Source organism: Hippichthys cyanospilos, chromosome 13 (assembly GCF_059441005.1).
Source record: "Hippichthys cyanospilos isolate Australia breed blue-spotted pipefish chromosome 13, RoL_Hcya_1.0, whole genome shotgun sequence".
In the NCBI taxonomy this organism is placed as follows: domain Eukaryota; kingdom Metazoa; phylum Chordata; class Actinopteri; order Syngnathiformes; family Syngnathidae; genus Hippichthys; species Hippichthys cyanospilos.
The window spans coordinates 10,702,354-10,774,442 of record NC_142381.1 but is presented as its reverse complement, the minus strand read 5'-3'; the positions used below and the strand labels follow the sequence as shown (position 1 = coordinate 10,774,442).

Sequence of the window (72,089 nt, the reverse complement as noted above, 5' to 3'; positions counted from 1 at the left end):
CCTTATAATCTGGTGCGCCTTATATATGGAAAAAGATTTAAAATATATCATTAATTGAGTGTGCGCCTTATAATCCAGTGTGCCTTATATTGCGGAAAATACGGTAGTTTAAGTGCTAATAGAATTTAAATCCCAGCATATTAAAACTGTATAGATGAATACTATCAGTTGTGACAATTACTCACTAAAGGATTTGTTTGTGCCAGCCCCGTATTCCATGTTTCCCGGCAGGTCTGGCTGTGATTTTTTTTTTTTTTTTTAAGAGTCACACGTAACAACTGTTCACTCACACTAGGCATGTTAAATTGGTCGCAACTGAAAAAAAAGGCTACTGTATTATACGTCATGAATATGATGCGACGGTGTTAGGAAGACTTTATATTTTTCACGTTTTGGTACTTGTTTATATGTACATTTTGAATGGCTCATGATTGGCATCTCTATTGAAGCATAAGCTGTACCAAAAATGAATGAATGAAAACATTTTGCTTGAACAGCAATGTGCTCATCTCCCGGCCCCTATTGATCCATTTATGAAGTCGTGACAGCAGAATAGACGAGCGGTTATCAACCGGTCTAAAATGGTGAAGGCATTTCATTGGGTACGAAAGATTTTGATAGGGTTTTGGTAACTTTAATTGAATGCTTTTTATGCCTTGACAGTAGCTATTTTCAAATTAAGCGCAATGTATTAAAACAATGTACTGATAAAATGTTTTATAATCTGAGGTGCACATAAGTGGAATGCAGGTACGCATGCGAGACAAAAAATCACAAATGCGTAACGAGAGTGCTCTTACTGCGCACATTTGCGAACCTATTTTTACCCATGACAAACTGCTAACAAACAAGCCGCTCATAAACGATGTGAGTCATTTGTGGTCATGCGTCACCACCGTTACCTTACAAGCAGACTTTCAAAAAAAGAGTTCAGATATATACTTTAATCATTTAAAATGAATAAAAAGGTACCGCATACATACTTCAAAAAGTGTTTCCACTTGTACGAATTACGCTGAATGCATACAACTTGACAGGTACGCAGGCTAGTCGAGAAGCAATGCCTAATTGCCCTCTTGCTGGGTGACAAAACAAGTTACAGGCCTTGGACTTACTGAGAAAAACTTTGCGAAAGACCATTTTTAATCAAACAAAGGGTGCGTACCAAGTATTATGTCCTAGCACTTATGCGAGTAACCCACTGAAAAATCATTTGCACCCGTACTTATAATGACTCCTTCGCGAAATGATGTGAGCCTTTATTTTGTTAAAATCCAAAAATGCTTCACTCCAGTTTGAGTGTACTTTATTAAAAAATATTTCACATCATTGAAAAAGGTTGAGAACCACTGGAATACACAATGCGAGCTAAAATCGCACGAGGTATAAATGACACCGGTGCACAATATCTTTCTATAGTTTAAGTACCTCATCGAGGTATACGAGAGTTTGAAGTAAAAGAAATAGCTCTCAGTGACACTGTAGACCACTTGAAACTGAAACAAATATATATCTTTCTGACAGTACCATTGAAAGCTGAGTCATACTGTCTTTGTGAAAATGGAGGGAAGAAAATTTCTCTGAAAAGCAGCATTTCATGGAATTCCCCTAAAATTAATTTGCGCGATACAAGTGATACGAAAAGGATTTTTGCACGCTCGGGTGGTTGAGCCAAGGCTGGTGCATCTGTGCGACACTTTTTTTCTTTCACCCCCAATGCTGAGGCCCTGGGGCAACAGTGTTAGTGCTAAATTGACAAAGCAACTCGATGTGACAGGAGGGGTCATAAAATTGCATTTTGTCGGATCCGTGTTTTCCCGTCCTCACTTGTCTCTCAGCCCTTCAAATATTAGATCATTGCTCTGTTCCAGCCAATATAATTTATTGGGGGCTGCATCCGCGTTATCCACTCATACAGACAAGATGGAAGATGAACCAAAGGCAGCACCTTGACTGTTGCTGTGCTCACATTGCGGAACTTATTTTGAGTCTCCTTTGGTGACAACATCATCATTGACTGGAGTTATATTACATGGTTCAAGTGACAAAATCCTTATTATTTGACTGCAAGTTGCACAATGTGGGCATGGCTTGCGACTGCACGGCAAGAAAACCGTCCAAAAATGGGTCATTTGGCACCAGTCCTCTTTTGAAATCAGATATCTGCAAATTTGATTGCAGGATAAATGGATAGATTAGCCATAACTGAGCAATGCAAACCTCAATAAAATATGTCAACCGATGCTTAACTATGGTTTAAATGTTAGGAAACACTAATAGTATGAAAATTGGGACCAAAGGATTACAAATATCTGTTATCATTGGGATGTTTCACTCTAAAAACAGTTTGATTGAAAATAACCTGATTGTAGGTTGAAAAGTTACTGACCCAATATTTGGATCATTTTGACTTCATCTTCTTCTTAAAAATCACCCATTTTATTTCTCTTAAAAAAATGACAAATTTTTAAGGATGGATGGATTCATATCCATAACTGTCAAGCTTTAGCCAAAAAACTCTCCAACAGCAAAGTGAGGATGTCTTTTTTGCCAAGTACTGGCCTATACCTCCGTTTGCAGAAGACACAAGTGCTTGCAGCAAATATGAAATCTATCAACGCTTTCTGTAGTGTCCTCGCTTTCCCAATTCTTTGAGGGCTACAGTAGAGTAGATTACAAAAAGATTCGATGAAGCATGAAGCCCCAGCTGAATTCTGGGTCAGCTAACAATGCTAGATCACACAGAAGTTTTGTATATGCCCACACCCACACTGACCAACACACAGAAGGGATACAAAAGACTTCAGTAAAAAGTGTCTTAGAAATCATGCTGAAAAATATAGCAAAAAAAAAAAAAAAGAGGGAGAACATAAAAGCTATTGCTCACTTATGTCAGGCATGTCTTAGCATAGATTAAAAAGCTTGCGGAGTAAAAGGGCCAAGAGCTTGTGCTGGTAGTGATTAACTGGACTGTGGTCAAATCATGTAAATTGTCAGTTCTTTATGCAAACCCACATCCAGTTAATAGCTGATTGAAATGCTATTACAGTTCTGCTGTAAAACATGATCAGTGTAAAATGAGGCCTTTTGTCCTCATAACCTCACACGTCACGCAGACAAAGGGAAGCATTTGCTCAAGCCGGCAATTAAAAGACACCAAAAAAGAAGAAATCAATGTCTGATGAACATGCATTCGGCCACACTCGGTGAAATTTTCAAGGCAATTTCCATGAGCGGTAAGAACATCCATTGATGCGCGCATGCATGAGGAGGATTAAGTATGTTTCACTGCTCAATTAATTTTCATGTTTTTTTACACTGTTAAACACGATTTACGCCACGGTTTATACCATTCGTCTCAATTTCATATCTTTGATCATTTTGTTGCACAAACAACATTTTATGTCATTTCATCCTTTAATTTTAAGGAACACTGGTACATATTTACGCCGTATTTTCACCAGTAAAAAAGTTGTTTTTAAGTTATAATTTATTTGGTAGCTAAATTTAAATGGACTGAAAAATGGTGCTCACTGGTTTTCTGGGTTTGGTCATGTGACATTCGCAGGCCGAATCATGATTGGTACAAGTATCAGTCTGAAAAAATTAATATTCATATTTTGGACCAAAACAGCATATTTCAGACTTTTTACAGTCATTTTAGTGTATTGTGCATTTATATTTGGATATATCACACAACAAACACAACCACAATATTTTTTTTTACTTGTCTGGGCAGAACAATTCCCTTGTTCCCTTTTTACATGTGAATCAATAAAGAGGAGCCAGCCGGTTTCTTTTAACAACAAGCAGCCACATGCAGTTGCCTTTGAGGACAACAAGCCTAGTTTATTGTGGTTTCATAGGTAAGTTCAAAATTCACTATTTTACCTTGTAGTGGCCTTTTAAAATTCAGTCTAGGGTAGACATTTTTTTTAACGTCTTGAGAGTAAAAGTGTATTTATTTCAACAAGATAAACAGAGTAGGGCACTAGGATGCAAAATTAATTATTGTATTTTCTCACTCCACTGTCAAATGATCCAAAGGTGTGTTTTTTTTGTTTTTAATCTGCAATGTGCACCCTAAAAACAATCAGCATTACAAAAATGATGTAAAAAAAAAAAAAAAAAAAAATTGCTTGCAAAGTCAACATACAGTACCGAAGATTTCCTAATGTGTCATAATAGGACTATCCAAACATCCATACTACCCCATGGCAAACAGCCAACAGTCAGCCAATGCATTCTAAGCATTAAAAAATGAGGAGAAAATGTGAATTCCATTTTGAATTTAATCTGCTCGCACTGCCGGGGGCTTGGTGTTCAACCTCAGGGGAGCCCTAGCAATCCCCCAACTGTCTCTGGAGACCAGCAGAGAAAAATGTGCAATAGAATGGAAACCTCAACTCTCACAGCCCTCCCAGATTGCTATTGAAAGCGTTTACACTAGACTGGGTAATATGTGCAACCATGCATGGATAATCAGGGCGCTAGTCATAAAGGAGGGAATAGATAAGGCAGAGGGGCGAACGCTTGTCTCCTGGTAAATCTTCAGTTCCGGACGTTTAATGCCAAGTAAGTGAGCTCATGAAGGAGGCAGGTGTGGGGAAAACATTTCAAATGTAAGAAAAGTAGGCCAAAGAGCCTCAACTGTAGGTCAGTGGTAAACATGCAATCATCTGCCGCATAGATAGAACAATTACTGCAGACGGGCACGACACGCCATGCAGGGCTGACTGTTTCCCCGATGCTCGAAAGCGAGGCATTTCTGAGTGTGCGAACGACTGCGGTATTTATAGATAAAAGACGACCCAAAACACAGCAATCAATGCACAGATGAGACCTGTTAGCAAAGGGATACAAACACACTGAGATGTGAACACGTGGATGGCTCTAAATTGGTTTCTGTCCACCTGACTCTTAAACAAGCAATTTTTAAACTAGAAATGATAGAGTTGTTATTGGTGCAGACTTCAACGAGCATGTTAGTGCAGCAAGTAGAAGTGATGAAGGGCCGATGGGCAGTTTTAGTATTCAGGAAGGTGGTAGAATGAGGAGATCCAGAAGTGTATACAGAGAAAGAGGATAAGGGTAGGATAAGAAGAAGTGGCACATTGAGAGGGCCAAAGAGTGTAAACAGGAGGACATGGAGATGCGACGTAAGGTGAAAGTAAAGGTGGCAAAGGCCCAACAAAGGGCTGACAATAACTCGCATGCTAGGTTGGACAGTAAGTAGACAGAAGGGAGACTGACCTATTCCCTTGCCGACCTACAGGTAATCTCTCTCCACTGTCATATGATCAAAAGTTGGCAAGGGCAAAGAGGTCACGATAGGTCACGACATTTAAGCAACCATTGTGATCAAGGATAATGATGGAAATGTGCTGACTGACGCCAGTAATGTAAGACATTGAATAAGATGAAGAGTGGAAAGGCACCTGATGGTATACCTGATATTCCTCCGACAGAAGAGTTCAATGTGGAGGCGGGGCTGCACTATGGATCAGGTCCGAGCCCGTTTTTTGCTATGGTGGTGGACAGATTTAAAGATGAGGTTAGATCTCCACAGACTATGATGTTTGCAGATGACATTGTGATCTGAAGTCATAGTAGGCAACAGGTGGAGGAGAAGCTAGAGTGGTGGAGTTCGGCCCTGAAAATGAGAGAAATAAAGATTAGTTGCAGCAAGACGGCGTACATGTGTGATAGGGAGAGGAGATAAAGAAGGTGGAGGATTTCAGACATTTAGGCTCAACAGTACAGCGCAATGGAGAGTGTGGAAAAGGTGAAGAAGCATGTGCAGGCAGGCACAACGGGTAAAGAAAAGTGTCAAGTGTGATTATATAATCAAAGAGTTTTAGTTAAAATGAAACAAAATGTGTACAAGACTATGGTGAGGTCAGTGATGTGGTTTGGACTAGAGGAAAACCAAAGAGGAGATATATAGATGAAGTGAAAGATGACATGAAGGTACCAGAAGTTGGCACGAAAGAAGATGATGCACGAGTCAGCCTAGAAGGACGCAATTATTCACTGTGTAGACCCCAGAAAAGAAAAGCCAAAAGGAGAAGAAGAACTTTAGAATTCCGACCATGCGGGGGGAACAGCTAGCATCACCACCGAGGTTCAGCGGGAGAACCGACAAAACGGGGTTTTTTTTTGTTTTTTAACCAGACAGACCAATGTTGTCAACAGAAACACTAAAGCATTTGTTTCATTCAATCTGTAAGAAGAGGTGAGAGTTGAAGGCCACGCCATTGTACACGGGCTTGCTGGATAATAGGACGTTATTTCTTGCAGCCCCAGTTTGGCCGAGCCAATTTGGCAATCTATTGTACAGGCATCAGCCATGTGCTTTAAAGTCTACCCGCTCTGTTTATTGTGTTCGCATTGCTATTGTCTGGTTCTTACTGGAAGCCAGACTTTCAAATTTACAGTCCCCCCTCATATGACTGGGGGAGGTTTGCAAAACCTTACATCTGGAGTACCAGTCAAAAATTGGGAAACACCCTCTAATCCAGTCTTTATATTATTTGAAAAATACGTGAATTGCATATTTATATTTAAAGGAGAAGTCATCCCACAAGATGTCCTTACAATAATATGTTCTATGTTTCACCAATAGACTGAACCCTGTATTTTAATGAATAGAATAGAATAGAATAGAATAGAATAGAATAGAATGCCTTTATTATCCTTTTTCAGGTGATTGGCACCAAACTCCACCCAGCCATTTCTCAACGTGCAGTCGATTGAAAATCATATCAAAGTTGCTATAGACCAAGCTAACAACCAAATAATATTGTATGTATTTTTTAAGTCCACCTTTTTGTCTGATTAGTTTATTTAATGCAACTGGGGACCTGTAAAGGTCTTGCTCACTTTTTTGGGCATGAATGGTTTAGAAAATGAAGGAGTCTATGTTCAGTAATCAGTAGGATTTAAATAGATAATGGATGTTAAATAGATCAAATAGTCTGCAAACATCAGCGTTTTGGCCAAGTATGTCAGTCTGGCCTTAGTAATCAAAGTGCATTTCAAGGAAACTCGAGCAACAGGCTGTAATTACATAACTGAGTATGCAGAGTAAATTTTCCATCTATCATGACAGACAGATGCTAAAGGTGCTGCACTTACTTCATTATAATTATCCAATTATTTCCACAAGTGACTATTTTTTTTGCAAACTTTACAATGCAATTTCACACTTTAGCCTGATTGAAGTACATTTGATTAACCCCCTAATGAATGCTTTGTTCTTACACTACATGACACTCTTTCACTCTCTCACTTGTGCAAGCGAGTAATGCTAAAACAAATAAATGTGACTCTTATCTGTATTTCTGCACTAATATCTACTACAAAACATGTAATTAAATCAAGTGATCTGAACTGCTCTTGCTCATGCCAAATGCGTGATGAAATACAAGTTATTTGTATAACTGTTTCAAAGTAAGTGGGCTGGAACTGAGGTTAAAAAAAATCCTTGAGGCATTAATTCTTTTCCCCAATACCCATTTATTATATTATATGTCAAAAAAAGAATATGTCCGGCAAATTGCAGCAACAATTATTAATGCTGTACATGACAGTAAAACATGCTGGAAACGATGTGAGAAGGCCAACTTCAAATTAAATCTACTTTACTTAATAATATATGAACACAAATGCCTGGAGATAGTCAATATATAGGTAGAAGGTTGCTGCGTTTTGAAAATTTGTATTGCCAATTTGACTGTCATTGCGCTGATATTTTATTGTACGGTATCTGTTGCCAGGTTTACCAGTTGCGTGAGCTCCATTACTGCAGCGTCTTTAATAAATTAGTCGCTAGTTAGCAGCGCTCAGGCTGGCTCAGATGTGCAATTTCAGCTGGCAACATATACACCAGATTTTGTGAGGAGAAATGTGTCTAAAGATGAAAGAAGTGAGCTGCTAAGCACACATTCACTTTAAGAAAACCCGGTTGATCATCATAAAGTGATAAAATAGTTTATTCATAAAGGGGCAATGTGTCAGTTGATCTTCTGTGATTATAATTGGTTTTCAATAAGAAAAAAAGGTATTTTATTTGAATACTTGTGATTCAATTCTAATTCTCTGTAATATATCTGAATGTCAAAATACTCGATAGCTGCGGCACTACATGGAAGATAGCAGTTGTAATTGAGCTTATCAGTTGCAGTTGAAGAAATAATCCGAAGACAAGAGCATTCAATAATGCAGTTGGGCAGTTTTGGCACAGTAACCCCAGATTTGTGTGTTAGAGATGATGTGATCAACGAGAATAATGCATGAGTGGCATCTCACAAGCATCTCTTAATCAGAACAGGTGAAGAACATGGATGAAAATATTCATTATTTCCCTAAATAAGTAGTGGAGTTGGCTAAAGTACTTCTCTATGCATGACAAGCCTTTGGAGAATCTTGCATCAAGTTCTTTGGATTCCGGCAGCTTCAAAAACCTGCTTGCTGCTAATCAGTGGCTTTTAAAAAGCCGCTCTCTTTGCCTGACAGAAACTTTCCCTAATAAGCCTTTATCTTGCGCTCACTTTCACACACACTCATTATTTAACAGTGCAATTATTTTCTTGAAATGTCCATTGTTTGCATTTCTTTGACAAGGCCTATTCCGCCCTATCAGCAGAAACCGTTCAAAGCAATTGTCAGGTAATTCACCTCATCAGAAAAACCTAATTATTAAGACTGTCTGAGATTCATAAAAGTGATCTAAACAGACAGGAGTAACATTATGTGCTTAAAAAAAGAGAGAAGTACAAACTCTTTTTGCAACTTCAAGGCAACATGTATGTATATGGATTTATAAAGCATATATATATATATATATATATATATATATATATATATATATATGTGTGTGTATGTGTGTATGTGTGTGTGTGTGTGTGTGTGTGTGTGTGTGTGTGTGTGTGTGTGTGTGTGTGTGTGTGCGTGCGTGCCATATCAAGACAGGTCACATTTCCAAGGTGGAACAAGTTGATGGAAAAGGGGTTTGACAGACTCTTCCAACTGAAGTAAAATCACAGATTTTGTGGTTTTGAGGAAGACAAGCTTTTACAGCAAAGTCAGACAAACAGACTTGAGGGGCCTTGCTCTCAGTCACGCTACAGCAGAAGAGCATCCGCCCCCAAACTGTTTCCGTGAAACAGGAGTTTCAGAATTGTTCGTAATTCTGAAAATGTCACATTAAGGTTAAGGCTATTGATTGAGTGAAGTCCTCTTTTTATTTTATGATAATAGTTTTGCACTATGACAATTCTTTCAATCCAGAGCAACTATTATTTTTACACAAAATGATTTGAGGGATTTGTAGGGGTTAAACGATTGCTAAGCAACAGTCGCTATGGTACAGAATCATTAGAGAGAGAACGAGAATGTCGTACAGGACTATCAGAGTGGGGATGCGGCAAGTGAATAACATAAAAAGATGCCATATTAAGCATCCTACAAGTAGATGTTCCCATCATTAAAAAAGTGGTCAAATAGCAGCTTCTCATTTCAACTGTCTAAAAGATAATAAATGTCTTCAGGTAAGTGAATGCCGCAGCATGCCATTGATGAAGATGAATTTCAGCAGTTCTAATCGTTTCTACAAAGCAGAGGGAATTTGCTACAGGTAACCACAAAACCATAACTTTTCAGGAAACCTAAAAATGCCATCTTTGTTTAGATTTACCATTGCATCATGAAAAACCATGAATTGTTTTCCACATTTAAGATTAGTCGATATTTTTCTTAAAATAAATGAGCTAACTTCCAATGAAGGGTTTGCCTAGTAGCAATAGAGTCGAGGGGGGAAAAGTAGACTATAAGTTGATTTGATCAATTTGATCATAATCGGACAAGATTTGCTATTTTATGCAAAATCGCCGATGTTACTGATCAGTTCCACAAATATGTTGTATGAACGTTTTGAGGGGTAAATGAATTTTGCACATCCTTAGATTAAAGCCGAATTTTTTTTCAATTGAATCAAATGAAATCGATTCTGGATCCACTCATAGACCCTAAAATTGGAATCAAATCAAATCATGAGACAGTCAAAGATCCCCCACTATTATGTATGTCCGTATTTATGTATAAAATCCCTTCTACGTTCTTATCCTAGCGAGTATTAAACTAAGCTTAATCCTGAACAAAACGCTGTACGCGTTGTCAAAAGACAAAACAAAACTGCAAACTTTCAAAAAAGCGACACAAAACAACTCAACTTTTAACACAACTACCAGAGCCAAATTCCTTGTGTGTATTTACGTACTTAAAAAAGATTCCACCGAGTTGTCGCTTTTATTTTCAGTACGGGTCGCTTGAAAAAAGCGTCCATCCAAATGCTATGGAGTAACACGCGGTGTTTCATGAAAGATTCAGGAACATTCGTTAAAAGCTATCAGCAGCTGACTGCGGAAAAATGAGTTGCTGTCATTCTGTAGGCTACAAATGAATAGGACTCAGGCAGTTCTAGGTCACGAGGGCCTAAGCTCTGGACTCCGCATAACGGTTCGCAATGAGATCGCCGTCGGCAGAATGCTGCTAAGGTCGGATCGCGCACAAGTGGAGCATTTTAATTGACTAGCGGTGTACTTTTGATATCTACGGTGCTCTCGGTTGTTGCCTTTAAATATTTTGAACTATTCATGTCTATATCCCCAGGCGCCGCATATCTGAAAATTTCCTCTTAAACACAATTCTGTCTACTGCTCTAGCACTTTTCATGGGCACGCCACTGTCGTACTCAATTAAGTCCATTTGAATGACTAGTAAGGATGTAAAGAACTGTGTATGGACTGTATTCACGCTGTTACGTAATATGTACTGTATGTGTGTACCTTACACCAGTAATGTAAGGTACTACACATAGTTCTACAAATTCGGTAAGTCACAAATACAGGTAAACACATTGCAGGAACTAAACACATACATAAATGTTCAATGTGCTTTTGAAAAACCAGACCATCTCTGCTGTTCTTCAGGTTTGGGACTGGCTAGATATAAAAGTAGTAAGAGAGGCATCGGTTAAGAATTTTTTTCACAGGTTCATCTCTGATGATTGTTTTGTTTTAATTAACAGAGGTGGGCGCTTGTCATTCACATCTATAACACAGCTGACTTTACCCGAGATTTATTTGTAGTTGCTCCCTTTCTTAGGTCTGGTTTCAGGCTCTTTGCGAGGAAATGCAAGACAAAATGCGGTTTAATTCCCCAATTAAAGCCTTTTTTTTTTTTTTAATAAATTCAACCGCAGCAATATTTTGTTTCACCTGTAATGCATGTGACAAATGAAATTGGGACAAACTTAAAACAAATGTTAATGAAACTGTCTTCTATAGTTGTGGGGCAAGCAGTTATAAATGTGAACTGACATCCACCAATCCAGAGTCAATTAAGAATGATAATGCCATCCAGTGGATATAAATAAATATATATATATATATATATATATATATATATATATATATATATATATATATATATATATATATATATATATATATATATATACACAAGGTTTCTCGTGAAACCTCAGCTACTTGTTTAGTATTTAATGCTCACTATGCTCATAGAAATCAAGAGAAGACTGCATATCTATGTTAAACGTTTTATGATATGCCAGAAAGATGGGAGCCATATTCTTCTCAATGCGGAAGAAGGTCTTATCTCTCATCAAACGGTTTCTACTCTGAGGACAATGCTAACCCTTTTGCCTTTTTGTGACCTTAGGGTCTTAACCGGTTTCAACTAGATTATATACACCTTGGTGCAGATAGATAGCACGATGCAAAACAAGAAAAGGTCACAGCCTATTTCAAGTCACCTTTCTAATCATATGCGCCAAAAAGGCCTCCTTAAAAGACCTAAAAGAATGTATTGTATTACGAACGTTTGTCCGTGCCTGGATTTCATGACATTTCCTTATGTTTTGAGATAAAATCATCATTCATATTGACAGGCAGTCCTGTAGTCACATCTTCATTTATTTTATAAAGACGTTTCTTGCTCACCCTATGTGCCGCACCTGCGAACTTTTGGCACGTTTGAATCATTGGGAAATAGCGTTGCAAAATTGTACATATAAGTGACACATTGTTTTCGTTTTAGACCTTTATTTTACCAGTCTGGCCCTCTTGAGCTAAAATGAGGATTACATCCCTGATCTATACAGTGACAAATGACAGAAAATATTTGAGCAGTGGTTCTCAAACGGTTCAAAAATAGTTATGAATAATTAAGTTGACGATTTATTTTTGTGAACAAATCTCTTCTTTAACCCCAAAAGAAGACATTTTATAGTTAATATTTTTCTTTGGATAATTATTTATACACACACACACACACTGATGATATGTTTTAAGACTTGTTTTTTTTTTTTATAACCAAATTCTTTGCACAGTTTAAGGGGTGCTGAAAATGTATGGGCTACGTGACTGAAAAAAGGTTGAGAACCACTGTACTAGAGTATGCTATTTTTGTTTTTAATTAAAATCACATTCTCTGTTAGCATTAGGATAATCCTGTATTTTCTTTTTCTTTTTATTTTATCCAAATCCAACAAAAACGTTTTGAACAACACTTACCGAAAGTTTGATTCAGATTAAAACGAGGATTGGATTACATGATCCAATTCCATTTCACGATCCCTTTTTCACAACCCATTATATTTGTTCTTCCTAAACAATTAAAATCCTTTCATGAACTTATACTGTACTAATACAGCATTTCATTTGCTATGTACATGAATCAAAGCCAGCTCTTCTTTTATGGCGCTCGTTAGACATTAGTACGTCTCATACCTAAAACGTATCCCATTGCATGTATTTCACCCTTCTCGGAAACACTTGAAGCAGTGTGAAGTGGGTGTTATTAGGCTGACATACTGTAATGTCTGATTTCATTCTTAAGCCTATTTTCTGTGAGACAGAATCCATTTCCTGGAAGAAAAAAAAGAACACACTTGTATCATATTCATATGACATTCATTGCGGGTCTGGATGAATGTAATTGTAAATCCCTTCCTCGTCTTCGCCTTGAAGTGGCGTACGTATTGCAAAGCCCTGCGAGGAACATTGAGCAAACATCTCTTGGGGATCAAAGTTTATTCTGTGCTCTTTATTTCATCAGGCATATATAGACACACACACCTACACACATGGTTCGCCCGGGTCATTCGATCCCCTAGAAGGTAGGTTGCTTTTCAACAAGATGATGAATATACTGTAGATTAAAATTAAATATTAACAAGTCCTCACACTCAACATCTGTCGGGATCACATGAAAGTTGAGAAGTGCACACTGCAAGGAAGATTCCAGAGTAAATATTCAGATTTTGCTGTCATGCTCCATCCATATGTCTAAAGTATACCCCAACCCACAAGACGGAATCTTTTCTCTGTTGGGATGGCCGAGCGCTATCTTGACTCCATTGTCATCGCACTACATAGCTTCCGACACCAAAAAATCGCTGACTAACAATTGTACGATGTACAGTAGCTCAAGTCCCGAGCGCTAGCACTAGGCGCTAGCTACGTGGTGCATTCAAATGCAGACCCAAAAAATGTTCATCTATGCATTGAATGTTAAAAATTGAAAATGGAAAAGATCACATATATTGAGAAGAATTAAAATAAATCATCCATACAGCCATTTTTGTTTATAGTACCTCATCAAACGGAATTAAAATGACTGTGTATACCAGCTACACAATGAGAACAAAGGCGATTATAATACATCATATATAATGTAATATAAAATAAAGAATAGAGTAGGGGTTGGGGTCCACACATTTTTTTTCTGGAAAAAACGTCCAATTAAAAACTTAACAAAAGTAAATGTAAATTAGCACTTGTCATTTTATCTTGCAAAGCAGACAGGAGTAGATCATGATAACTCTTTGCACATCAGTAGATTGGCGTAGAAATAATTGTCAAGCAAATCATTTTGAATCAAAAATTGTCTAGAATCAGAAATGTATTCTAAATATTTAGATGTAATATTTAAAATAGATAATATCTAATACTACATGTAGTATTGATATCAGTGCTTAATGATATAGAATAATATATTTAACATTAATATTATTATTTCTTATATCAACTCAAAATGTGCGTGTGTGCGCATGTGCGAGTAGGTTTGTGTTTAACGTCCATTAAATGATATTAATCGCCTTAGATGAAAAAATAAAAGTAGGCCTATCACACCACATGAACAAATAAGTGTTCATTGTGCACGGTGACTGAAATCAGCCATGGAGAAAATGTTGGGCCGACCTGTGTGGACAGTAGACAGTCATAACAGAAATAATTCAACATAATTGTTAATGAAGGCAGCCTAATCAGCCGCTGACTATAATGGAATGCTGATATACTCGGAGCATTTCAAGCTCAGTTGACTCGGGCCTCTCTTACCTGTGCCCACGCAGCACATGGCCATTGGTGTCAATGCTCGCCTATCAACCGTATGTCACACCATACGTGACAGAAGCAATTTCAAAAGTGACAGAAGTTTAAAAAAAAAAAAAAAATGACATAGATCTCTGCAATGCAACAATGTCAGAATGACATCTGAAGCAGTCAAGACGTGACGAAGGTACTGCATTGAAATTCAAGTGTGCCCTTTACAAAGCTGAGTCATTCTTTACATTTCCTCACATGTCCTTCAACGGGCACGACGGGGGAGATTCTAAACTAAAAAATTCATCTTAAAAATCCATGTGGCCCTGATGATTCCTTTGCCTTTGCCTTTATAAAAAAAAAAAGAAACTTTGTCATAGGAAGTTAGGGTGGCGATTGAATAACCGGTAGCTTAATATCATCTCAAAATCCAGGCAGCCTGGCATTCTACATTATAAAGAAGGACCATTAAAAAAAAAAAATCCATTCTGCCCTTGTGCATTTGATAGATTTGTCATATTCCTCCACAAATATTACTTAAGCATACTTACCATATGCTTGTATATGCCATATCCATATCTGCGTAATTATATTTTAATCACATTCCCAGAAGCCATGTTATTACCAAATGTCGGGCCGTCTTTCCGCAATCTCCGGCATATGGTCCACACGCATGCAGCACACCTCATTTGAAGAGCAAGCCGCCCACCCGCACGCAGATGGGTGCAAGCGAATCGGCCATTTAGAGAGAAACAAGCAATAAACCTTGTGACTGTCCTTGTTCCTCTCTTTGAGCTGAGCGCAAGACAAAGCCCTTATCTCTTACTTGACCCCATTCGCACAGTCCACTAGTCTTTTCGAAGGAGACTTTGTGTGTGAGATGGAAGCGTGACCCAGCCTCACTAAGACGGACAAGTAGAAGATGTGAGGTGACACCCTCGAAAAGATAGGTTGGAGTTTTGACTGTCGGATCTACGGCGCCATACGCGCTTAGCAAATTCCAACATACGAGTGTGTCGCAGCAAGACAATGTTGTTCTGAAATCATATTTCATTGCCATTTCCGGGCGCTAAAACAAACAACTTAACTACATTTTCTTGTTTGGCGCCCGTTGCCAGCGTTTAGTGCAGTGTATAGCATAAATTAGCTGCTAGCTAGCAGGGTCCCCGGAGAGCCAACGTCGTACTTTCTAAAGGGAGTTTCATAGACGTAAATGACTGATTAATTTTTAACAAAGCGGGCCGAAACAAATGTGAATATTTTGATTACCGAAAAATGGATGGTAGGAATTATTTTATACTACCGATTTTGCAAAATCCTATTCTCGTGACTGTAATCTCTCGTCTCGTGAAATCTTGTGCAAACCCTAACGGAAAATCGTGATGTTCTCATTATACTAACCACAGGGTCATCATGCTGTTACTTGTACATACTTGCATTATAAAGAGCAAATTATTCACAGTCAGAGCAATTATCTTAAATGACCATTGTATGTATAAAAGATGAAGGCAATGCAACAAAGCTAATTAGCTACTAAGTTGTGGGGATTCAATTTAGTTATAAAACACCATGATTTTCAACCAAGGTTTTTAATAAGGTTTATAATTGCACACTGACAAAACTATCATTATTTTGGTATATAATGTAAACATATTTTATAAACATTTGGTTTGTGCAGAAATGCGAATCCAAAAGCTCCGCAGGTAATAGAAGGAGAATCTCAGAATGGGAACTGTCTGGTTTGATGAGAATAAAAGCGTATCCTTCCTCTGTCTACGCTCTGTATTACACTGGACCACCTTCACTCAGTGTCTGAAAAGGTTTAGTGGCCCCCAAATGTGTCTCGGCCTTCTTCTTAGTCCAACACAGCTGCCACTCAACAAACATGTGTTTTTGTGAGTCAAACAAACGATTCCTCTAAAAAGTCATCAATCAGGAGCGCATTTTTCAAAGTCATTTCTAAGCTTACGTAAGAAGTGGTGTAAAATCAGTTCTGCTTTCTTATATAAAATTGGAATTTTGTCTGACGAACAAGCTCTAGGTTGTCAGAACACAAAGTCAAGCTCGCAATATGTCATGATAAGCTGTCGTTATGGTTTCCAAGTCAATTTTCAGTCTAGTTTCCGAGTCTATTTCCCAATGCATTGTTTGTTGTGAATGCACAATTTCTACTCGCTCCAAGCTCCTAACTCGTCTCCTCACTTGACAAGAGTTCCAATAAAAACCATGCTTGACCCGGTACAAGATCGCTATCTTCATGATTCTGAGATCTCCCCCTTGTGCACAAGAAATGAGATATTGCACCTTCAGTATGTGACAGCGGTTTTATTTTGTTTGTTTTTTTTGCAGTAAGTAGTAGCAGTTGCTATGCGTTTTAATACAAGTCCCCCTCTGTGAAATATTATGAAATGTCCTTTCTGAGAAAGGGGTTTTCCCATAATGCATTTGTAGAAAGCTGTCAAGACACATTTTCATGATATTTAATCATAAAACACAGCACAAAGCAAAATGTCATACCAAGATAGATATGAGCAATATTTTATCCTTTGACGACATAGGTCACGCGCACGTCTTCCCCGTCCATGTATCAAAACAACCTTCACTCGGGCTCCTTTTCGGAACATCCTGAAAAGCAGTCATAACAGTCCGTAAGCACTAAGAAAGAAGTGCAGGGCCCCCCCCCCGACAATCTCTCCGATGTGGGCCATGCGTCAGCCCATTTGATTAATGCAGCGACTGTGAGCGAGATCTAATTGTGAAAACAGGATAAACACTTTCTCCAAGAAAGGAAGCGGTCCAAATCAGAGCGCTCCCCAGAGTATTGTTGAAGGAAATTGGTTTAAGGATGAGACACAGACTCATGTGTCAATGGAGGCGCCTGTCATCCCTCTTCAACTCTGCTGCAGCAGGCACTTAGGATTCACATTTTTACTGCATTTTGTGCATGTGACCCATCAAGACTTATCCTTCCATGTAATTGAAGCTTATGACTTTAAGGTACACAGTAAATCATTTCTATCGAGGCAACGTGAGCTCACCCATTAAAACACAAAAAGCCCACTAAAGAAAGCAGTTAAAAAAAAAAACATTGGAGATGATTGAAAATCTTTGAGCCAAAAGTTGTATCGTTGAAGCATAAACCCTAATCCAATACAGTGGTTTACAAACACTAAAAAGGCAAGGTGAGAGGTAAGGAGCTTCCGTGAAGGGTTGATGCGAAACTGATCTCCTAGTGGTGCTCTTCCAACCGAGAATTTGAGGGTTTGATCCACCCGAACGTTGTGAATATATTAAACAAGACACTGAAATCCCACTTGCTCCTAATGCTGTCGTCAATAAGTAAATGAGTAGTCGGTGTAATTTGAAATCCGTATCTATTTCCAAACTTTCCGGTGGATTTTGACTCATTATGAAAAGGAAAAGACGGCTTGACTTGTCTCCTTCAGCCCTTGGACGTGTGCTTGGATGTCGACGGGTGTGTGTGTATGTGGAGGGGTGGGTGGGGGGGCGACTTCCACGCTCTGATCTCACAACAATCGTCGCTTGGGTAAAGAATGCTTGAGATCATATATCAAAATGATGATGATCAAATGTCATTAAGAACACTTAACCAGATTTAAAACATAGACTTTTGTTACATTTCCTCCATCAATCCAATGCCAACACTTGAACAATGGCGCCGACCCCACCGGCTTTAGTAGGTGAACGTGAAGGTATTTGAATGTCCCGTACCGCCCATTTAATTACAGTTTTTGCCGACACTGCAAAAATTGAATACCCCGAAGAGGAAAGTTTTATCAAACATGAAAAGTGGGCCAAGTGTGCGACTGCACATTTGTAAATATGACACTGGGAGACCACACTGTATAATTCTGCACCTTTGTAATTGTGACGCTTTCTTCTTGTGATCCAGAGATAATTAATGTTCTCGCCATTTCTTACCCCTCAGCCCTGTGGCTTTTGCTTCAGGGGACAGTTGAACTCCTTTATTTCTTTCCTGACAGCTCCGGCAGGGAAAAAAAAAAAAAAAAAAAAAAAACATATATACAAGACCAGTCAATAGTTTCAGAAGCACTTTATAAGTTTTGTTTTTTCAATATTTAAAAATGACCGAATTGTAGAATACAGGACTTTCCGCACAATACAGTACACCATATTTTTACAGGCTCAGAAAAGTAAAACAAGTAATTATTGCTATGTTATTAACAGCTTGCCTTACAATACGTAGAATTTCTTTGTGTGTCATTTGTGGGCAGAGAGTGATCATGTGACCATGTAATGATGTATTGAACAAAATACAGATTGATTTAAATGGTTACATGTAGATTCTACATTGATTTTTGTCGACTAAATCAATGTTACAAACCTGCGGTAATTAACACTGTCAGCAGAAAATACGACCAAGTACGCCTATAAATGCGTAAGATCTCAAAACCAGTAGGGCCAATGTGGGAAATTATTTATAACAATAAAATGGCGGACCTTTGAGTGGAAGGGATGCACTGGCTTGAGTTTAAGAATAAAAATGGACAAGAATGACATTTTATGGAACCAGGCTCTCACAGAATACCAATTTGTCACTATATCTTCTGAAAAATTACTCATTATACTCTATTTCACTACGTGTGCATTGACTGACCTGAACGAGCGGACAATGTTTTTTTTTTTTAAATGATCATATATCTGAAATGTGTACTTGGCTCTGAAATGCAAATCAAACATCAGTTTGGGGGCACGCTCCAAACTAATTAATGGACATCTCCCAAACTGTCCTGTTGGACTCATGCATCTTTTATAGCGCTAATGATTTCTCTGAAGACTACTAGATCATTTGCACAACTGCTCCTGCATGGCGCCTCACCATCAGACTGAAAATAAACAACGCTCGACTGCTTTAGTGCTTGAAAAATTCACGTGTTGTGCATTTTAGGTCCATCTGTGTGTGTGTCTGCGTTCCTGTATGACTGTACTAGTGAGGACCAATTTGGGTTTCCTACCGATATAGTGAGGACATTTTGGAGAAGGAAATTTAGGCTGGTCCTCATGCTTTCAGACCTTTTCCTGAGGGTCAAGACTTGCTTTTAGGGTATAGGTCTAATCTAGATTAAGGTTAGGCATTAATTTCTGATGGTGTTAGGGTTCAGGACTATGAAATGCATTATGGCAATGGATGTCCTCACAAGTACAGCCGTAAAAACTTGTGTGGGTGTAAATAAATCCTGCAAAAATTCTGTTTGAAGCGCAAGATTTTTTGTGATTAAAAATCTCAACTAAAAACAGAAACCAGGTGAGTCATCAGTGTTTGTTGCCTGAGCCCTGTGCAACTGCGATGTCATTTTTTGTGGTCCATTGGTGGCAAAATGGCTACCACCTGTGATGAATTAAAAAAGCCCTTTGATTGGTCAGATAAAACCACTTCCATCGTCATGGTAAAATAGGAAGCGTTGATTGCATCAGGGATTGCATCAGATTGCATCTTATTATTGTAAAGCAAATTTTGAAAAATGTCTTTCCCTTTAAAGGTGCAAAAACTTTTGAAATGGTTTATGTTGGTCTGATACAGGAGTGTGCAATTCCAAACCTGGAAAGCAGTTATCCTGCATCTTATGGAAGTTTCCTTCTTCCAACACACCTGATCCAAAAGTCATGATTCTTATTAGGTTTCGTAGAACTTGTTGATGAATTGAACATTTGAATCAAGTGTGCTGGTGAGCGGAAGGAAACATCCAAAAACATGCAGAATGGTGGAGTTGCTCACAAAAAGTAGCAACAAGGGTGTGTAGACTTCTTAAAACCACTGTATACTTTTATTTTCAATACTAAGATGTTTTAACTTGTACAGAACCATTTTTCAAAATTAAATCAATAATGAGTGACTCAGTGTGCCCAGTTGTCCGGAAATTATGATTAACCCACTTGAGTACGTTTTATTTATTTATTTATTTATGTACTTTTTTGGTTCGATAAGACCCGGTAGACCATTATGATCCTGTATTGGACTATGCTCAATTTCAGAGTTTCAGAGCCAAGTGAGTATATCAGAGAAACGATGGCAGTGTCACTTCTCTTCCCTTTGATTCGGGGTTAATACTTTTAAAGCCTCTGAATTTCCAAGTTTGGGAATAGCTCAACAGCTTTGAGTGGGAAAACCTTCTCCTCGCTTCCTCTGAACATTACCCTAAGGTCCATTAAGTGTCATATCACAGGAAGGGCTGAGAAAAGCTAACCTATGGATTCAGCTGTCACACTTGAGCACTGTGATTGATCAATCTTCATTCCGGTGACGCGGCGGGCCAGACACAGGGAGTCCAAGTAGCTCCTTTGCTTTTGCATCCCATCGTCATTCAAATGCTTCATGCCGCCTGTTAGCTCTTCAAGGCCTTGGCAGATTTAGCTCTGCTGTTCCACATCACAGGAGCCCATCTACTTATTATCTGTCAAGTCTCAAGTGGTCCCTGGCGAGCAACAATATTTAAAGTGCTGCTGCGTTCAATGCGAGTAGGATGAGCGTGTACCAAGACACAAAAACGTCACCTCGGCCCTACGTTGAGCGGGAAATCATCCGGTACCGTCATGAATTGTCATTTTTTTAGTCACCGAAATCTGATCATAAACACTTTAAACTAGTAGGAATGTGTTAGGGTGACCAGATTATCAAATCAAAAACCGCAACACTACGATTTCACTGATAATGAAAAATTGGATCAATCCTCACCAGGAATTATTTATAACAAATTCAATTGCTAGTGAGCATGGTGAAGGGTGTTATGTTCTTACTTGAGCTCAGGCCTTCTCAAATAGTGGGATGCGCCTTGATGCGATCGCAAGGGGGCCGTGTGGGGCCGTGTGGGGCCATTTCCCCACCCTACTACTAAACTGTTACTGTAAGATTTTTTTTTTTTCAAAACCTTGTTCATAAACTGAATTTAATTTGGCGCAATACACTTTGCAGTTCCATGTTGGACCTTCTGAGCTCACTAGTGTCATTCTGTGGAGGCAGAAAGTGGCTCTCGTTCCGATATCCAGCAAATGTGAATATGATGTAAATAGTTGTGACTCGTTTTTAATGGTTTTAATGTATGTATCGCTATAACATCTGTGTGACTGACAGACAGACACATGGCCCATAGAATTGGCTTGCTTACTGAACTAAAAAAAAAAATGAAAGTGAGTTTTTAGCCCCATGCTGAAACGTATGAATATGAATGACCAAATTCCACCCCCCAAAAATATTTTGTTAACAGAAATATATCCAAAGTAGTGCTGTAACTATACCACTGTGAGCTGGAAGGGAATGCATTCAAAGGACTACATGGATTAAACCCACCCGCGCAGCATATGTAATTTTACATAACAATAGCAATGCAAAAAACTGCAGAGTGCAATTTATGGAAGAAGCTATTCATAACCCAGAGAATGAATGAGATATAATATTAGTGATGGTGTGTAGCAACGACACACACACACACACACGCACCCCCAACTCCCAAGTCTCTCCAAACAGGAGCTCTGCTCTTTGTTGTGCTACACTGGCCACCAAGGCCTCATAAATTCACCAAGAAACATCAGAGGTGTGACAAGATCTCTCTGGACAGCCTCGTCTCTATTTTTTCCACATGTATACTGTATATTGCCATATTGTCACTGAAAAGATGATGGGTACTGAACAAATAATGCCGGTCATGACAATGATAAAATCAGGGCAATGTTTACCGGTGCAGAAGAAAAAGATTGCAACTAAACATATGGAATCGTTGAAACTTATTGCAGAGTCAAACTGACCCTTTTGTTGGTTAACTGATTGTTTTGACATATTAGTAATATTCTAATGTTACCTGATATCTGTTACTTATAACCATACATAGAGTTTATATATTACAAGGCTGAGAATACATCTTACAAACACCTTACAGAGAGAAACACAATCTCTTAAAGGGACAAGGTGTAAAATTTAAACTGTTTTCATTAAAAATGAATAAATGATTATAAAGTTCAAAAACTTGTAAATAAATGTGCTCTTAACAACCAACTGTATGTTTTAAATATAATCGTAGGTCTAGTTATTAAATATTACATGAGGGGTGGCACTCCTCTAGAGGCAGCCATGTCTGTTATACCTATGAACATTGAAAGAAGACACAAGGGAGCTGAATTTTCAGCCAGATGTGAGACAACATGTCAAAGTTGGCACGACCACTTTGTTATCACACTTCTGGGAGTGTGCTAAAATACTGCAAAATTTAAGTGGAAGAAAATTAGCCCAAAACATGCTGCACAGGATTAAACAAATAAACAATCAAAATTAAACAATGAGAAATAACTCCTGTAAAAGCTCCTATTCCAAAAAGCAATGGATTATTATGATTTTACCGAGGGATTCATCTATTATGTGGACACTCATTAGGAACAGCATAGATTTAGCACAGGATTACATTTTCAAATGATATTCAAGCAAATGAATACGAGTCGGATTGGATGGCCCATTTTGGGAATGGAGTCTTCCACATTAATGCAGGCTACGAACTGAAATAGCACTCCAACATGCACGCGGCATGCTAATTAGGCCTGCCCCAGCATATTAAGGCAGCCTTACGCCAACACATACTGATTCTCTTCAAGTACAAGACCTCTAAAGATCTCAGGGTCCGGATTAGTCTTAAAATCATTTTACATGAATAGCATGCTTCAACAAAATGGTTGGATTAGAGGGGCCGCTTGAAATCATTCGAACCCAGACGTGCAATCAGACAGCTCTTACTTGATTATCACGAGAGCTGTCTGATTGTTGATATTCAGTGGAAACTTGCATGTAACGTGTCATAGAGTTGAGCGAGACAATGCCATGATAGAAGAAGTATACCGCGAATTTGATATTAGCAGAAAAATAAATGCAGACTGTCACAGCACACCGGGGAGTAAATGACAAAAACAAAATGGAGGAAAATACTTCTGTAACCGAGAGGCTTTCTTCCACTGCTAGATCTTCTGCACTGACGCAGCAGAAAAACAACTACGCACATTTTTTTTAATGACCATGTTATTGCAAGGCACTTTCTTTTTCTTGAAAAGGAAACTACCATTAAGACTTTGAAAAAATAAACAACCATGTACAGTAAGGGTTTTTTTTTTTCAACAAAACGACAAAGTAGGTGATTTTTTGCTCAAAAATTGACCAAAGTAGGGTCAAAGTTTGATGGGCGGGGCCTAGCACTTGGTTGGGTACCAAGCTTGAAGAGCAATGGAAACCAATCAGGTGTTAGGACCTGTCCACCAAACTTTGACTGTAGAGGTTGATAGATAAAATTATTTATTTAAACGTCACCCGTTGGCGCAATGTTTTATGAATTATTTTTATCTGTAAAACTTGCTCATCAAAGTTAGTAGGCGGTGCCAAAGCCTGTTTAGCTCAAACCTTGTCCAATCTAATGCTTCGGTGGTTTGGAGACATAAAATGAATTCATGAAACGCAGAAACACAGAAGAGCAAAATAATTATTTTTTTTACTGAAAATGGTAATTTAACTATTTAACGACATCCAATTAAGTTGATCTAACTGATAATGTAATGGTACCTTTATTGATTGAAATTTGACACTTTCGGTCCGACAGAGAAAACATCATGAAGTAATCCTTAAATATGTATGTATAAAAAAAGTAAATCAATCAATAAATATTTACATAAGATGATAAATGCATTCCTTTGTAAAATATGCGGAAGTCGCTCAAATACTTGGGGATTCGAAAAACTTCAAAATCACATGTATCCATGTGAGCAATCTCTCCCCAGTTCCCCTTCCTCAGATTTGTCCAAAATGAATGTTTCTGGTCATTTTCCTCGCACCAAATGTTTATCTTGGTTCAAGATTTTACAACCTTTTATCAAAAATGCACAGTGAAACTTTGAATCAAACAGAAAACATTTTGTAGGATGATTTTATTCCGTTTATCAAAATACAGAGCAGGCACATAAATTCACTATCGTGTGTACTAAGAGGTCAATTATCAAGAACAAAAAGCAATGCACAGCAAAGTTGTTTACTTTTCCAAAATCAAATCAAGCAAAACACAAACCCAGCGAAAAACAAAACCTTGAGATGATTGGTTGTGCACAGAAAAATAAAACGCTATAGAGTGAGCACACGCATATCCGTCCGGGATTAGTTCACTGATGCCAAACAGGCAGGAGAAAAAAAAAAAAAAGAATGGGAAACTAAAGCAATGTTTGAAACCTTCAAAAGTAAGAAAAAAAACCCCTCAATCAATGCCATCAAAAAGCCATTTAATGAAACAACAATTTTAAAGCTTTTAACGCATTGTGAGTTGCTTCTAGTATTTTTTTTTTTTTAAGATGAGTAAAAGGACTAGCAAACAAGTCCTTATTAGGGAATCTTAGGGCGCCACTTTCTTTCCATGCCTTGCTCACAAGCAAAGTATTGATACTTCAATTTGGAGGCATTCTTAGGCTACGGCGGCTGCACTCTGACACGAAATGAAGCCGGGCAAGCCTTGCAGAGAACACACGTGCATCTCTGATGGTTTGGCCCCGCTGGGCTTTAGAAGACTTTATCAATAAGCCTCAAATGTTCAGAGCTGGACTGAGGGGCCGCATCTGTTTGGCTTAAAATGCTTTGTTGCAGAACAACAAAAAAGTAAAAAAAAAAAAAAAGGTCCTAGCTTTGACAAATATAGAGTATAAAAACTGTCTTGTTACAGATTCAAATCTTACACTTTGCCTCGAATGAACCAAGCAATTGCTCGACTTGAAATAGGGCAATTGGGCATTTTGTATCGCCGGTATATTTTTTGCACAGACTATCCTCAAACAATGGGAAAACACCAGAGAACCCCAGCATGGTAAAAATATAAGCGGAATGAGACTTGTCTTGTGGAATTAGGTCATACAAACACAACAGGAAACAAATGTGAAAATACAAAACAAAAACGCCTGCGTTGATCCCTTCCAATTTTCCACACAAGACGGTATACAGCAGTCTTCGGGAACTGAGACGAGGCAGACGTGCTCATATACAAATATGCAAAGATAACAATCCCCCCCGAAAAGAAAAAAAAAATATATATGTATATTTGTGTTAAAAGCTCTTTTTCCAATAAAATGCCAAGCTTGATCTCTCTATATATATAAACAAAAAGAAGAGAGGCTCTAGATACTATCCATGGCTTTAAACTCGCTGAGAGCTTGCACGGGGTTGACGTGCTTCTTGTGGGAGGATCGCTTGACCCGATTGGTTTGGCCGTCGTCTTGCTTCTCTCGCTTCACCAGGGGTTTCTTCTCAGGTGCCTTCATCCTCCAAGAAATGGCGGGCATGTTGAGGGCCTCCATACCTTTGTTCTTCTGGTATTTGGTAGAGGCGACGTACGACGCCTTGACAGTGGACACCACCGTGTTCATCAGATTCTTTGCGGCCTGAATGAGGGACATGGCGCTGTCCAACTGCGCGTGTGTTGGGGGGAGAGAGAGGGAGAGGTGCAAAAATGGTTAGCTGCTGATATGTTGGAAAACAAAGGCTACATTGTTTGAAGCCTAGAATCAACAAAGCTTTTCACGTTTTGACATACAAACATATGCGAGGAATTGCAAAACAGAGAAAAAAGGTCAGACTAATTTAATCTCAACTTTTTAAAAGCCTCCCAGACGTTGGTGACACTTATGCTAAGTGTCGAATGCGCAGTGGCCTGTCAGCCTTGCTGAAAGGGGATTCATTATTTCATGCAGAGGCTTCTTATTAAAATCAGCTTGAATGGCAAGTGGCTAATTAATGCTTTAACAACTCTGTAAACATTTCTCATCTTGGAAACAGTGCACAAATGCAGGCAATGTCTGTTTTCTATCAAACAAAGCCATTACCTTTGTTATTAGTCAATATAGACCAGCGCTAATTCAACAAACCAATACGCATGCAAATGCTGTAGTTGTTTACGTGGCAAACTTGGGCAGCAATTTATCACTAAGTTATCCACGTGATTAAATTAAAGTACCGTGGAACCTCCGAAGTGTCATGCTCTTTAAGTGGAATGCTAGCCCAGAATGCCTGGAAAACTATTGGGTGGAAAAAAAAAGTCACTAATGCGGGACCTGCAGTTACAAAAGTAGGTGTTTAAAATCTTGAACATATTAACGGATCTGTTATGGAAGTTTCGTTTTAACCGCTACTCTCATAAGCTACCTGGTGTACGAAATGTATAGGATGCAAATCAACAGATTTTCATGTGACGTGAGCCAAAGCATCCAAGTGACGCTCTCTCAACTTGCTTGTTTTGTCTCCACGCGCGCCACCACGCAAACACAAGTTTGTGAGTTGAGTGGCATTTGAAAAGCTCTTTGACGGAATGATTTGAATCTTTTGCCGGCTTTCTCCTCCCCGGTATTCAGTCGGTTTACCTTTGAGACTTCCGCACTCGACTTCACTCTCCTCACAGGAGTTGTCAAAACATTTCACCAACAGTTAGGCTTATTTCATATGTCATTTAACATCCGTTTTAACTGCTCCACAACTCTTGGGTTACTTTGGTGGCTGAGCACATTGGATAGGGTAAATTATAGATGGCTCCCCGTTGCCCATGATTAAAACGACGGTGAACTTACCCCCGAGACGACCAGCTCTCCTCCCAGATTCTGAACTTCAGCCTTGACTTTGCTGCAGATGTTGAGCTGGTGGCAGTACAAGGCGATACGCTGCAGGTATGCGAGCAGGTCCTGCTTACAGGTTGAGTCAGGGCACTGCAAGACACAAAGACAATCCATGCACAAATTTGACATATTTGTTTGTATGTTCTGTCTTAGAATGGACTGAATGCTTGTACTTTCGATTGTGGGTGCTTGCAATGAATCCAATTAGTCACTTTAACACTTTGCTAGGGCCTCAAGCTTGATATTTTATGCTATCCGGCAGACACATGATGCCACACTTTGAAGATTACTTGGTGGCAGCATGACAGGTAAGGTAGGCACACACATTACAAACACACTCACAACCAAAATGATAAAATTCAAAACACCCACAGAAAAATTTAGTCACCGGTCGCTCGCATAACAGAATGCAAATGTTATTATAAATTATTAAGATGTAGGTGCGGGCGCTTGTCAACAACCTTGTGTCAAGTGGATTTGAATATAACTACAAATTAAAATGTGGCACTATTAATTGACAATGACAATGGACAACATTTTTGAGTAATCTGTGTGTGGGAACACTGCAGGATGCAAGATAAATGAGTTTATATACAAATCAAGAGCTGTGAATATTACCAAAAGACTTTAAAATATAACGCCAATTAAATTTACATGTCCTTCATTTGATTAGGCAGTGTGTATTTGTGCCAATATCAATGCCATCAGATTCTCTGGAAGAAGAAAAAAAAGCCAACTGAAACAAATATGGCACTATCAAGTATTGCCATAATTTAAACATGCAAAGCTCCATGTCTAAAAAAAATCCTCATAATGTATGTGCACAACTTGCCCGCTTCCCACTTTCATATTTTGATAATAGAACAGTTGTTATCAATCATTTTCTATTTTACAGACAACAGAGCCAACACAGCCAGTTGCAAAAGAAGGAAAACATGAGCATCCCTACAATGTACGAAATCCACGATTGTCACGCATATTTATTTGAAAATATTAGATCACCGTCGCAAGCAAGTGCCCAATCCGCTGCTCAGCTCCTGTCGACCCTTCAGACGGACATGCCACAATGCCCGGTCCCCCTCCCAAAGCAGACCCCAGAGGCTACCTGGTTGATCCTAGCATATCCGCATAATCGTAAAGATTAATCCATGCAAGTCTAAGCACACAGAGTGAAACCGCAAAAAGCTCATTAAATCAATGGTTCCTTTGATCGCGCAGCTCTTACATGGTTAACTGGCAATTCTAAAACTAATGCATAACACCCGTCATTAAAAAAAATGTTTGAAAAAAAGCCCCATCTCACTTTTTAGTGAGATGGAGCCCAATTACACCGTGTGGAGCATACTCAACATATGCCTAATGTACAAATGGGTTAAAACTGATCTCACCATTTGTTCATAACATTAGCCATCAAATTACCAGAAAAAAGTTCAAAGAAATCCCCCAAGGTCCAATATGACCATTACATTGATTGTCATGTTGAATGAGTAAATTAAAATAGACGCCTGAGCCCAACTGTATACGCCTTTGTAGCCTTTATTGAACGCCCTATAGATGCTCTGTGACAGTATGAATGAAATGGGCTGAGTCTCTTTCATCATCCACTATCTATTCCTGATTAATAGAAATATGGGCCAAGCAGAGAGGAGGGATATGTAATAGTTGGCGTTCCATTAAAGAAACATATCAAAGAAGATGAGGGGAGCGAGAGCTGCAGGGGATGATCATCTTACAGATGAGGACTAATACGTAAGATGGTAGGAGGAAGAAAATGGGAACAAGAGAAAGGTTAAAAAGCTGGGCAGAAGCGAAAACATCAAACTGAAAACAAGCACTTGGAGAAAGCATGAGGATGAGGAGTGAGCCAGAGGGGAAACCGTATGGAGAAGTAAATAAGAGCGATATCCAACTGGGGAGAAGGGAAACAGGAGGATTCAACTGCAGCTCGCACGAATACTGACTGTGTGTATGGACATGCATGTGTGTATGCGTGCAAACACACACGCGCGCACTCGCCAAGACCTGCGATGAGGCTGAATGCAGCAGCCATGCTAATAAGGGCTGGGGGAAGAATTCAGACGGCTGAGAGCAGAGCACAGTGAAAGCATCACTTGTGCTCATGCTCGGCTCAGCTGCTGGCTTCACTCTGCAAGGCTTCCCGCGCCGTGACAAGCGCGCACACAAGTTGCGCAGAAGCGACAAGATCCTCGAAGATTGTTTGGATAATGCAAATTCAAGGCTGGTGTGCTTAACCTGTGCTGGATTCGCAGGATGCATTCGACTTTCTGGTTCTATTTCCAATACAACATGCGTCCATATACTAATTTATCACGTTTATTTGCTTTTGGGAACAAATTATGTGCTAAATATTTGCTTGGTTCTGAGGATAAATTAGGTCATTTAAATAATAATAATAATTGAGCTCATTTAATGTTAAAAGATAGTTGGTGTTTCCCTGCTTGGCATATCCTACAGTACACCAGGGCTGTCAACAAAAATATTCTAAATTCGATTTTCAAGTATTCCATTGAAAAATCAAGCCCCCCCCCCCCCCCCCCCCCACACACACACACACACACACAAGCCTATTTTTTTAATTTAACTAATTTGAACATCTAAAACTGAGCCACTATAAATGATTTTCTTTTTTAATTACACATTGTTCAAAAGGTATCATACTGGAGAAAGCTATCTAAAAATATAGCGTAGCATTAAGCATGAAATAGGAATGCGTTTTAATAAGTATCCCAAAAATACAAGCGGTATCTTTGCTGGTGACTGCAAGGGCTGTATACCCATAGTGGTATTGGTATAGAAACAAATAATAAGAGGCGCTGATACAATTTCAACAGCCTCATGTAGAGCTTCCTGATAAGAATATCAGTCATGCGTAGACAATTTTAAGGTAAACATGAATGACAACGCTTTCTAGCAGTCAGCTGCAGTACTGACATGGGGCCTCTGAGGAGGAGCTTGCCTCTATCATAGATATAATCTCAAATATAAAACCATGCAAGCCTAAAAACACACCACACGGACCTGTACAGTGAAACTGTAAATGGCTTATTAAATCAATGGTTCCTTTGACTGCTGTGATCAGATTTGATAACTCTGGCGATTAAAAAAAGAATCTGCTGCTGACTTTATAAAAATGGTCTGGAAAGAAAAAAATAAATACATTTTATGAAGAGAGATAATGTCCGTGCTGCTACTTGAACAGCTGGGATTTTTTTGGTGGGGTGGTACTATGTAAGAAGTCTTGGAACAGTGCCATAAGAGTACAACGGCAGGACAATGTAGAGATAATTTAAAATTAGGGACGTTTGATATCGCTCAGATAGATACCAGTAGAAGTACTTAACCCTTTCACTCCCGGTGGGACAATGCATCCCACAACTTTTAAAAAAAGAATTCGCAGTGGGAATAGGACTCGTAGCAATGTATTCAAATGGATTGTAGGCGTTCGGTGATAATTTTCACTTCTCTGGCACGTTTTTTGTATAAGTATCGTGGTCTATGGAATATACAATCCCAGTGGCATCGATACTGACCCAACCAAAGTAAAAATAAATAAATAAATACAAATTGACAAAGAACCATGTTGAATCAAAGGATTTACAGTGCCACGCACTAGCTAATGTCCATGATATAAATGATGATCAGGAAGGTCAGGTCCAATCATTGATAATGCCACACCGTTTTGCTGAATTCTATTACGCGCCACAGACAGAGGCAGCGCTGCTGACCTTTAAGATGCTTCGCCCTGAGGAAATGCCAATCTCCAATATTTACTGACACAGCAGCATTCTAATGAGCCACTGCCAACAACCTGTTGAGTGAGTGCCAAAGAGAAGCAAACAAAGTTTTTTGTTATTGTTATTCTGGCTTAAATACTATTTGCACATATCAAAGTATAGAAAATTTGGTAGACCAGTAATTGTTGATGTCACCCACATTGTCTTTCCACACTTCTAACATTGACTGACTATATTACACATTAAGTAATTTATGCGCAGCACATTTGATTCCCCAACATGTTCAGACATTTTGTGGCCTGATTAAAAGGGAGAAAATAACCCATCCCAAGACAGTATTAACATGGGTGAACACATTTCAAAAAGATCAATGGTACATTCATAAATATCTCAACCAACAAATCGAGTGAGCTCTTCGTTGGACATAACTCCAATCGCCTGCAAGACGACCCTTGAACTGCTGAGTTGCGAATTTATGGGGCTCACTGGGTGATTTTGCTTCTCCAAAGCAGTAGGTAATTTACAACCTGGCCTGCTGTTCAGCATCTCAAGCCAGAGCCAGGATTAGACTCTGTCCAGCTACAGAGCCCATTGATCACTATAAATCTCTACTTATTGAATGCAAATCGGAAAAGTACACTATGTATGCCAGCATACATCATGAGGAGAAAAGCTTGTTGGCAGGCACATACACACATCTGTATATACAGTGTGTTCCTATACATGTTCACGTGAAAAACAGAAAAGAAATAAGCGTTACAGTCCAGTGACAAGATTTTATTTTATTTTTTTGCCAAATCTTAATTACACAAAATATGTTTATGAGCAGACTGATAGAATTCTGACTTGCCCTGCATAAGTGTCATAAATTCTTAATAAACTCCAGTGCAGACCCTACAGACACTGACCTAAATCTTACAGCTTATACATGTCTTATTACATTCTACTTTAATTAGGCTCTGTTACTCATATTAACGTTTGTCAAGAAGTGCCACACTTGATCAAAATTACCTGCATGTGATCACGGCATGCATGTAGCGAAATGCAACACAACAAAGTCTCATGAAAGAGAATGAGGGTTGAGATGTAGTGCCATCAATGTGGGACCATCTGCCGATGTTTTATATTAGGATAAAATCTCATAGGCCCTCTATGCCAGAAGTACGGAGTGCATGTGATTAATACATCTATGTTAATGAGGAAGGCCCAAGATTGCCTTTTCTCTGCTGTCACTATGTATGCATCTTAGTGGTGATTCACTTAACTATAGCTGCTGGAGTATGCAGACATCATACCACGCGCATCATACCACACGCCTTTTGCCATTAGCGGGCCTGCGGCATCACTATGCTTTGTTAGAGAAATATCCAAAATATACATATATTGTGTGAGTAAATGCATGCAGTTTAGGAAGCGCCACCTGACAATTATACTGCTAATTAAAAGGGCAAAGCACACTTAATGGATTCATCTCTCAGGAGGGATGTTCTTCACTCCACAGAAATGCACTGTCCATTCTCTCTAACTTCCTGTTCCAATCTTTCTCTCCTGGATATTATACCTAAATATGACTGCCTGTGTTATAAGTGAATGTCACATAGATGTTTGAGCTTGGCAGGTTAGATGGGATTTGAGCCTGAGGGGTCTGCACAAAATCATCACATTTGTTGCAACACTACTATCAAAAGCATCACCCGCTAATTTAAAATATATATAATAATAGCGAATTGTTGAAAAAAATAAAACAGCCTTCTAAACCCAACATGAGATGTACAGATATGTGAACACTCACACCTGCAAAGTTGCCCATCCGTTTTTATTTGGGAAAGCACTGCTTTCATTTATGTGAATAAGAATCATCAGACTGTCAGTTTGGCATAGAAAAAAAAACAAAACGTACAGCTGTTACAAACTCAAACTACTCAAATGAAATTAAAGGGGAACTCTTTTGTTGAAAACAATTACCTTCAAGACACCTCCAACAGTCAAAACACAGCATTCTGATTAAAGCTGTGTTTGTAGAATATGAATCAAGCAGCAAAATTTAGTTGTTTTTTTTTAATCCATCTCTAAGGGTGCCCATTTTGCCACTTGCTGTTGACTGAAAAGGAAATCAGAGTTCTTCGGGGCACAGGTCATGACCAATCACAGCTCACTTGTTTAAGTTTGAGTTTGTACATGTGATGGTTGCTAGTTCAGCCGCAATTAGTCATTACTTGATCAACTATGTTGTCATTTTCAGTCAGCAGCAAGTGACAAAATGGCTGCATGCTGAGATGGATAAAGAACAGCGGAATTTTGCCACTTAATTCCTATTCCAGAAACAAAATAAAAAGCCTACTCCTCAGCTTCACTGTTAAAGTATATTCAGGGGTGCTTATTTCCCATATACAATATTAATCCAAAAACTGTGTTAAGACTAGTGGGGCTGGGCACAACATATTTTTGCAAAGAGAATTCTTAGGTCAACTTTCCCCTTACAATACCAGCAATCCGTTCGTGGACACTACCGCATAGAACACCCTAATGGTGGAAAAAAAAAAAAGTCCTTAATAAACAATTTAAACTTCAAGACAGCCCTTTTTTGCTGTTATGATTGCAGTGGAGCGAAGAGGTCAACCCTTTCAATACTGTCAACATTGAAAATGCTGTGGCGTCGTTTTTGCGCCACTCTCTTCCTTCCTAAGTGGCTACACATTCCTGAAAAGAGACACTGGAAAACCCAGTGGGTGCAACTTAACCACTCAAGCAGTCTCAGAAGATCTCAAAAGGACAAGAAGAACTCGTGGCAAACATCAAAACTGCGATTTCACAATAAATAAATGTATGTATACTGCGGAAAACGGAGATGAGTTTGCTGTAGACGGGCACACAGAGTGTAAATCATGTACAATGACTCCCTGCGGAATAGTACGGTGCATGTATTTAAGTGAAATATGAAGCTATAGATTATTGAATGAGTGTTTCCCTATGTCAAGGTCCATCATCTGATGTGGGTGAAAAATATATATGTTGAGGGAAGATGGAGTTGGGGGAGTAAAAAGGCATCTCAACTTGTACTATGACAAATACAAAAAATATGTGACTAGACAGGACACTGGAATTCTCCATGAACACCTCGGGACTGTATGTGTGATGGCAACTTACATTGTCAGCAATGGTGCGACCCAACTTGTCCATTCGAGATCCGGCTTCTGCAATTTTCTTGGCAGCGCTGATGACATCAGATGTATTCTTCAATGGTCCTTTACCCCTAGGAGGAACATTTTAAAGATAGTTTCTTAGTCGTTGTTATATTACAGTGGCAATCACATCAATTTCATTTGTTTTAAAGGGTGTTTTTTCAGACAGAGCCAAACCTGGTTAAAACCAGTGCGTGGGTCCTCGGGTCATGACGGCCTCGATTTACCATGTTTCTAGATTACGAAGGCGCACAGTAAACAATTGGCCATCACCATGAAAGTGAAATTAGGTATTATTAAACGCCAACGACAAAGTTGTTGTAATATGTATGAATGTAAATGAATGAAAATGTAAAGTTTGCAAAAATGGACTTCAAACTATTTTACAACTGCTGAAATTGTGTTCATCTACAGGGTTTTACATGAGTCCATGTCCTTGCATTTTGTTTTATTTGTTGATTTTTGTTTTTGCTGGAGCAGTGGTAAAACAAAGCCCCATCTCCACCTACGGTTTCTACCCAGCACTAATATTCCTTGCACTACTCGACTCCACTCTACACCGGAGCACATTGCATCTTCACTGCCACCGCTGCTCTCCGGGAGCCCCTTCTCACGTCACCAGTGAGGTCATGTTACCAACTTAGGTGGAATTTACACCACCACTTACCACGTATCAATTCAAAGCTTCTTTGCTTTCAAACCAGTTAGTTAGAATTACGCAGCTACTGCAAGCAGTTCATGAGTTTTTAATTGTAATGTAATGTAATTAGAGGGGAAAAAAAAATTGTCATTTCTTCTGTCACTTTTAATTTGACAAACAGCTCCCTCATCCCTCACACAAAGACCTGCCAGCTACCATAACCTATGTAGTATTGACACAAAGCTCCTCATCTGCTTTCAGAATCCATTGGACTTGTGTTGCTAGAGCAAACGGTTCAGGAGTTATCGTGATTCGAAAACCATGCCATTTCACTTTGGCTAACACAAGCATATAGTTAAAGAGTTTAATTGAATGTGATTGCAGGAGAATATGAAATCAGCCGACTAACACCATGGCACTTAAAAAGGACAACAGGCATTGGCAATTTTCAATCCCAAAGCTTTCAGAGAAGGCATAATTATTATTGACACCAGAGAATTAGCAGCAAAAAAGAATAAATAAATAAAGCAAACTAGATAATATTAATTGGTGAAGTAAAAACGATTGCTCATACTTTAACAGACCTGAATGAAACAATAACTATACTAACTGAAATATTCTCTCACACTGCAACAATTTTTGGCCCAATACATGTCAACAAACAAACAAACACACAAAAAAAAAAACACTTCCACCACTAGGGATCTAAGGACACATTTGGCAGGAGGCATAGATTGAAGTCAACAGAGCTCTTGCTAGTTTAAAAAAAAGAAAAAGTCAGACTGAGGACAGATGGAAGTTTGCAACATGTTCATCTCCTTTACCCTCTGTTGCCCCTGGTGCAAAATAAGGCAGCATCCTAAAGTAAGAGGCTACATGAGAAAGCACAAAATAAAAACTATCAAGGGGCAAGTAAGACCTTCACGGGCAAAGGTTTGTAATGGCTCCTGTGTCCAACAATGTTAACATAAAACGAGAGAAAACAATTTTCTAGCATGGCGGAGACAATGGAGTATAATATTGTAGTCTCCACCAATTAATGCACAGCAGGAGAAATTTCCACACTGGAAACCCTAGCCTGACCAGGTGTGACCAGAAACCATCTGCTAAGCCATAGGTAAAGCCCAAACGCTTTCTGATATTTTTTTTTTCCTGACATTCAAAGAGTACTTAACCTAATGTGAGGTTTTCCAATATAGGTGATTAAGTCTCTCAATAATCAAGCCCCCTGATCACAGTACACTTTGGGGTTAGATTTTCATGGTGATGAAAGGAACTAGAGACTGAAGGTCTGGACACAGCTGCAAGCACCATGGCATGTGAGCCACATCGGACCAAAACGAATGAAGCTACCAAGAACGTTACATCAGGTGGCCCCCAAATATATCTAATGTCTCCGAGTCACAAATGTGTTATTCATGAGGGCCAACAGACAGCCATAAGCAATGCAGGAAGTCAACAAGAATCACTCTCACTCTGGAGATTTTTCATGAGAGGTCGAGATCAATTACCTCATGGAGTATTAACCTTGGCAAGGCATTGTGTCAGCTCAAGGTTGAAGGGGCAATAATTTGGGCGAGGGTAGAATTAGCCAGCTACTGACCTTCTGTATGCTGCTATACTATGCAGGCGTGAGGGAATAATATGGAAAAAAATAAATGATATATACATACTTTATGTGCCCCCAACTGCCAAGTGTTTTCATTTTATCTTTGTTGTCATTCAGAACTTTGTTCTGTCAGGCACAACTGAGAATATGTTTTTATCTGCATTTGTATAAATGAATTGTCGGTGTCCTATAAAATCCATACATCAACAGATTTAGACTTTGTACATAATGTGAATGTTAGCGCCTCCTATGTCATTTTTTTCTTCTAAACAAATGTAAGTCCACACAGGGATGGGTTTTAAAACTAATGGCCAATCTATTGTTGAAAATTTTGTAGGTCCAAAGGTTCCACCTAACAAGAGCTATATCTGAAAAGACTAGTTCTTCAGAGACTATTCTGAGCAGTCAGGCTTTTATTGTTCATCTCCACTGGTCAGATTACGATGTTTAAACAGATATTATTACTTATTTTTGCGGGATAAAATAGCATGCCTAACAAAACTTACCTGGTGAAGTCTGTCATCTCCATCATAATCATGCACATCTGTTTTGCCAAAACAATGATGTCGTTGCCACTATCATCCCACTTGGATACCTCGGCATCCAGCTTGCTTTTCTCCTCCTGAAAGCTTGCAACTTGCTCTGCAATCTTTGCCTTCTGTTCCTGTGGCAACTGAGCCATAATAGCCTAAAGCGAACAATTGAACGATAACAGGTTAATAGAGAACATGGTAAAATTAGTCACTTCGCATACGTCATTAACGTGTATCACATGAAAACAACATAATTAGGTTTATCTTTTGTACTTCAACATTACTGTATTCCTCAATTTCTTCAAGATATGACAACTATGTTTTTTTTTTTTTTTGGCAGTAAATACCTTTGTGGTCTGCATTGTCTATTGGTATTATAAACTAAAACTCACTCACCCTTGCACTCTGGCCAGCAATTAGCTGGTCATCTTCTGTCTGCACGCTGGTTCTGCTGCGAACATCAAAGTCTTCAGTTTCAAAGTCAGAGTCATCCAACTCTTCTGGAGTCTGTAAAAGAACAAAATGGATTTGTTAAAAGAAGCAGAAAAAAAAGTTAAATTAAACCTAACATGATTTAAAATCATAAATGCAGTCTGTAATGTACAAAAAAAAATCCCAAGTACTGCTTGGGAAACCGCAAGGAAAATGAAAGTATAAGGTAGCACTCTGGGAGCACAATATTTTAGAATCCCATCTGGCATTCCTGAAAAAGAGGAAGATGTAAGACGTGTGTACCCACGGTGCAGCTACTTCAAATTTGATCCACTGAAATATTTTAATATGAAACCCACCATATGCTTCTGTTTTTATACAAATGTTAAAAACACAGTAAACATCAATTACTCAAATACTTTGGGAACACTACAATCCCAAAAGAAGGAAAGCAAAAAAAGATGGCCAAAGAACATGATTATTACTATGTTGTACTTATTAAGTGGTTTAATGCTGCCCATCTTTAACTATTACAGAGACATTCCATTTAAAAATATGTGAGCACCCATTGTTTTACGGATTGTAGTGATCTTGTTGTGCAAGGAATATGGATATGTGCTCAGGTACCGGTACAAACGTGTACTGACTCACAGGCATCTCTTTCAAGTCAGACAATGGTGTTCGGCGGGGCGCACATATCACCTGCAGTGGCCTGAGCAACAGATGAACGTGGGAGGCTCACAAACGAGAGCCCTTGTTTGGCAGCAAAAATACATATTTTTTTTTTTTTGAAGTCGTGGCAATACTAGTCTGTTCTTAAAAGGGTTTTGTCATGATATCCATGTCTGATATTTTACAAGTGATAAAATACATCATTTGTATCAACTTGTTTTCGATATTAAGTATGCACAACCTACCTTGCAAGAGCTTATTTTATAAATATTGGCCTTATAATAAGACCTCTAGTTAAAATTTGTTGTCTGTGTAACAGTCACGCCGTGACAGTTTTTGCTCGGATGCTCTCCAACACAATGAACTAAGAGACTTGGGAGGGGAAATCACCTTGAGCACCAAGCTATAAAGGGCGAGGGGGAAAAAGGTAGCAAGAGCTGCCCCCCGTTTTGCACTGTCAGCAGCTCTCATACTTATATGATGCTCTCATGTCTGGAGGGCATATTTTCTGATGTCACTGTCTGATAGCAGAATCTTCAGTCCATTTTTGCAAATACAGTCTGACTACCACTTTTGTGAGGCAAACGTCTGTTGGACGAGCAATGGCTCAGTCCGTAGGGATTTTACTTTAAAATATTGGGTTTAGTTGCTGCAGAATGTCAGCTTGTTGGCTAGACTGCATTTTTAATTAGTTAAAGAGTATGTTTACGCCATTAGGTGCTAAAAACTGGAGATAGTTTTATTTTCTTTTTATAACAGTCATACATAATGATAAAATACAGTCTAAAAAAATGTTGGGAAATATGTTGGTATATTTGGCTTAGTTGCTTCAGCCAGTATAATGCCACAACTGTTTTGACTCACTAGCACAGACATTTCTTGATCGAAAACATGGTACGATTGGAAACAAACTTATATTCTCAGGTTCCAAATGAAACCAGAAATTAAAATTTAAAAAAATGCCACACGTGCCAACCCCAATGCCAATGAAGTTTGCACATTGTGTAAAATGTTAATAAAAAAAAAGAAAAAAATATTTGTGAAAATTCTTCAATCTACTATATATATGTCACTGGAGCAAGTGGCTTTTTAAAACATTGAAATTAGTTGAGTTGGAATTCAAATGTTTGGTTTGACTCATTTTTTCCCCAGAAGATATTCCACATTATGTCCAATAACTTCATGGGTGCCAATAATGGTGAGCAGGACTGTACAGTACATAGAAAGGCTGCAGCTGTTGACTCTCCAATGTTCTTTAAAGTTAAGTCATTTTTTCTTTGAACGTTGTTCACTGTGCCTCGATTAATGTAAATGAATATCAATTAAGCAGTTACAATAAACATTTTCATCCCCATCTCTTCAAGGGGGTGCAATTTTGCCTTGTCCTGCCTGACTTGGTGACATTATGTGACCAAACCCAGAAAAGCTCTGGTGAGCCCTTAGGTACTGTGATGTTCTTTACAGTCGATGGTAAGTAAAAAGTGTAGGGGTTTAATTGACATTTTCACATTTGTACAAGATAAAATAAAAAATCATGAAGTAGAGAAGCAATGTTTGCTACCTACCCTTATCATGAGCACAGCCTTGCGAATGTCTCGAATGCCATCATATACAAGACGGGAAGCGTCAATGAACTCATTCTCATCAACCGGCTGTGAGGGGTTTGCGCTCAAGGCCTCCACTGCAGACTCAATTTGCTCCGTGAACCGTGGCATCACTGAGGGAGGGTGAGATGAAAGGTGGGGAAAAAACAATATTGAGGAACACTTTGAAGAACCAGTGAGCTTAGGCCAATGCAACCACAGTGTAACAAAATACAAATAAAAATGACTTCTTACAACAACACAATTGCTAAGACAACTACAATTTTAGCAAAAGTTATTATTCAACTTTGCACCTGTTGCATGTTTTTGTACCTAGGGTTAATCATCATCTTTTGTTACACACGTGTATATACATAGATTTACAGTAATTCCCCAAATATGAGGCCACTTTTTTCCTGAAAACAAAGGCCAAAATTATAGGTGCGTCTTATAAATGTTAACTTAAAAATTTGATTTTTTTTGACACCATTCGAGGAAGGTTGATCAGTCAGCCACATAAGTGGAGTTTTGATGCATGGATGCATATTTTTACTGTCGTATTTTTTACGGCCATATTCCTACTCACAATAATTACCATAAAAGAACAAGCTAGAGAGTGGAAGTCAGTCGGCTGTTAGCAGCCAGTACCTGTTGCACCTAAGAGCAGCTCGTGTTAGCTTAAGTTGTTACAGCATTATTTTCAATAAAAGAAGCAAGCAGGCTGAACCAACCACCGAGTCCATCCTTGTTCACACACAGGAATATTAATAAAACGAAGAGGCCGATGTAAAGGTTACCATAGAATGGCAAGGTATGTAGCTGAGTGCACTGGTTAGAGAACATGGACAGGTATTCCATTTGACCAATTTATTAATTGTGGCCTTTCTGCATAAACTTGTTGGAACACGGCTGGTGCGTAACATCGGGTATTAGACAAAATTAACTCGAGCTGCATCGTGAGGAAAAGGAAAAACAACTGCTATGAGCGCATTCATCGTTACATTGGTGAGGCGTTCACTGATCGCTCACAATGTGAGAAATCTGAAACACACTTAACCTACAACAAATGTATAACTTGCAGGTATGAACACCAGAAAATATGAGGAATTGACAAAGATCAGATTTATTCTGTTTTGCTGTTTTTTTTTTACAAAACTGTTGGTGCCTCCTATACACAATAACTAGGCATGGGGCGATAACCATAATGGTGATATATCGCGGCTTTGAAAGTCATGGGTATTTGAAACTATCCAAATCTGACAAAACCAATAAGTTTGCGTTAAAGGGCAATTTGCAGGCTGCAGCGAGAGCCTCCTCTCGATGTGACTCACACTCTTTGGCTGCCACACAAAAACAGTACGAATATTGTGCTGCTGTACTTAATTTGTGTCAGTCGTTGTACCTGTGTCAGTCAAGAGCTTTGTGGCCTCCAACACCTTCTCTGTGTAGATTCCAGGTTCATAATTGTCCATTTCAGAAGTGACCACATGGACCACTCTGGCAGCACGGCCTCGAATAGCCCCAGCAGTGCGATCCAAACCATCCACATCTTTCTCTTGCAGGGCGATAACACACTTATTCACATCCTCCAAGATGTGATTCTCTGTGGGAGAATGCAAGTTACAATGCATTAGGTAGAATTCCCTACATGATGATTTACACCATATATCTTGGTATTGGGGAGGGGTGTTATGAGTACCACATACCAGAGACACAAAGGAAATCATCGATGGATGTTATGTCATCAACAGCATCAGTGAGGACTCTGACCTGCTTTTCCCATTGCTCCTTGAACAAATCCATATTATCTTGTGCCACCTTACTGTTGGGTTTTGCAGCTAGGGCCAAAGCTGCATTTATCACCTGCATTTATCCAATGGCATGCATGTTAAACAATGAACATTGTTTCATAGAAAATCAATTCTGAATGAAATCGTGGACGCAAAAATCGGAAACAAATCGAATCATGAGACAGTTAACAATTACCACCCCTAGAATGAAGCATAAATCAATTTTAGTTGAATTTAGTAGTTTTGAATACAAAATCATTTGATAGAAAATCAATTCTGAATCGAATCGTGGACCCAAAATCGGAATCAAATCGAATTGTGAGACGGTCAAGGATTACTATCCCTAATACCCATCATGCATGTTATTAGAATGGTTAAGGAAACTAGAGTAACAAACATTTATTCAGGTCTCATTTTATTTTACAATTCTAGAAGTCTAAAGTAAGCTTGATGGAAGTGTGGGTGTAAACAGCAATAGTACCTGAGGGCAAAGAGTTTCCAACTGAGACGCTGCCATCCGGACCAGCTTCACTCCTTCTTCGTTGTTTGAGATGGAGCAGGCCAAGTTGGCAACCTTATTTCAAGAAAAGGAATTAAAAAAAAAAATAAAATAAAATAAAAGGCACACAAGAGGAAAAAAGGACAAAGTTCAGAATTTTCTTGAAAACTACAAAACCGAACATCATTTTTAAAAATATTTTTGCATCCACCTAAGAAACATTGTGCTTCGCCAGGAAAATGTAGGTCAGAGACTGTTGTTTAGATATGGTGGCAACAATGTAGAAAGAAAATGCCTGGGATGAGGGGAACCGTACTAAAGTGGGATTATCCAGACACTAATGTGCTGTAATGTAATCTATTACAATGTTTTACTTTGCTACAGTAGAAAAAGTGTTGACACAAGTCTGGCTCTCATGCTTGTACATTTTTTTAATTCAACTTAGCCTACGAAAAGCCGCATGGTTCTGACAAAGGTAGTGGATTTGTTTCGATGGCATCCAAAGATGAATGTGGGTCAGTAATAATGTCATAATGGTTTCAACAAATGTGTATAAACTAATGGACCATTTGCCTTTAGGCCACCAACTATTATGCTCATATCATGTGAACAGAATAGAGCAACACTGATACTAATTTTGTCGAACGCCAGTTTGAAGAGCACAGATTTTCACAGGGCTACTTTGCTGCATCTGACAGAGGGAAGAGGTTTAAATCTATACAGTTACAGTACAGTTACTGACGGCGAGGCGGTTCCTTGGCAATTTAAAGGTCTGCTCTCAGGTGTGGTGCCCCATTCTGTTCGATTCACCAGCGCTCTGTTTTCAGTGGAGCAGCCAATACACTGGACTTGTGGTCAACAATCGCCCATGGGGAGATGTCCCATTTCAAATGTCACTATTTAATGCTCAGACATGGGCATTCAAAGAACATAATGAAAGTACACTAATAAGAGGTCAAGCTAGTGGTGCCTCTTGCTTGTTGCTGCTCTAAAGTCACCATTTGGTGGTCTCTCATGTTCTCAGGAAAAAAGCAATCATTTCAATAATCAGTATGTTATCATTTGTGCATGTGACTGCAGAAGGTAAAAGGCAAACTATTCAAGAATTTGGAATCATTATCCTGGAGGAACAGGTTAAAATTGATCAGGTTTACTGCCAGAAGCTGGTTAAGTTGGTATATTTTGAAAACTACAGAAAAAAATTTGAAAAGTGGATTTGAAGAAAGGCTATACTTTCTAGTGGGTTGAGTAAAATAACAGAAGCCAAGAAGGGGATTTAAATCTGATAAATTAGGTTGCGCTGCATTTTGATGAGGAACATCGTACATTACCTCAATCAACTTGTTGGCATGCTCCCGAAACACCTGTGCATATTCCTTCACTTCTTTCTCATTGCCGTTCTTTGCGGCTTCAATAAGAACCAGGAGAGGTACATTGGTTTCCAAAAAGGAGTCGGACACATGGTCCATTACAGCTTTACGCAGCTATCAGGGCAAGAAAAAGAAGAAAATTACGTTTCAAAGTGCATGTCACACTCACTTGCATTACAAAAGTGGTAATACTAAACAGGGAAGGAAGGGAAATTATTTCAAAAACCACAAGAGGAATAAAAAATAAAAATAAAAAAAACCTGTCTGCGGAGGTCTCTGGTTTTCTTTGTCATCCTGTCGATGGCTGTGTTCAGAGCATCACTCCTGTCCTTTCTGCCAGCCTGGAAAGAAAACATGGGAGCATCATAGACTGTATTGTAACGGCTGTTGCATGCTATAATCCCCAAAAACAACAACTGTTTGTTTAGAAGTCCCCGGATGACAAACTTAATTTATTACAGTACAAGACTTAACACCAGAACCAATAAAGGAAATGTCCTTCTATTTTTTTTTTTTTTTGATACCCACATTTTCAAAGTGGAATGAGAGTAGGGAATTATTCCAGTGCACACGAAAATAATAATTAACATCCGTATATCCATATTCTGTGCCTCTCATCCTCAGGGTTACGGGTATGCTAGGAACACTCATCAGAACTATTTCTCAATTTGGCTATGTTACACAGAGTCAGAGATTTATTTATTTATTTTTTGAAGACTGAAAATACCATCATGCAAACCTCAAGTTTGGATGAATTAGGACAACGATGGCTATGTGATCCTAAACATACATTTTCATCACTTGGACGTTTTCTACAGTAAAACTTTGTAAGCAATAAATGCAACGTTGCTGTTTACATGCTTGACTGTGCAGAATCTCCCATTCAGGGAATAATAAGAAACAGCATCAACAGGCTGCCATAGATGCTGAGTGCTAAGGTAAGTTTGGAAGTATGACTAAATCAGTTAAAATAGGAAATTATGCATTGATATTTGAACAAATTATGTTTATAGCATCTGCAGGAAATTCTGGAAGTCAACCAATGATCGTGTTTGGCCTTATAGGTTGAGTTGTACAATGACGAAAACTGAAACAAAAGTATGAAAGTTGTGCAAGACTATATTTGTAAAATGTAGAGTTTAATAAAAGTCCTTAAATTATGTATAGAAAATTAGAAACATTCCAACAGTTTTGGCAGTGAAAGCTAAGTGCTAAGCAGTAGTGAAACTACTAGCCACTGCTCCCCACAGAGCAGAGAGATGTTCAGCCTCATTCTGGAAACTGTTCAAGTGGAAGTTACCGGAGCTAAAACTTCTCAAATAAACACACACTGACCTAGATGTAGAGGTTCTAAGAAAATTAGATGGCCATAGAAGCGAAACAATTAACCATTTAGGTTCTGGTCTCGTCATACTCTTGACAATGTGTAAATCAGAGGCAACAGCACCATGAACCTGTCTCATACCCAAATGCTGTGTGCCTATCAAGAAATGATAGTGGGTGAACATTGAGACAAGGGATCTGCTGTAGCATTAATCTTCTGATTTGTGTTATTCGGTTGGATGCAGTTTTGTCGTTGGGTGTTCGTCCATTCTGCACCCAGAAATGTACCGGTAGATTATTTTAACAAGGCTTGAAATTCTGTAAATACTGTGCTAATGCACTCCTCCAGAAACATGCAAATGCAGTCAATTGTATTTATTTTTAAAATGTTATTTTTAATAAATTAGAGCCTTATTTATCAAGTCCAACAAAGCAAGGCTTTAATTTACAGGTGTGAGTTATTTCAAAAGTAGGCCACCCTGACATGTTAAAAATATCAATATTCTGATCGTGATAAGTCAGGCGGAAGAAGTGGGGGTGAAAAGAAGACTGGAGGTGCACGTGCAGTGGTATGAGGCATGGAGCAAGTGATTGAGGGAGTAAGAGACCGCCAGCGAGCAAGAGGGTTGTTGTGTGAGTGGGAGAGAAAAAGAGAGAGAGAAAGAGTAGTGATGGTCGACGCCAGGCTGCCACCACTCTGTAGCAGTGAGTGGCTGCAACAAAAAGCACAGAATAACATCCCTGGCTCCCCGCTCGGCTTTTTTTCCTCTCTTCTTGCGTCTGAGCAAGCAGATGAGGGCTCTGCTCGCGGCTCTGCGAAGGCAATGTTGGGACTTAACCGGCGTCAGAAGCAGATTCTTTGGATGCCATCAACAAGTTAGGGGTGGAGGACTAGTGCCATGAAAGGAGAAAGGCTTTATCTTGAAGTAACCGGCTGATCTGACATCATTGCAGTGCCAAGGAAAGAAAAAGGTAAAAAAAAAAAAAAAAAAAAGGAGGGAGGAGGAGAACCTTCATAAGAACTGCAGGGACTGCAACAGCTCAACTTAAAAAATATATATATAGATTATATCAGTTCTAGAATTTGTTGGATAAAGACCACAATTCAAACCACTATTGGATTTTATGGGACAGCTAAAAAAAACTGGAATAAACAGCCCGGGACATGGAAATTTTTATTTTTTCTCCTTTGTGTGGGCTCAATATTGCTTCATTTCAAAAACAGTTGGTTCATTTCGAGCTTTTCCAAAAAGGTTCTTTCCTTTTGGATTTTTCTTCCATGTGGTTGCTCAAAAAGTCTGCGGAGAAGGACAGTTGAATGCAGCTTCCAATGTGCAAAAAAGAATGGGTAAGTTTGATTTTTTTTATATGAAAAATTTAGATATGAATAGGGAAGGCAAGCTAGACAAGTAAATAATTGAAATGATGTCACAATTTATCCACTCTTTCCTTCTACGCCAACGCATACGCACACATGCGCATACACACACACACAAACACACTGATTTGTCAATGTATTGTATAAATGACCGTGTAATCCAACTGCACCACAGGATGCTTCATGAAGGGAACACAACGTTAACAGAGGTTGTTATACTGTACATTCAATTTAAAACATAAGTTCATTCATTATATGTTAAGAGGTGGTATTAACTGGCAGTCTAAGTTACGGTAGATGATTATGATTGCATTGATTACTGTAGGGTTGGGAAACAGCGTATAGTTTCCCGCTTCCCAAACACATGATCTGCATGATGACAGAACTTTATGCAGGGTAGTTGCACTCTGTTGCTGGAACTGAGGATATTGGTTTACGAAAAAGTATTTTGAATATTAAAAGAAGAAAATTTAGTTCAAATGCTTGACTAATTAGCTTCGATGAGCCCCCCGCACCCACATCTACTGCGCTCATTTTCTTATCTTCAAATCCACTCAGGTTTTCATTCAAGGTGGCCATTGGTGGGACCTGCACCAGCGGCTCTTTGTCTGTATATGATCAGCATGCTCCTTGTGTGCCTGCTGCCTTCTGCATCATGCACAACCTGCCCTCAAAAATGCCGCTGTGAGGACCTGCAGTTCTACTGCGACACCCAGGGACTTCAGGCACCCCCAGATGGTGTGGACAAAGGAGCTCTGGGGCTTTCGCTACGACACAACAGCATCACTGAACTAAGCCCTGATCAATTTTACGGCTTCAGTCAGCTCACCTGGTTACACCTAGACCACAACCAGATAACTACTGTTCAAGAAGATGCCTTTCAAGGGCTCTACAAGTTAAAGGACCTCAATCTGAGCTCCAATCGTATCACCAAGTTGCCCAACACAACCTTCATCCACCTCATTAATCTGCAGATTTTAGACCTGTCCTTCAATCAGATGACCGCATTGGAACCCGAACTGTTTCATGGATTAAGAAAGCTGCAAATTCTCCACCTACGTTCCAATTTACTTCGTACCACACCTGTTCGGGCATTCTGGGACTGCCGTAGCCTGGAATACCTCGGTCTGAGCAGTAATCGTCTACGGAGCCTTGCACGAAATGGTTTTGCTGGGCTCATCAAACTCAAAGAACTCCACTTGGAGCACAATCAGTTGACGAAGATCAACTTGGCCCATTTTCCACGCCTCGTGGCTCTCCAATTTCTGTATCTGCAGTGGAATAAGATCAACAATATAACATGCGGCATGGAGTGGACATGGACCACTTTGGAGAAACTGGACCTTACAGGGAACGAGATCAGAGTCTTGACACCTGATGTCTTTCAAACGCTGCCAAATCTTAAGATTTTGCTGTTGGATAACAACAAATTAATCAGTCTGGATGCCCAAGTCACAGATATGTGGCAGTCTCTAAGTACTATTGGGTTATCGAGCAACCTCTGGGAATGTACCAAAAGGATTTGTTCTCTAGCCACTTGGCTAAGCACCTTCAAGGGAAGGTGGGAACATTCCATTCTTTGCCATAGCCCTGAGTACGCCCAAGGAGAGGAAATACTTGATGCCGTGTATGGATTCCAACTTTGCCAGAATTTTTCGGCACCAGTTGTTCAGACCACAAGTACAACCACTGACGCTACCACAGCTGCAGAGATGACAAGCTCCTATTTTGGAATTATGCAGCCAACCCCTACGCAGGACTATGCAGAGGAAAACTGGAGCTGCTCCACATTCACTACAACAACACAAACACCAATCATTTCTCAACCAACCACCACTATATGGGAAGAACCAGCCGTAACAGATGACTACTCCATCATGGACAACACCGTTATGACTCATAGGGTTATCATGGGGACTATGGCTCTTCTCTTTTCATTCTTTTTCATCATTTTTGTTGTATATATCTCACGGAAGTGCTGCCCCCCCACCCTGCGCCGGATACGCCACTGTTCCGCTATTCAGAACCGCCGACAGATGAGGACCCAGCAGCGGCAGCCTATGGCAGATCTAGCTACGCAGGTGCCCTATAATGAGTATGAGCCCAGTCATGAAGAAGGAGCACTTGTGATCATTAATGGCTATGGGCAGTGCAAGTGTCAGCAACTGCCTTACAAAGAGTGTGAAGTATAAACTCTTATTTATTTCTAGGACATATGGTTTGCCATTTGCCCATTTGATGATACAGGGTTTGTTTTTTGGATTTGTTTTCCAGTTCATGTCAAAAAAGAACAAAAACAAAACAAAAAAAAAACAAAAACAAAAAAAAACTGAATTTCTACTTTCCGAGATGTGAGAAAACATGACAAATGCTTATTGTTCCAACGACAGACATGACGGTGTTCGGGTGATGTAGAGATAGGAATACATTTATTTTTCTATGAATGGAAGTTGTTTGTACAAGGCAGGGGCAATCATTCTGAACAAGAAGTGTCAACTGTGAGGTTTGTCTCCACCTTATATCAATAATGCTCAGCACAGAGCAAACAGTCAAATGCCCCTTTTCTAAATACATTAATGGAATCATTGCATCATGTTTTTTATACAAATTTGAAATCACTTCTGACCAACACCAGAGGCACTGTTAAAAAAAAAAAAAAGTAAACCAGCAGACACTGATCTATAAATTCGAAAAATGTAGTCTGAGATGTGAGACATTTGCATTCAAAAATTACAAATCACAGTTCCTGAGGGTGATCTATTTGACAGGCGAATGAGCCCATTTCTAAATGTTTCATGTTTGTAGTAATGCCGATGTACCGTCAACTTAAGTGAAAAAGTTTCATGCATTCTACAATACACTAAGTTAATCTTATTTGAATAAGCTATAGAATCTACATGCAGATTCACCCCCCCAAAAATCCTGACATTTTTCTACCTTGCTATGCACAGGTGGATGGCAAGGAAAGAAATGCTAATGAATAGTGCACATGCCAGACAGGGGACCATTTTATTGTGAAAAATCAAACCATTCAGTACCCCAGACTCTTTACAGCTAGCACACTAATAAGGACTGACGGCCCCAAGATTAAACCAATTAGGGAAAGGCAAATGAATCAAATATTCTGTCACCCACACCAGTGATCCGGCAACATTTTGCTTGCTCAGACACAAATGTAGTTCTTATTAAACTCAAACACTATGTCAAATAAAATCACGAGTGATTCTTTGTATGAAATAGTTTTTATCCGGAGACAGACTATTTGCAGACTTCTGCATTATGACATTTACCGGGTGTGTCAACCTAAACTATGGACAATACCATGAAAACAAATAGAGATTAAGCGATAAGCAAACAGTAAGCCTGGGTCAGGAGACATTTGTATGCAGGAGGGAGAGGATGTGCATTAGCATCAGACTAAAGCTGCTGCCGCAGCTCCGCACTTCTTTGTGCACAGTTTGGTGATGGGGGGCAGGGTGAAGGAGAGAACCACAGAGGATATGATGCTGAGCATGAAAGGAGCAGCTCGGGGTAAAGTATCTGTTTATTATAACTAATGTTCATGTTTCTGACCTGACCAAGTATGTGGGATAATACTTAACAAGTGAAAACAAATTTGGTTTGCATTGAAAAGCTCCACAATTTAATGCAACATTTTCACAAAAAATGGTCATCTAATGAAAATGTCAAGGAAATGTTTCATAGATAGACCACAATGTTCTAAAACACCCAAACAAACCCAACGTTACAATTTTTGGCTTGGTCACAACAGGTTGGTTTCAAACATAAAAATAAATGTTTGTGTCAATGTGGCAGCACATTTTCATAAGATGTGTTTTTTATACATCAAATTGTTCCGTTGAAAAGCAACAGGAAAAAAAAGGATTAAAAAAAAAAGAGAAAAAAAAGCAGGTCTGCTGTGTTTCTACTTTTGATTTCATTCAGCTTCGCACTGCTATACAACAACCCTTTTATCCGTCTTGCATGTTTGAAAGTGCCATCCAGGATAAAGAGACATTCTTTTATGGTACAGCAAACGTGAGGATTATATGGCATTCCAATAAAGTTTGATCAACTATTTGACATTTCACTGTTAAAAACTATGGTTGTGCCATGTGATGGAAAAGCCACAGCATTTGTAGAAATATGCATCCCTCTGCACTTTGGCTCTTTGTAAAATGTTTTCGTTTCCTCGTCATCCTTTAGCTCCCTATCTTGCAAAAAAAAATAATAATAAAAGGAAAAACACAGAAACTGATCCCTCCCTCTTACCCAGCATTTTTGTGCAAAATGAATGCTTTGCATATTTTGTATTGTAAATGTACAATTTCATATCTGTATAGTGCATAAGATGTGCCATCATGATAAAAAAATATCCTCCAAACATAACAGTATATTTTTAAATAAAATGGTTCAAATAACAGTCTACCTTATTAATGCTCAAAATGTACTTAAGTTGATCACATTGTTACTTAATGGATGTTAGCATACTGAAGACTAAACAAAATGGCAAGGAAATAGATTATTTTATTTCAAACCATAAATGTACAAATATCTAATAGATGTGCTCCTGTGACTGGATGATACCAAAGTGTACACTGTCTCTCCAATGACGCCAATTTCCATGTATTTATTTGATTAATTAACATTTTAACAATGACAACGTACTCAAATTTCAGCCCTTTGTCAACTTGGAATGTTGATCTTTTCAATTAGAAATGATTTGCAAATGTGTCACACTAAACCATTTTTTCCCCACAAAAATCTAACATTCCATTTTTTTAATCTATGGCTGCCTAAAAAAGTGAGTTCCTTTTTTTTTTTTTTTTTTAATTATGGCTGTCTGAAGTTGTGTGCAATGTGTAATTATTGTCTGCATGAACAGGTTTGGATTTCTGTGTAGCTCATTTTCTTTTAAAGGACTTAAAAACTTGCAAAACATATCAGACGTACCAAAGGGTAATATAGTGCACAGCATGCGTTCCTTTGGAATGATGTGCAACCATTTCATCTGATTACATAAGATTGGGAGGGTGTTACTGGGAGGGAGAGTGGTTCATCCAACTGCGAGCCAGAATGCCGAGTTACTCTCAACTGTACTGTACAATGACTTTCTCCTCTGGAGGCCAGAGAAGCGCTAGCTAAACAGTGCCTATTGGTCAGCTCCTGGTCAAATAGATATATTGACTGAGGCAAATTCTGAAGGAGAACTGTGCTTTTTATTCTTTGCTTGATATTCTGGTAATACAGTATATCATTGAGATCAGACTGCAACCTTGTACCTCCAAAATCATAGCTTTCCAGGAGACCCCCAAAAATGTTTGTTTGTTTTATCATTAATGTTGCATCTCTAAAGAAAGCAACCCATTACTAACAATAATACATAACTCACACACATGGATTTACCAATAATGAAAAAGTTAAAAAAGTATGAATGACTGTAACTTGTGATTTGAACTGACACCAACGATACGACCGGGATAAGGTTTTCGGTACATTGCCAAGTTAAATGCTGACACAATACATTTTCAAAACTAGTTAGAAATAGAAAAGTGCAATAAAATATGAATGCAATGAAATGACTGATAACAGAAAACTATTCGAACAAAACGCAAAGAACAAAGAATATAGAGACAAAATATGGACGCGAGGCAGCCACCATCGAGACAAACAACTGGTGTCAAATCACAAAGGCCAAATTTCTTCATTAAAGCAGGGGTCCCCAACTTTATATCACCAAGGACGCGGTTCATAAAATATGAACGTACCATAAACTAATGGGAGCACTCAGCTTGTTTCTCTCTTTGCACAGGTGGACTTTTGGGATTCTCGAACATACTTTTTGAGGCCAAGGCTATATGCAGGTCAACTCTTGACTATTTTACAGTTGACGGGGGGGGATGGCGTACTCACCATTAATGCTAAACTAATAGCCCCTAATAGCCCTAAGAGCCCTCAGCTTGTTTCTCTCTTCACACAGATGGGACGTCGGGAATCTCGAAAATACTTTTGAGGCTTCTGCCATTTACAAGGTCTTCTGGTTCGGTAACAAAAATGTGGACAATCCTTTCCTTGTCAGTTTGTGGTTACTTTTTGGACAATGTAGGGATCAAAGTCCTTACAGCTAGAAGTCATAATTTTTAAAGTAGGACTAATGGTATTGCCTGTTAAAAGCTTTCTTTTTCTTCAAAGTTGTAAGCTCATCACCTAACTCTGGACTGGGCCCTTTCCCCTTCCCAAAGACGTGTTTTTTACGAATGTAACTTATTTTTGAGTAATTTTGCTTTTTGTTTTTTTTTACAAAATAAAATAGCTTTCAGACTCTTAATACACAAATATAGTTCATTATTTCGGGTTTGGCCCATGCGGACCGGTGCGGGCGCGGCTCAGTAGTTGAGGACCTCTGCATTAAAGTTAAAGGAAATTCACCGTTTCTTGTGTCCAAACAACGCTCCATTTAAGAAAGACTTAACATACATTAAAAGCTAGAGATGTATTTGTTACAAAGACAATCAAAATGTCAAAATTGAGGTCTCACTATGTTGCACTGCAGGGACAACCAGGACCCTATCCATTAGAGGCTGAGTTTGTAGCATTACATAACCACTATTAATTTATGACTGCTACATTTTCAAGGAACAGACGTCTCCAAAATCGCACACAATGAAGTGTGATGACAATTATATACTTATATTTTATCACCACTTCGAGTTAGGCCTCTCATTTCAAAGTAGTAACCTTACTCATCAGTTATAGGAAAAAGCGATATATGTAGCGTGTTGAATGGAAAAGCATATTATTGCGACTTGAGGGAAGCGTTCAAACGGAGGCACTTATGGACACTTCACTTGATTATGGATGGTTAAGGTTCCCCCTTCTAGCTAAACCGGCTTAGTGTACAGCTCTGTTTGTTTTGTTCTGTCATGCCACATCTTTTAGGTGAACGCTATCTTTAATTTCTCATAGGGCTGCACGATTATGACCAAAATAATAATCATGATTATGTTGGTCAATACTGAAATCATGATGAATAATCATGATTATTCATCATGTTTAATATTGCTGAGGATCATCTTAATTAATTGTGACAGCCAATATCCTGATTGCGATTAAAGTTTGATTAATTGTGCAGCGCTACTTTCTCATGAATTTTAGGAGGATGAATGTGCCTGGTTTACATTGAGAACTAAATGGAAGAGGGGGCTGGGGGGGCACTGACAGATAGCACAATAGACCAGGAAAAAAAAATTAAAAAACTTATGAAATCAACACCACAAAAAAAAGACATCCAAATCCTTTCAAGATATCCCAAATGAGTTTAAGATATGGTTACTCGCAAAGCCGATGCGTGCATTGTATTTTAATACATTTGTTTGTCAAAGAGAGAAGAAAAAAATCTAGATGAACCCTTTTACCAACTTTAAAACACTGAAACACTGACAATTAAGGGAGGTTTCTGCAAATTTCCTTATACACAATTTTCAATCAACAAATGAACAAATATTCGTGAGTCAAAGACCACTTAGGAACTTCAGAATCAAAGCCGGACATTATTGTTAGTGCAGGAAGCTGTAAGTGCTGCGTGAAGACGGACACAACAGTGATATTATTGTAACAAATATTGTTGCTGATACTTGAATTCTAACAAATTTGCAAAAAGGGCGTTCAAAACTTGCTACATCAACCCTATACAAGGTGCTGCTTCCAAGTATGAAAGAAGTCATGCCAACTTTACATATTTAGTCTTTAATCACAAGTGTCTCAAGGAGCTTCCCAAATCCACGACAGAATCCTCTGAACTAAGCTTGTTGGAACCCTAACCCTTCCAACATACCAATACAAAATGGAAAAGCTCTATCAATTTATGTTAACATAACTGACGCAATCAGTACAAAACATAACAAATTGATTTTTTATTTTTATTTTTTTTAAAGTTGAGGCCCCCAAATTTTAAAGAATGGTAGCCAAGTCCTGCTAATGTAATAAGGCTAAGCCTAATGGTGATGACAAAATTAAAAGGGGGGAAAAAACTAAATTAAAAAGGGGGAAAAAAACACTTACATTGCCCATGTACTCGGACAGAAGATCCTGAAGAGCCTGGCGCACTGAATTGCATTCAGCCACAATTCGCTCCCTGCGGTCATCCCGAGTGCATGAAGAGTCGGCCATGAGGGCAGCACCACTGATGATGCTCTCGAGACGTTCCTCCAGGGATGGACGAAAGCGCTCCTCACTAAATGCCAGGGGGTCTACAATGATTTGTTTCTGAGAAAGAAAACAAAAACCATAGGGTATTATTCAGATGTTAGAGATGCCGTTCATTAGACACCCACAGTCAAAGCCGCATCCAGCCCCCTGCATTCCATCTAATCTGACCTTCTATGCTTCCGTGTCATATTGCTATGGCAACAAGCACAGAGACAAAAAAAAATAGGGGTGGGGGTGCTATGCTGGTGATGAGGAGCTGACTCATCAGCTAAATTTTACCTTGCACATTCATTTTGAATCATTTGACTTTAAAATATACTCTCATCCTAGCCAGTTACCATAAAGAGTAAACACATCGTTAGCGAGAGACAAAGTCAAGTTGTTTAAAGTTCTGAGAAAGAAATGACTTGGACGTATGAGAATATTCTAGTTAAAACTAGATCTATTTTATGTATTCGATTTCTTAACTCTGGATGATAAAAAACGACTGCCTAACATGGTCGATTTTAACTGATCTGCCATCAGCTCCCATCAGTTTGTAAAACGTTTTACGTCGATCATCTGATGTGCAGCAGGGAGTCAAGTTTTGAATTAAAAAAAAAAAAAAAAAAGAATAAATAAATAAATTGATGAACCATTTTAATACCAATTTTGTTGATTTTGATAACTACATTTCATGGGCAGTTAATGTTGTTTATTTTTCTTTTAATAAAATTCTACTACTGCAGCACCTGCAGAATTTTGAGTAATTAAGCACTGTGTCACATATAGCCATGGGATTGCAAACGACAGTAAAGTAGAAGACATCAATCAAAAAGGTAAACAATGTCCCACTGCGAGCGACTAGTGCACAGCTATGCCCAACGGTTCAAAAGCTAATTGACACAAGAGCAGGTTGGAACTTGCAAAGTATTTTTAGAATTCAGACAGGAGCAGCTAATTATCTAAATAGAATAAATATGAACGTATTTCATAATGAAAATTATGTCTGTTAATGGCTTAATTGGCAGCATTTATCACCCCACACAACATTATGATTAGCTCAGTGTTTTATCGTGCTGTTTTTTTTTTTTTTTTTTTTTTAAACACCGCCAAAATATTACCTACAATGAATATGATACAGGTGGTTTCAAACGGTGCCAGACTTAGCACCAGGACATGAATGGAATAGTGCCTATCCATAACAAGTCAAAATAGGCTAAAGTAAATTGGCTGTCATTTTGCACCCACATGTACTTACATCAAAATTGTTGAGGGCATAAGCGAGCTCTCCACCACCTGCCTGCTGATTTAGAGCAGAGTCTTCTGTGGCAGTGGCCTGAGCAGCGTTAGAGATACCAGAAACTGCATGTTGCAGTTGCTTGTAGATCAGGTCACGGTTAGCTTTGTAGGCAGCAACGTCAGGATGCTGCAGGCAGGCACGCGATGCAGTGTACAGCATAGGGATGTTTTTCTGGAGAACACCACGGGCAGCAGCCATTTGGTCCTTGTGCTGGGCATCCTTTAACTCCTAAATGGAAGCGTTCAAGAAAAAAGTGAAGGCATGGGTTATGGGATATACTGGTAAGGCACTTACAATATTAGACCGTAAACAGGCCTGTCATGCCCTTACATTAAGTGTGACGAAGTCTTGTCTGGGTGACCTAGATATATTTTTGTCCCCAGCAGTAACAACACAGTCAGTCATGCCATTAAAAGATGTCTTTGTTATGCTATGTGTTTCTATTCAAACTATTCAGAGTTTCATATACCAATGACACCATGATGAGAATCACTGGCATTGTTTTATGTTTATTTATATATATATATATATATATATATATATATATATATATATACATATACACACACACACACACACACACACACACACACACACACACACACAAACAAACACATAGCGTGGGAGTGTTGCAGAGCATCATGCCCTGCTGTGAAGTGTCAGCCCTTTGGAAAAAAAAAAAAAAAATGAAGGCACTGAGGCCATTAAAAAAGAATGAAAACAAAAAAATAGTACTGTTGTCAATTGATTGGCCATGCAATTAGTCAAATCAGCTCACGGGCACTCCTATAAGCCACAAGATTTGCTGAAATATGGGCACTTAGTAATAAAACAACAATATTTAAAAAAATGATCAAATCAATCATTCAACTACTATGTGTATCAATTGATAGTCCAATATGGATTCTGCCAATGACTTTGAGGGATATCCAGCATAGGTCCAATTCTGGGATTGGGGATGTCATCCTGTTCATCTCAATATTCGAACTGTACCTGTTGTCTCTTGGCTGCCATGATGTTCAGCTTGTCAACCTCCGGCTTCAAGGCCTTATATTGGATGCCCAGATCCTGTTCTGTTCCCGCATTACGCACTTTCACAAGACTGTCCTCCACCTGAGGTTGAGAGAAAAAATGTTTCAAAAATTTTAAAACTCTTACAAAACAAATTCAAACAATGTTTTTACGTTACCAATATAATGAAACATGACTTTTGGAAAACTATTAAGATTGAATGTATATGGGAAGGGTAAATGGCACCTCAAAAATATATGACTGTGGTATAAATTTATGTCTACATTACAGATATATCCAAAATAAAGTGCAGTAATTCCTCATTTGTCACTGTTAATGGGGACCAGAACCCCCTGCTATAAGTGAAAAATTGCAAAGTACAATGGAATTTTCATGCATGTGTATGTGGGTACATGAATTTTTTTTAAAATGTGATATTTAGACCTTACATATTTAAGACAAATATTACTGCAGTACACATATTTACTTAAATCTTAAACAACAACTGTCTGGCGGGAGTAGATTACAGTTGTAATCTTCTCTTGCCCAAGAGTTGTATCTACTCCTACTCTCATTGGTCAATGGTTGCGCGAGGAGCCAATCATGTGTCTTGTAGGAATGCACGTCTCTCTCATGAAACTCATACACGCTGTTAAGTAGATTTGAAGGAAGAGCAGAAAAGAGCACCACAGCACCCAAGCGTTGTAAATCTCTTTCCTAGATTTCTTTTGTAATAAATTGGAATTTCAAGTGTAAACTCTGATTGTTATTATGTGTGGTCAGCTACAGGCTTCAATCTAATTACACGTCCACTAATATAACCGAGACCCTCCATGTGAAGACAGCCAAAGGGATGGGAAGGGATAAAAGTACAGGTTTAATTTAATAAAAGGTTTAATAATTTAAGATTGAATTAAATGTGTACTGCAGTAGTTCGACGCCTAAGGACTGCCCGTGGCAAGTGCATATACTGGTAACTCGTCTGTCTGGCACTCAGGAAACCTTCACAGCACATCTCTCCGCAATATAGGCTTTTTTAAATTTATTTATTTATTTTTAATGGGGAAAAAAATCTGTGATGCACTGAGGATGCGATAGGGGAGGCGTGACGTAGCGAGGGATCACTGGATATAAAATGAGACAAATTGTAATGTTTTTGCTGACTAAACATCTGTCAAACTAGCCTTATCTCGCAGTTCTCCATACCTTAATCTTTTAATATCCTCAATTTGTTGTTTTTATAGGTACTTCTCAATGGGTAAAAAGGCATGAATACTTTCTCACCAGTTTAAGCTGCACCAGCAGTTTGTAGACATCAGACATATCAGCCAGAACCAACAGATGTGTGACTGCCGACAAGAGGGCTCTGGCAGCACGAACCATATTGCCCCTCTTTACAGAGGAGCAGGGGTCTTCAGCAAATTCTCCAGAAGCCTGCCTCATTGAATCACCTGGGGATGGGAAATAGCTGTGAGCATGTCTTCTAACATTTTTACAATTGCTTTGGCAACTGAAAAGCTTACGTGCAGTGCTTCTATAGTTTAAGCCTACATTACGCAATCAAACTATGTTATCGACTGTGGAATTTATTTTATGTTTAAGTATACTGCATGGATACATTAGTTTGTCTTTTCGTTTTCACATTGAATTAGCATTTATGTCATTTTTTATGTTTGAGTCGTATATTTGTGTGATAATTATGACAGGCAATCAAAGTGTTCACAATGGAGCTCAGCTTGACACATTCCATCTTGCACGATACAGAGCAAACTCCCAGAAAAAGGCCTACCTACAATCATGTTTGTCCAGCGCCATGATTTGTCCTACATTGGCCTATACGGTTGACAGAGCACATATTGACTTAGTCCACTCTCATTATGAACATCAGCACATCTGTCAATGAGGTTGCATTAATCGAGCAACATGCAAATTCAAAAGATTTCATTTTAAATACCTTATCTTAGCTTACCTTACCTTACCTCTATTACAATCACTAATCCAGTAAATCTTTCAGCAGTAAAGATCTATTTTGTCAGCAACTTGATGGCAATTATTTTTCATGTATTAAAACTTATTTAAAAAAAAAAAAAAAACAGAGGCCATTTGTTTGTTTTTGTTTTTTTGTTTTTCTAAACAGACTTAGTGGATTAGTTAACACTAGGGCTGCATGATTATGTCAAAAATAATCACGATTATTTGGGTCAATATTGAAATACAGTCATTTATCACGATTATTCATCATGTTGGGTTAAAATGTCCATAAGAAGACGTGCGGAATCTCGTGCGCATGCGTTTTGGAGAACTTAATACTCGATGCGGCTTTTCCCCGCAGTCAGCCGATATTCCCCCTTACTGGTGGCAGTAGATAAAGTCTACAGCATACAAACACTACTCAATAACAGAGGTAGAGAATCCTTGTAGATTCAAACAAATTAAATTTTTTAAAAGGTTTTTTTTTTTTTATACCGGCTCCTCATCTCTCTCGCTAGGAGTTGTTTACAGTATTTAGGTCACTGTAGTGACTACAGTGATCATTGTACTTTTTAGCTGAATGATAATTGTTTGACCGGCGAACTTCCATTAGCAATAGTTTGCCTGCCATGTTGTGCGCGCGGGAGAAACTCCGAAAATGTACTCATTGACGAAAATCTGGCACGCGCAGATGGCCGTGGTTGGCAAAATTACATCTTTTGACGCGTGGAGCTCGCAGATGCGTCAAGCATAACCAAAGCATGCTGCTGACCTTCTTGCACGATTTGCTTGCTTGCTATTTCCAAAGCTTAAGGAAGCGTTACCCTTATGTTTGCCCCCTGGTGGTGGGATGACTGAAAGTGCTTGATTTGACATGTACGTAGAGCCGGCTTTTTAAATGTTAATATTGCAGAGGATCAGCTTAATTAATGGTGGCAGCCAATATCGTGATCGCTATTAAAATTCGATTAGTTGTGCAGCTCAACTTAACATGTGCACAGCAAAAAAGGAAATGAGCTTTCAGTTTGAGAGGGATGGTTATACTCACACAAAATTCAAACATTTCATGCATAGCAAAACAGCTTCAACAATGGCAGTACAAATTTTAAACTACCTTCACCTCCTGTGAACCAAGTCAAGGCTGTTTTTAGAGAAGATGGCAATCAGTTATTTCTACTTTATACTTCTCTTTTTTATGCTCACTTGAGGCCCATTAAAGGTATATCACTCATTAAGTTTCAATAACAGCAATGCAAATAAAAAAAAAAAAAAGGATGTGAAGGGCAAGATAAATAGCCCAAGGATAGGGAAACGCGAACAGTTATACAGTGCCTTCAACATACATGGAGAGAAAGTGCTATTCAACATTTACTAAAGTATAAATTAAAACTAGTGGCAAACTATTAAACTTAATCTCAAGGAAAACATAAAAGCACCTGGGATAAGCGCATGTTACACGTGCAAAGTCATCCTTGATCATGTCGTCAATGTTTTCTTACATTCTAACAGCTGGCAGGTCACAGCTGGGTGGAAAAGGTTACATGAAACCAAGGGATGGAGGCAAAGTTGGCGTTCTCAATGGTCACATTATCAGTTCGGTCACGCTCCACCGAGCAGCATAGCATAGCTGACAGCCAGCACGAGGCACCAGTGTAGTGCTTGCATTCCAGCCGTGTGACAGCTTACTGCAACTACAGTCACAACACTGGGAAGTGTGTGTCACAAAGGCTAACTGGCCACATGTCAGCCACCTCAGAAGTATTGAAAGAAGAGCTAAAACGGAGGGCACATTGAACTTGCTAGCCAACTTGAGGGAACAAAGACACATGAGCTGTCACAGTAAATGGGAGATAATGGTTACACTCAAGACACACATCGAAATGTTCTGGCAATATGAAAAAACAGATAACCAGTGTTAATGAATATAATAATTGAAACTTGGTGAAAGAACACCGCCAACTTTCAGACAAGCTGGACTCCTAAATTGCTTTCTCCCTGTGGGACCAAGCATTTTTAAGAGTGACTGAGTATCGATAGGTATCATGCCTAATACTGCAAGTGCCAAAATTAGTTTTTAAGGTATTAAAGGAACATGAAAATTAATTCAGTTACTGAATTAATCATAGACACAATACGAACTATTTACTGCTGAAAATGGTAAATGGAGTGCACTTACATAGCGCACTTACATAGCGCTTTCTATACCATATGGCGCTCAAGGTGCTTTACAAAAGCTTGCATTTACACAAACATTTATACATATATGGAAGCTGTTGCCAAGCAGATGACTGCTGCATCTACTGGGAGAAAATCTGGGTTCAGTGTCTTGCTCAAGCACACTTGTAAATTACGAAATACACAAAATAATTATAACCCCCCAATTGAATTTAAGTTTGTTGAATTTAAGTTTTACTATTCATTATAATAAGGCTGGATTTTCTGTATGCATAAAGAGCAAGATGACGACATTTGACAAATTCTCTGACAGTGGCGTAGGTCTCAACATGTTGAGACAAAGGCACTCAGAAAACTCAAATTTGAAGAGACAAATGGAAACGCCTCCTCAAGTCACAAATCTAACTAGCACAGTCTACTCTGCGACACTTAACTGCAATTTTCAAGATGGCTGCTCTACATAGTAATGCTAAGTTCAAGTTTTAGTTGAAAAAGTTCCTATATTGTGTCATTAGTCTGAAAAAGTTCCTATATTGTGTCATCAGTCTGTCACACACCACATTGTTAATGACAAAGCCAAAGGTGTGCTGATGACAACATCCATCCATCTTTAGCTAATATTGTACAAATACATACAGGTAGATGTGATTTGGCCATCTTGTTCATCAAGAAGAATTTCTGGGTGACAGCATTTCAATCTCAGGACTGCAAGTAATGTGGCAAATGGATTGCAACACATCTGCTCAAGGACAATCCATATTTGTCACAGAAAACAACCTAGTAGCAACTGGATTGCGACAGATCTGCTCATAAGCACAATCCACATTTGTCACAAAAAAAAAACAACCTATCTGCTTAACTGTGATGTTATCATAGTGACCTGAATATTCCAAACCAGGTTCAGACCCTCTTTTCACAACACTGATGTCCAATGAAGATTGATATTGTACTAAGTGCCTGTACCAAAATGCTGTTGTCTATAGCATTTCACTAGTACTTATGAAGCACCGTGTTGTGTAAATAACCTTCTGGTTTATTACTATACGTATAGAAGCAGTGCATGAAGACCAAAAGAATGGATTAACTCTATATTTTCACAGTACCTTGCTTGCGAACATCTTCGACTGCAGCAGTCAGCTCATCCTTGAGGAACTGGCTCTCCTTTGCAATCTTTTCTCCTTTTTCCAGGAAGTTCTGTGTGGCTGTCTCCACTGAAGCAGCCAGGACATGAGCCTTCTTGGAGCGTCCCTTCTTCTTGTTAGAGGGGCCTTTATTACTTGAATTGACCAGAGTGGTGACCTATGAAGAAGAAAACACTCTATTTTTCCCAAGCAAACTGATCTGACTATTAGTACTATCAGTAACAAGTGTTCAAAACATCATTATCAGGTGTATTCACATTATCTACAATTTTGTGGACAACTTCAGAATCACCAGTTTTCAGCAAAAGCCTTAGCTCAGCAAGCATCAAATTCGGTTCCCCTCTTTATTCATTTGGCTTTTACGCAATACAGTAGCTTTAAACATTTGTTTAGCAATGGATTCCATCGAGGTAACTGCTTCCTCAACAATTTCAAATGCTTTGATTGTCTTTAAACTAAGGGATAAACACTTGTTTTCCACAGTCACTCTGCCCCCCATAGCGAAAGCACACGGCCAGCTGACACAAACCCTCATTGTCGAGCGAGGCAGAGATTCAGCCCACTGGTTGCTAATCTACTCAGTGTCCGCCTAGCTATTGGTCCACCAGTACAGGGAACTGTTCTGTACTGTTATACAAAAAAAAAAAAAAAAAAAAGCATGTTCAAGGCACACTCCTGGTAAGAGTGATTTCTAAGTGGTCGTGCCAAGTTGAACTTTGACATGTTGTCATCATTTGGGTGGAATTTCAGCTCCCTAGTGTCTTCTTTCAATACTTTTGCTTTGATGAGAAATGCCTTTGTTGCAAAGATCAAAGGATTAGACAAAATAAACGCACATGGGATAATTAATAAATACAAAATGCATGTATTTTACAAGAACGTTAAAGGCCTGTACACAGGGACTTCTAGTGTTTACGTTTGAATGGTTAACAACAAGATGCAGGCTGACGCTGTTATTACCTGTGTGACCAGGGGCTCTAGCAATCTCTCCACTGCCAGAGTCCTGATCTCCAGACTCTTCGGGTCCCATTTGAAATTGATGTTTGCAGTGTTGATGCTTGTCATGTCTGGAAGTCTAATATGAAAGACAAAAGTCATATCACAGACACAAAGAACTGCTACCACCAATCAATCAGTGTGTACAAGAAAGTGATTTTCAGGATGTCGACAAAAACTTTAAGATACCGAAGGACCTAAATGTCAGCCTTCAGAAAACCTTCCTTTCCACTTTCAATGGCTGCTACTGCATTGATTTGGTATCAGACATAAGAGGAAAAAGAACATCAAAAGGAGTCATGGAGAAAAGTAGTGTGGACATAAAAGTTGCTCACCTACAGTATAGAAAAAATCATAACTATCAGTGTTGAAGGAAGTGTTATAATCAATGCCTGTAGTTATGCTTGATTATTTGTTATCAATTGCTCAGATTTATATATATATATATATATATATATATATATATATATATATATATATATATATATATATAGCTGTTTATAAAAGCTGCACTCTTAAAAAAAAGTGATAAAATGCCTACCTATATACTGTCAGTCTGTTACAACATAGAAAATCCCAAACACCAGTCACCTTTTTCTATGAATTTTGCAGCATCGCATTTCCCAAAATTGGATTTAGCAGAGGGGCCACCATAATCACATTTGTCGTGGTTTTTATATGTCTTATTGTCAATATAGTTGACTTTTCTGACAAAACATTTTGAAAGGTGGGATTTACATGAACAAACTATTGGCACTAATAATTATCATTTTGATGAATGTCGGCATTTGAATTTTCTAAAAAATCTGATTATCGGTAATAGATCGCTTATAAACTGTTAAACTCAGGGAAGTATTTATTTAAGTATTTGTGAACTTTACAAAAGAGTCTGCTGAACTATGTATGTTTTGTTTTGTTTTAAAGCAAAACAAAGATAAGAAAAATTGTACATTTTGTGAGAAGTTTCCAAAGACAAGTGTCTTCTAAAATGTATTAAGCAAAAAATCCAGCATGATAAAAATCGGAAAAGTTGTTCAATAAGAAGAGTGCCATGTTTTAATTATTATTTACTTTATTTATTCCAGTTTAGGATTATTATTATTATTTCTAAGTATCAAGCCTTGACGCCTTGTTTATAGAAGGCTTGTTTAAAACCAGGGCAATAAATTCACACGTTTCAAACATGATGAATAAATGGGATTAATAACTGTGATATAAATACTGACCAAAATAATCGTGATTATTATTTTAGCCATAATCGTGCAGTCCTAGTAATAAACAAGGGCTCATTTCAAACGGGCTTCAAATATCTATCTAACGATATCTATTGATAAAGTACTCAAAAATTAATTTCCAACTGGGTCCAACCAACAGCAATCATGTTTCTGATAAACAGTTTACCCTCAATAAAATTCGGTGCATACGGCAAAAAAAAGTTGCTTAAATCATTGAGCAGTTCGCGAGTCCAAAAACTTGTGAGCAATATGCTAACAAGTAGCTCAATTTGCACCTGTGTGGCTAATTTAAAAAAAAAGTCAACAGCGCTTATTTAAATCGTTAAACGTGGATTCTAACGGAAAATCACGCCATGTGAGCAAGACAATCATTCTAAATATTACAGGATGATGTGTTTAGCTTACCTACAAGCGTACTTGTCCAAAGTCGACACCTCGCTAAAGCTAATGCTAGATCACAAACAAACGCGACACGGGCTCCGTACACTACCACGACTTCTAACTAAAAGTAAGCGAAACTAAAGTACCATCAAACGGTCTGCATTTCATCCTTTCATCGTCACTTCTTTATTACGTCAAGTGACTTCAAAGAGCCTCTTTTAACTTAACGGCAACAATTCGTTGGGAAAGTTTCAAGATGGAGGATTGATAACGCTCCCAAGTTTTCCTCCTTTTCGCTACCCTCCCGAAAACGATTTACTTTGTATACTACATACTTTTTAAACTTAATCTCACGTCTAAATAAACTCCCCATATAAGGAAAAAAGACACACAAACTCTTTCGGTAAAATGTTACCTCAAAAGTTTCGATCGCGCTGGTTTCGCTGTCGTGGACTTGTTTCCCAACAATAGCCGAGACAGAGGGGGGATTGGGCGGTGACCGAGTTCCTGAACTTCCTGGCAGCGAGTCTACCACGGAACTCTCAACTAGCCCGCAAATGACGACTTGTTTCGGGCGTGGCAGTAATCCTGCCTCTCCATATATGGATTATTTACCGCTTGCACTAACCTGACCCACGGCAGTACAGTTTGACTTGTTGACTTTTAAAAATAAAAAGAATAAATTAGATACGCGTCCCGGTAGAAAGTTAAAACATGTTATTGATTACCCAACAAAGAATTTGAACCGGCAAAAACATTCCGCAATAAAAGGGAAGTCAAGTAAAATATTTGCTTCAACAGGTGTGTCCAAACTGTGACCCGGGGGCAATTTGCGGCCCTCTCTATATTATTTTATTCATATATATATATATATATATATATATATATATATATATATATATATATATATATATATATATATATATATATATATATATATATATATATATATATATATATATATATATATATATATATATATATACTGCTTTTAGGATAGTGTGCGGACTTCCAATGAGGATTACCAAGAATCTGTCAAAATCTACAACTATTAAATTATGTTGCCAAAACAGATAAACGATAACCATCTACTGAGTAAATGTAAGAACCCCCACACCTTATCTCTGGCTTTAATCAACCCTACTGCATACATCAAAATGCTGCTTTTGACATCCCCGTGCAAAAAAATATTGCTCATTTTAACACAGCTATTTTTTCTTGCACACCCTCCATTTGAAATATGTTTACCTTCTACTCCTTACTTTTATAAAGTAGGATTTTCACTTTTTTCAGTCTCCACGGATGACACAAAAATATAATAAAGGAGGTAGAGAAAGAGAAAAGTCACCTGCAGTTGAGCTCTTTATTGATTGATTGAGATCTTGGGAGGTTGGGGTGCAAAAAAAAAAAATATACAGAAAAGTGTGCAGTGAGTGGGCAGAAAAATGTAACATTGCAAGAGGCACTTGAAAATCCTCCTGATTGATCCAAAAAAAAAAAAAAAAAAATATATATATATATATATATATATATATATATATATATATATATATATATATATATATATATATATATATATATATATATATATATATATATATATATATTAATACTTGTGTTACAATGAAATATCTGTTGGCTTGTCAGAAAATCCTTTCTGTTGTCCTCAAGAATAAAAGAATAAAAAATGCAGCAGACGTTTTTCCCGAGGCAGCCATGTTGACTTTTAGTCCTGTCAGCTTCTTTTTTATTTTCCAACTTAACTGAAACACTTACCATTCTGTTGTTGTAATCCTGCACTGAATTTACGCCGAAGGGGTTGTTGTTGTATATAGTTTAAAAGTAGGAACTCATTTCCATTTGATTTGACTCAGGTAACTGGGGTGTAAAAATAAAAACCTTTTTTTTTCACTGTCATAAATAGCCACAAATTTTGGAGCTCATAGACTGACACATTTATATTTGTTGCAACTGTGGCCGATAGCGCTAGGACATTAGATAAATGTCTTCTAAAGTGTATTGTAGTGGATGGTAGAAGTGTGAATGCTTTAAATAGACTATCTTAAGAGCCTGTGTGGCACTGGATCAAATTCCCTCACACACACAAGCATGTAAGGACACAGATTTCTTACTTTATAATTTTGTAGCAAGTTATCGAAAACTTTTTTTTGATTTAATAATTTCCTTTACTTCTTTGCCACCTTTTCACTGTGGATGCTCAACCAAATCAATCACAAGTTGAGAGAGAAAATTGCTTAACAAGGACAGGCCACAGGACCACGATTGTCAATCGCAGCAAAACGCCAAAATGCAAATATGTGTTTGTTGTGCAATCCATACACCTCAAACACATGTTGTTGGCTGAAGTAATTGTTCATTCAGAAGCACCATCAGTACAGCTAGAATGTTAAGTCCTGGAATTAATATGTTGATTACTGCACTCGTAAAGTCTGATTGTCAAGAAGAAGGTACATCCTACCTCAAAAGGTTACTAAGGGCCAGCCCTTAATGACTTTTCAAGTTTTTAATCAATTTTTTACAATTACAAAATCATTTACGATTACATAAATACAAATGCATGTATTAGATAATATTATGATAGTCTGCAGGAAGTTGATGAATGTAGTAATTTTAAAGGTGCAATCATTAATTTACGACTTACAAATTCTTTTGACAACTTTGTCAATATTTGTTTTGATCTTGCGGAAAAAAGAACGTCAATCAAGAAAAATAGAACACAGCTAAATAAATTCTGCTCACGCAATGAGTCTCACGGCATAAGATAATGATCAAGTAGATGACAACTAGATTATTGTCACGACCACACTTCCGGTTGTAAAATGCCCTCTTGTAAAAAGTGCTATCTTTAGGGCCAAAACAATGTAAACTTGGCAATTTTTGTGTATCAGTACCAAGTCAAATAATACACAATCAGGTAGCAATGAGACAGAAAGCAAAGAAGCAAAAACAAAAAAATGCTTCAGAAGGTCGATAAGAGGAACAAAACAGGCATATTGAAAGTAAAAAGACTAACACTCATAATAAATAGCAGACTTTTCTACCAAAATGAACTGTTATTTTCAGTGGTTGCAGTATGAGGAAGATGATGACAGATGCTAAATGTAAGTTCTTTGTAAGTTCTTAGTAAGTTTCACTTTGACATTTGTTCATATCTGTTGTTGGTTTTTGGTCACGTCTTGTAAACGCAGTTTGAACCTTGTACTTACTTTGTCGTTTTTGCTGTGCAATTTTTGAAATACAGTGTATACTATCTATGTATATTTTGCAAGTTGCAGTACTGTTGCCCCCATAGATTTTGTTTTGGAAAAAAAGATTATCAACCTTTTTACTGATTTTCTGAATTTACTGACCAAATAATAATAATAAGCAACCAAAACATAAAAACTTCTTTTTGTATTTTCCATTTGGAAAAAAAGAAAAAAACTCAGTCTTCTCAGAAAATGATGGATTTTTTTAAAAATCAGATTCATTGATGAATCTCAAAAATAATTGACAAATGAACCGATCATTAAAATGATTGTTAATTTCAGCCTTAAACTATTTTCCCAGTGTGCATAATGCATTCCTTTAAATATTTGCTGATCTGGAAACGGAAACATTGCAGTGAACTATATGACGTGTAAAACTGATGACTTGCCACAGACTCCGTGACACAAAGATTGCTCATCCAATGATTGTTCTGTAATGACGAGGGATTAGGGGAGGTGTGAGTGTATGCTTAAATGATGAATGTTTGCCCAAGTAACAGCTACCTGCCAGACAAGTCGGGATGTCCTTGAACTTTATTTTTTTGTACCTGCTGGATTCAACAAATGGTGGAGAGCACAGCATGATATAAATAATTCCTTCTAATTATGAGGAAGCGTGCATGTTTGTCACACACTGCATGTATAATTGAGCACATGCAAATGAGTAGTGCAGAGATGGGGGAGATCAAAACAATTAGAAAATGTTGAAATAGTTGTGTGTGTATGTGTGTGTGCGTGCGTGTTTTCAAATGATAACATTAGGTGATGGTTGTCAACCATGGGGTTGATAATATGAATATTTATTAACAATTTAATTTGACTTTATATGAAATTATGCCTCCATAGTGGTTGTGGGACAGTCAGGTTTGCACAACACAGTTTTACAATAGTTGTGGGAAACTCACTGGTGTCAGTCTCACCTGAACACACTAACAAATAACAAGCAGGGTGAACAATGTTCCTTTATACACATGCATATACTGCTTCGTCGGAAAGTAGAAGACTTACAGTATCACAGTCGATCTCCAAATCAAAGACAGGGACATCTAAAGCCTCTTGCTGTAAAAGACAGAAATGCGGCATATAACAAATCTTGCTTTCAACCTTGAATATGAAAAAACAAACAAAAACCCGACAATATATCTGGCAAGTTGCATTAGAAACATTTTTGGTTGTAAAAATAAAAAAATACACTCTATTAGCTCTAAAAAACATAGATTCTATGTAAGAGCAGGCTCTTTAAATATTTAAGGCTTTACCAGTGTGATATCTCAGGATCTTGGTTGGAAATTATGTTTTGACTGAAACACTGGTTGCACTACTGTATTTACTTCTCAGCATGTGGCTTTTGGCCGAGTGATGAGACATTTTATTCAAGAACAGCCTCGGGCTAGCAAAAAGGGACTGCCACAGCGAAGTAGAAAATGTAGAGAATAATACAAGTGTTCACCTAAGACACTACAAAGTGAGGTAACGTGCTGTTTATTCATTTTTGAGTTAACCGCATTTCGTGATTTTTTTTCAGCAGGTAAATGTATATGTGATGCAAAATTGAGTGAAGGTGTGAAAAGTGCAAGATTACATTAATTTTGGTTAGTTTCCAATATGTATTGAAAATATTAATGACAGATGTGCATGACCAATGATTAACAAACAAGGTTTTAGAAATTAAGGAGAAGTTCTTTCATAAATTACATGGACTGGTAATGTCTTATCAAATATCAGTCCTGCGAGTGTGGCATTCTGAATCTGCCACAGGTGTAGTATTGATAATTCACAATCGTACTATACAGTTATGTACAAGTATGCATAATGTAGCTGCCAACAAAGTTACATTGACTGAATTTGTTAGAAAATGATGTTTGGGGCTTTCACTTTGCTCACATTTACCTGGCTCATCGGGACAGCCATCCATGGAGTGGTATGAAATCATTGGCTGTCTTTTGCTTTTCAAATGAGATTTTGGCCCTCTGTGTTAAGCAATGTACATGGTGCAATTAGGTTGTCAATCCAAACAATCCAATATATATATATATATATATATATATATATATATATATATATATATATATATATATATATATATATATATATATATATATATATATATATATATATATATATATATATATATATATATATATATATATATATATATATATATATATATATGTCTTACTTATATATCTTTACAGATCGTCTTGGATTTCCTTGAATTTTTTTGATGATTTTGAGCATGTAAGTTTACCAAACACACATAGACCAATGTTAAGCCTTGATTGAAGGCGTGCCTTCTGACTGAAGGCTAAGTCTTTCCTGTGGCTATTTGAGCACCCCCCCCCCCCAAAAAAAAAAAAAAAATCTCATATGGTAGCCTGAGAAGGTTGCATTTCTCTAAACGTCTGAATATATTTCACTGGCACACTGACTAAAACGGGTACAAAATCGCAATGATTACGCACTAAATTGCAATCAGCAGCAAATCTTCAACTGACCTTGTTTTATTCCAAAATTCTCCTGGGAGCTGTTGTCCTAATTTCTTGCTTTTCAAGTGGGATTCAGGCTAAAAGGAAGGTGAACTATGTGGAGGAAGCCACAAATTAAATGTGGCTGTAAATGAGTCACGGCTTTAGTCACTCTGATGTGCACAAACCAAAGAAGCCAAATGTGTGTATGCCTGGGTGCCTCACAAATAGACCTGCATTTAATGTGCATTCTTTCATCATATTGTTACCATGACATGACAGTTCATAACTTTAAGAGTTGATACAAATGTGTTGTTTTAGAATAAAACCACATGGCATTCAGCTAATGTGTGATTGACAATATCCAAGAGCTGTCAATTTAGCAATATATATATTTATTACTGTAGCTGTGGTTTGACATGTGCTTCCTCACATCATACTGCTATCTGCAACTTCCAAATCTAATCAGCGGATTCAGAAAGAAAGTGTACGTCCCAGGAAAACAAACAGTAAAAAAATTACAGCTTGGATTAGGATTTTGGCTGAGCAAGTGATGTGCCTTCCAAGTGGGGGGAATTGCTCCCTTCTCTAGGGAAACTGCAAAATCGAGCCTCTGCAATCCAAAGGTGATGAATAGGCAGGAACTCCATGAGGATGTCAGCCCACTTATCACCCCATTTACAACATATTTAGTTTCATAAAAAATTGCTGAAGCTCCCTCGCTCATTATTGACTCTGGTATCATGCAGAAGTAATTGAAAGTGAACATCCTCTTACTCACATCGCAGCTAATGACAAGCAGGAAAGCAAACCTGATAACACCATTGATTTGTTTGCGTACTTTTTTTTTTTTTTAAGACTGCAACTCATGCTGTTTGTAAATGTCCCGAAAACTTGACACTGGAACCACCAAGGACGTTCTGGTCTGGTGTTTGGATTTTGATATGTTCCTATGATAGAAAACTGTGTAATGGATAGTGTAAAGTACAATATTTAATATTTAATATTTTTATGTACTTGTCTCTCTCCTGGTGTTTTAATTCATTTGTACTTTTCAAAGCTGGTTATTATCCCTGAAGGAAAACTCTGAGTTATATAACAAAATTTTGTGTTGCACACCACTGAGGGACACAGATCGCACACTTGCAGGCATGCAAGGAGAAATGTCAGTGTGAAGGGGCATGCAAACTGTGCTGTATATCAGCTCGAGAAAGCTTGGGGCAGGGCGGTGCCTTGCTCAAGGTCACCTCGACTCTAGAAGCAAGTCTATATGAAAGCAGACTGGCTTTGCTAAGTTAATGGAAGGAACAACACGCATCACATGCCAACAACATGCTGCTGCGAAGGCCAACTTCAAAATAACACTAAATAATATTACATGGATGTCGATGCTTTTATTTTGAAGTTGGCTTTCGCATCAGTGGTTCCTACCAGCTAGCTTTATTCCTTCTCACAATTGTTTTTATCACCATCATATCCAGTCTATATCAATGTTAACACACCTCTAGTGAAAAGTAATATTAAATCACTAATTAAGGACAATAAAAAAAGCTATTCAATTAGGCTGCAATTGATCGATACTGCACCAATTTCCAGCATTAGCACAAGCTGCCGCACTTTGTCTCCATATCTCCATTTGACATTGTCCTGCAAAGCAGAATAGAGTAGATCATGACAATTCTTTGCATATGTATAAAATGAAGCAGAAATCATTGTCAGTCAAAACGTTTTGAGTTGAAAATTATATCAAATCATGGGGCAATTAAAGATTCCCACTCCTGTATTTTATAATATAGAAATTGACACTGTGATCTTCTTCAGTCCACAAGTTCCTGTTAATATATAAAATATAATATTTTCTTGAATATTGGTCAATTTGCACACAGGCCCAAGGATGCTCGACTTGATAAGATCCACTGTCATTCTTTAAAGTAATAAATTGAAGTGACTGAATGAATGAGAGGTAACATGCTCTCTGCATGGTTGAACAAGCCTTGTTCATTAAGTGCTAAACATGTCACCGGTATCATCATTTGTTTATGGTTTCAATCCTAAACTGTTGTTCATCATTTTCACCTGATTTGCAGCTACCATTTAGAATGCATAACAACTTGTTGAATTAAGTGAAGCATTTG

General features: G+C 38.3%; 2 protein-coding genes across 3 annotated transcripts; one reads left to right on the top strand and one right to left on the bottom strand.

Moving 5' to 3' along the window:
- Positions 1-24,319: 24,319 nt before the first annotated feature.
- ctnna1 (catenin (cadherin-associated protein), alpha 1) lies at positions 24,320-64,766 on the bottom strand. Of its 2 annotated transcripts, none has more exons than XM_088431472.1 (18): positions 64,636-64,766; positions 62,569-62,683; positions 61,570-61,765; positions 57,605-57,771; positions 56,303-56,422; positions 55,268-55,537; positions 53,881-54,084; positions 43,379-43,459; positions 43,080-43,232; positions 41,731-41,823; positions 41,166-41,322; positions 40,862-41,062; positions 39,442-39,593; positions 37,169-37,279; positions 36,746-36,927; positions 33,956-34,061; positions 27,009-27,143; positions 24,320-25,856 (listed from the first exon to the last, which is right to left on the bottom strand). In XM_088431472.1, exons 2-18 carry the CDS (start codon positions 62,671-62,673, stop codon positions 25,566-25,568), a joined length of 2,724 nt encoding a protein of 907 aa, XP_088287598.1. In that variant the 5' UTR covers positions 62,674-62,683; positions 64,636-64,766; the 3' UTR covers positions 24,320-25,565. The 2 variants fall into 2 exon arrangements, with proteins under 2 accessions (XP_088287598.1, XP_088287599.1); XM_088431473.1 differs by lacking the exon at positions 64,636-64,766 and adding an exon at positions 64,245-64,343.
- lrrtm2 (leucine rich repeat transmembrane neuronal 2) lies at positions 45,167-50,242 on the top strand. The gene is made up of 2 exons (XM_088431893.1): positions 45,167-45,789; positions 46,378-50,242. The coding sequence occupies exons 1-2, from the start codon at positions 45,567-45,569 to the stop codon at positions 48,009-48,011; spliced, it is 1,857 nt and encodes a 618-aa protein (XP_088288019.1). The 5' UTR covers positions 45,167-45,566; the 3' UTR covers positions 48,012-50,242.
- Positions 64,767-72,089: the final 7,323 nt, after the last annotated feature.

Bases quoted from the DNA above. Each gene is read 5' to 3' on its own strand.
- lrrtm2 (XM_088431893.1), top strand. From the start codon at position 45,567: ATGGGACAGCTAAAAAAAACTGGAATAAACAGCCCGGGACATGGAAAT. The intron at 45,790-46,377 runs GTAAGTTTGATT...AAATCCACTCAG, and splicing joins CAATGTGCAAAAAAGAATGG to GTTTTCATTCAAGGTGGCCA.
- ctnna1 (XM_088431472.1), bottom strand. From the start codon at position 62,673: ATGACAAGCATCAACACTGCAAACATCAATTTCAAATGGGACCCGAAG. The intron at 39,594-40,861 runs GTACAACGACTG...ACCCTCCCTCAG, and splicing joins AAAGCTCTTGACTGACACAG to TGATGCCACGGTTCACGGAG. The intron at 36,928-37,168 runs GTGAGTGAGTTT...TGTTCGCTTTAG, and splicing joins TTGCTGGCCAGAGTGCAAGG to GCTATTATGGCTCAGTTGCC.